The sequence below is a fragment of the Varanus komodoensis genome, unplaced genomic scaffold (assembly GCF_004798865.1).
Source record: "Varanus komodoensis strain SLA01 unplaced genomic scaffold, ASM479886v1 scaffold29_1, whole genome shotgun sequence".
Taxonomy (NCBI): Eukaryota; Metazoa; Chordata; class Lepidosauria; order Squamata; family Varanidae; genus Varanus; species Varanus komodoensis.
The window spans coordinates 11,159,250-11,223,438 of NW_025335759.1; the positions used below are offsets into that span (position 1 = coordinate 11,159,250).

The 64,189-nt window shown below is 54.3% G+C and overlaps 2 protein-coding genes and 1 long non-coding RNA gene across 5 annotated transcripts; all 3 read right to left on the minus strand.

The window, feature by feature from the left end:
- Nucleotides 1–9,426: 9,426 nt before the first annotated feature.
- On the minus strand, nucleotides 9,427–10,692 carry LOC123025914. The gene is made up of 2 exons (XR_006415212.1): nucleotides 10,554–10,692; nucleotides 9,427–9,662 (listed from the first exon to the last, which is right to left on the minus strand). It is a non-coding gene; the product is annotated as an uncharacterized LOC123025914 (long non-coding RNA).
- Nucleotides 10,693–15,584: 4,892 nt separating this feature from the next.
- Nucleotides 15,585–35,488, minus strand: TGFB1 (transforming growth factor beta 1). 2 transcript variants are annotated; one of them, XM_044435057.1, is made up of 7 exons: nucleotides 34,392–35,488; nucleotides 23,999–24,153; nucleotides 22,454–22,580; nucleotides 20,796–20,873; nucleotides 19,477–19,630; nucleotides 18,145–18,301; nucleotides 15,585–16,863 (listed from the first exon to the last, which is right to left on the minus strand). In XM_044435057.1, the coding sequence occupies exons 1-7, from the start codon at nucleotides 34,804–34,806 to the stop codon at nucleotides 16,705–16,707; spliced, it is 1,245 nt and encodes a 414-aa protein (XP_044290992.1). In that variant the 5' UTR covers nucleotides 34,807–35,488; the 3' UTR covers nucleotides 15,585–16,704. The 2 variants fall into 2 exon arrangements, with proteins under 2 accessions (XP_044290992.1, XP_044290991.1); XM_044435056.1 differs by having other exon boundaries at nucleotides 22,454–22,583; nucleotides 34,392–34,852.
- Nucleotides 35,489–44,076: 8,588 nt separating this feature from the next.
- On the minus strand, nucleotides 44,077–49,357 carry B9D2 (B9 domain containing 2). 2 transcript variants are annotated; one of them, XM_044435363.1, is made up of 4 exons: nucleotides 49,173–49,357; nucleotides 48,184–48,275; nucleotides 46,717–46,842; nucleotides 44,077–45,178 (listed from the first exon to the last, which is right to left on the minus strand). In XM_044435363.1, exons 2-4 carry the CDS (start codon nucleotides 48,269–48,271, stop codon nucleotides 44,865–44,867), a joined length of 528 nt encoding a protein of 175 aa, XP_044291298.1. In that variant the 5' UTR covers nucleotides 48,272–48,275; nucleotides 49,173–49,357; the 3' UTR covers nucleotides 44,077–44,864. The 2 variants fall into 2 exon arrangements, with proteins under 2 accessions (XP_044291298.1, XP_044291299.1); XM_044435364.1 differs by having other exon boundaries at nucleotides 48,184–48,292.
- Nucleotides 49,358–64,189: the final 14,832 nt, after the last annotated feature.

Consider the following 64,189-nt stretch of genomic DNA (forward strand, 5'->3'; position numbering starts at 1 on the left):
GAGGAGAGAGTGAACGGCCAAGAACCTAAAATTCACAACTGTCGCCACCACAGAAAGAGACAACATCTGTCTGGGCCAGCGGGAGAAAGGCTGGCTGGCCGGCCGGCCGGGAGAGGAGGCAACCCGGAAACCCCCACGCCGAGAAGCTGGCCACCAGCAGCAGCGCTGGCCGGCTGGCCTTCTAGCCCAGGATCCGGCACTCTAAGATAGGCTCCCTCTGCCTACGGGGGTTCCCTTCCCGTCCCTTCTGCGGTCCTCCATTAAAGGGGTGCCGTCCTTTGCTTGGGGCATGCTGGGAACTGCAGGGCCTCTGCCCTGCCTGGAGCCCCAGAGAATGGCACCCCAGCCCCTGCTTCGTAAAGAAGGCATCTGATGGGTCAGTCATCACCATATCCCTTTCCAAGGAATACCGGACTTGTGTTCACCTGCCTCCCCACTGAATAATCACAGCACAGTCAGAGCTTTCTGTGTGACCCAGAAGTAAGGGAAAGAAAAGATTGTGAATGCCAGGGCAGCAGGGGGACTCCAAGTGACCTCCAGCCGGGGCCCCGTTCTTTCAAAATGAATCACGGCAGATGTTTCTCGCTGAAAACAGGCTCACGTGATCTACACCGCTGCCCTAAACTGGTTTGACAACCAGCTTCCCCTCTCCTGGTAGTTGCCACTCAGCAAGACTCTGTCTAACAGAGGTGGGTCGTTCCACTTCCTCGGATTTTGGGGCGGGGGCAGCCCTAACCATTCATCCTGCTGCAACACCAAGGGAGGTTTCTAGTTTAGATTCAGGGTAGCACAAACCCACCTTGAAATACTGGAGACAACATGATAGCCATTCAGATGATTCTACAAGAAAAATCCGCAGGATTTTGGGGCCCAGTGGCTTTTGACATTTATTTGTTGGAGGCTCATTGCTATCAGACAATGCTCCCCATGGGGGTGGGACTAGGTACTGGAAAGGTCCAGGGCTGGGCTCACAGGACCAGAAGAAAAAGAAACATATGCTCATTACATGTACTGTAAAGTTTCTCTCTCTGTGTGTGTGCATGCGTTTTTTAAAGACTCCTGTTTGTAAAAAGGGGGTCACGGACAGGAAGAGTGGGGTGTTTGAGGTCAGAACAAAGCCTCAGGCAGAAAATTGGTATGGGGGCAGGAGGAGGCAAGACACATGCAGGAGATCCAGCAGGATCAGGTGCAGCAGAGATCTCCAAAGCGGATAACCTCCCCAAGTTTTGGGGCTGCAACCACAGTAGGTCTCCTGCTAACCCCCCATCTGTCCCTGCACCACGATCGTCAAGTCCAGAGCCTAAAGGGACCCAGCTCTTGCTTTGAATGCCTTTGCCCATTTCCAAATCCTCATTTTAAAGGCCCAATCCTATGTAAGGCCACAATTCTAGAGTGACTTACCTGAAAGGTAGCCCAACTCTGTGGGATTTATTTCTCACTAGGTTTACACTTCATCACTTCTGACAGAAGCCCATTTTTTCCTTTTACATGGGTAGAAACAGTTCTCTCCTCACCCCACCCCTCTAAACAAACCATTTTCCCCTTGATGATTAATAAAAGGAACTCAAGTACCATTTCCAGCCAGGCTGTTCCCCGTGCCAAAATCTCACAAATACTCTGCTCCCCACTGGCTGTTTACCTGTGCAGCCAGAGGGCAGGCAGCTCCCCATGTGTTTAGCAGGGCCAAGGGTCATATTTCCCTTTTGGTGCTTCTCCTTGACTCAGTTTCCGCTTGTACTTCCCTGGGAATTTACCTGCCTGTTCTGTTGACATCTCTCTCGGTGGAATATTAATCTTCGCATGGTGAATCATCAGCTATTAAAAATGATTACGATCCACCAGCCTGCCATGCTCAGAAACGCTGGCCCACGAATTAAGCACATTTCCCTCTCCCCCGTTACGCAGAGAGCTTCGGCTCTTGGGCTGTACGGGAATGTAATCGATATGTATATAATTGTGGCCCTGCCAGCTTTGGCCCCGTGCCCTTTTTTGCCGGGCAGATGCGGACGGCCTCGTAAGTGATGGTGCGCACTCTCGGTGCAGTGGAACTGTGGATTATTCTTGCATACTGTGATGTTGTTAAAAGCAAAGATGTCACGGCTGTTTTCTGGCCGCTCGGTGACGTATCCGGGGCCGCGGTCCAGGACCCCACAGCGACAGGGACCCGGGGGGCTTCCGAAGCACAGCTGCTGATGGAGCAGGGCAAACAAGACTGGCGGCAGCACTTGGCCTGGCACGGCCGTGCCGGGACCGCACCGCCGAACGCGCTGTGCCCTTCCTCGCTTTTAAGGGCGCCCAGGCGAGGGGCCAGGCAGACACGGCTGCTGCTGCTGCTGCTGCTGGAGCCGTGCGTGGTTAAGGGGTCCGCATGGGCCTCGGGAGAGCCCGGGTCTAGTCCCCACTCAGCCGTGAAGCTCAGTGGCTGATGGGGGGGCCAGTCATTAACGCTCACCCCAGCCTACCTCTCAAGGTTGTTGTGAAGAGAAATGGAGAGGAGGATGCTGGACGGTGCTTTGGGTTCCTTGCTAAAGGAGAAAGCCGGGGTGTGATCGTGATTGTGAATAACAGCACTTGCATTACTGCTTTCTCCCCTGAGGTGGTGCTTCCTCCCCAGTGAATCAGGGCAGTAGAAGCGAAGTTCATTTTATTCTTTAACAGGGCTATGACTTAAGTGAGTCTCGTGTGCTGAGAGTGTTTTATAATGTTTTTCTAAAAATCCGGGTTGGCAAACGGGGTCCTGCTTGTTTTTGCTCTAGAATATTAGAAATGTAGAAGCAGTTGTGACACTCGAGCTCGTGGTGGGGGTCCCTGCCAAATACCGGCAGTGCACTTCAGAGCTGAGCTAAGTCCACCCCATCCCCAGGACCATTACATCCAGGGGCCAAAGGCACCCCTGGGGCCCTTCCATCCCACCAGCCATGGCAGGGAGCCGAGCCGCCCTCCGCCCGGCACCCTGTGGTCTCCCAAGGTCTCCCTTGTCTGGCTTCTTCCCCACATTTTTCACTTCTTGCTGTTTGTCCGGCAGCACTGAATCAATTTCCTGCAGCCAGACCCTTCCTCTCCCCATGCAGCGTGTCCTTAGAGACAAGCTCCTTGAAAGTCACATGCAGAGAGAGATTTTACAGTATATGCAAATGGACACATGGATACCTGTCCTGTATACCTGAAACCTGGATTTGGTACCTAGCACCACTCCTGCTTCAGGTTAAAGGCCGTGCTGATGGGAAGACTCTCCTCTTTCTGACCACCAGGAGTTCCCCATAGCTTCTGCCATCTCGCCTACTTTCCTTTGAACATTGAGGACTTGAAACCTGTATGATTTTTTTTTTTTCGTTTCTATTTTTAAAGACGAGGCCTCTTTCCACTTAAAGAGGAATCTGCACTTCTGCCAGGCCAAGCTACACCCCCACGACACTGGATATATCCTTAAAATGACTTTTGGGTTTTGCCATGAGTCACTGCCCTGCATGAGCCAGTTCTGATATGAGGGTCCGTATAAATGTGTATCAAAAGCGGCAGACGGAGACGGCCTTTGAAGTTTATAATTCGACACACACGCTGCTCCGAAAGCCCAGCGAAATGGAAACTCATCTTTTCCCGCGCCTCTGCTCCACATCTGGATCCAATAGCGGCGGAGGCTTTGGTGGTTAAACGGACAGTGGGAAGAAGCGTCAACCCAGACACTGACCCTTGTCTGCAATTGGGTCCCAAAACTCTCTGGCTAAGATCTAATTTCTTGACGTTCGGCTGGGCCAAGAGGCAGGGACGTGGGGGCTTAGTTTGGAATTAGCTCGCTGTGGAGGGGGAGTACATGAGCTTAGTCACTTTCCAGTCCATCAGAAAGGGCTGCAAGGGCTTCGGAGTGCGGTCACGGGATGGCAGGCCGCTCCGTGCATTTGGGGGGGTCGCGGTGGGTCCCCCCGAGCGCGTGATTCAGGTTTTATTCCACAAGCGGAGTGGCTGGGTGGGAGGGTGGCCAAAGCTGCTCAGGAGGATAAACTTGGCTGTGAACAGGCAAATGTTAACTGTGAGTCGCACCGGCATCACTCTTTCTTAGGCATACGCATTTCTTAGGAAACTGAGTGGACGCCGCCTCGGAGGCCTTGCAGGGCTCAGTCCTATGCATGACTCGATAGAAAAAGCCCTACAGCCTGGGGACCGTGGGACTGTGGGGGGGGGGGGGTGATGTGCAGCGTAACATAGACCTCCTCAACACGGGCCCTTTAGAGGTCAAGGACTCCGATGCCCAACATGACCAGCCAGCTTGGAAGCTGCGGAAGGCTGCTTTAGCTGCTGCCACTTGTGTGACAGGCAGAAATCCACCAGGCAAAGCTGCCCCACTACAGCATCTAGATGTGAGGAGCTGCACCTGTGGAATTTTTAGTCTTTCTCAGAAAGTGGGTGGAGGTGGGAGAGAAGCAGCAACTGGACTGAACGCTCCCCTCTGTTGATTTGGATGATCCTGCGGAGCTCATCCATGCGACCCACTCGAAACGAGCACGTGCCTTTATTGGCGGTTCAAGGCAAGAAGGGTTTCGGGAGGAGGCCTGAGAAAAGCTTTTCCCCACACAAGGTCCATGTGTCTGGTGCAGAGGCCAGTTTTGCATTGGTGCATTTTAGAAGTGGCAACGAAGGGGTGAAGCATTAAAAAGCGAAAACAAATTGAAAAACAAGAACAATGCTTTAATAACAGGTACCACTGAACCTGTCAGCAAGAAAGGCTTCCTGCGACGTGGATGGTTTCGGCAGGCCCCCCACACAGCTGGTTAGTGGTCCTACCTGACCTCTCGAGGCAGGGAATTCCGTCGAAATGGGGCCACCACACTTCAAGCTCTTCTTCCAGTGGTTTCATGTCAGGCCAAAGGTCCATGTGGGACCACCAGGAGAAGATCCTCCAGTGCCTTCCGTGACCCTTTCTCACATGCCCAAGGTGTCCAGATTTGATCAGCCAAAGGTGTGAGGCCTGCCCCACACTCTGAATCTTTGATGCCCTGGGGAGGGAATGTGGCATTGATTGTAAAAATGAAACAAGCCACTTTTTCACTCGCGTATTTGTGTTTTTCCTCTATGCTGCAGTGCCACCTAGAGGCCATGTTGCAGAAAAGCAGGAAAGGAAACGCTCCTCGCATGGTGCTTGGATCTTCAAATCCGTGACGCAGTAAAAAGCTAATAGAGCGGATGCACAGCCAAGCACAAGGTCAGAGGCTCTGATGGGGTCAGCAAAGCCAGTCCTGGCAGGCGAGGGCGATACGCATCTCAGAGGAGCCCAGCAGGTCTCCATGTGGCTGCAATTGTCCTAGCAGGTTGGGTGGGAGAAGGGAAGGAGGCTGGCTCAGGAACAGACTGATTACAGCAGTGGGGAAGGGGTAGGACCCTTTTCTCAGACCACTTCTGAGAGCAAGATCGCAGGGAGAAATGTGCAAGCAGAGAAAACAGCTGAGCGCAGCTCCGCTCTTGGGAGCGGCTTGTCTGAAAGCGTGCGGGGAGGGAGGGGGGGGAGGGAGGGAGGACACCAGGCTGATAAAATGCAAGAGAGGCCGAGGCAGGCTATTAAGAAGAGGCATCACAGATGTCGAGTGAGCATGGCCAGTAAAATATGACAGATTAAAAGCCGGGGTGGAAGGAGAGAGCGCTGATAAAAGAGCCGATGGATTTAGAGAGAGAAGAGCGACAAGCCGGAGAATGGGTGTCTTGTTGTGGTTAAGGGAAAACTGTGCGCCAGGGCAGGGCGAGGGCTGACAACATCTGGATCGTCCCTTGAACGCTGGGCACTGGCCCTCTCTTGGCCTCAGGGCTGATGCCGCCTCAGAGATGCTCTTTGGGCCGGGGACCACATTCCACCAGAGCTGTGCGGGCAGAAGCAAAGGCGCCCGGAGACCAAAGCTGCTTGCGTGTTTTAGGTTAGCATTCTGAGTGCAGCAGCAATAAACGCATTTCTACTTTTTACAACGGGGGAAGACTGCACAGACGACCAGGATGTGTCCAGCGGATGGTGGTCAGGGAAATGGCGAGGGGCTGGTGAAAGGGAGAGAGATCTCGGCCTCTGGGGAACTCCAGGAGGCTGGATTGTGACCCCATGTGACCCAGAGGTAACCACCAGGCCTCATATTTTGTATTTCTGCTTTAACAGAGCTGGATCACCAGGAATTGGTGGTGGTTCTTTAGAATCGGTGCAGATTCCATCTTCATGTGACGCAGATGACGTCACCTTAACTGGGAAGTTGCTCATCCCTGTGCTCATGAGGCGACCCTGACAGGTCCGCCAGTCTGCTATGACTTCGGCTGGAGTAGTTAGTGAGTTAGGTTTCCTGGAAATTGTAGCTTTTAAAACTGCCCATGTTTCTAGTCCCTATGGTTGTGAAAATATGCTTGAATGGTGTGGCAATATTTGGTAAAGTCTCAGAAGGCAGAGCTATGGTGGATTTTGGCTAGCAAAACTTGACTAGGGATGCAAATGCCAGGAATTATGCAGAGCGGCTCAGGGTGCATAATTTAGTAGCAGACACTGTTACATGTCTTTGTGTAAAGTTGAGATAACATCCCTGGACGCCCCAGTGCGCCCAGGTCTTGCTCTGCACCAGAGGACTTCTCAGGACCGCGTGCTGGTCGTTCCCTGTTCCCAGCTGCTTATGGACCCTTTGGACAACATTGCAACCCTCCAGTTGGGCTTCCGTGTCTAGAATGGCCAGAGCACATCATGTGCCGAGAAACTGCCAGTGGGAATGAATACGGCAGCAGCTGGTCCTGAAACAGCCCTAGTTACTTTAAAGGAACGGGTTACTTTTACAAACTTTAAGGAAAGGTGGAGCAGGAGAGCGCATCGTGGGGAAGTATCCAGGCCCACCTGGGTGCCCCGAGCACCCCATACACCCCCCCCAGACCCACGGGCAGGATCCAGAGGAGGGGGCTTGGGCTCGGACCCTGCTGAGGCGGCTGGGTGGCCCCGGGCCAGTGGAGCTGCGCGCTGAAGCTGCAGTTCTGCCTCTTCCTTAATAGCAGCTGCGCTGAGCAAGCCCTGACGGGGCATGTAGCAGCTGCATGCGCCCGCTCAGTGATAAGAAGTTCCCCTGCCCATGTTCAGAGCCACTCCTCCCCGCATCCTCTCGGCTTCAGGGTGGGAATGAAGCCCCTCGGAGCTCCTCCGTGGCTCACTGCTTGGCAGTCTGCCCCCGCAGCAGCAGCAGCCGCCCCTCCACATCGGCATCCGTGGGTGGGTGGGTGGGTGGGGGAAACGGCCCAGCGCGGCCCGTGGGGTGCCTGGGAGGAGGCGAGCCACAAGCGGCCGCTCCTCGGCTGGGCCCGGGTGACGAGGGAGCCCGCACTGCAGGGCTCGGCGCGGATATACTGCAGGTCGCTCTTGCACTACGTATTCTCCGTGGTCTGTGCCCCATGGCTGTGCTAACCCGTGAACAACCCACGGGGAGAACTCATGCTTTGCTCGGGGTTGTGAGCCGTGGGTTGTTCACCCTGGTTTATCCTCTCTCCTGGGAACAAGCAGCGCAACAGCCCACAGCCGTTCAGCGACGAGCCCCCCGCCCAGCGAAACGGGCTTCTCCATGCCCATATTCTAGCCCCTCGCCTCCATCTCCCCATGCGTTGACTGGGGCTGGGTGGGGGGGCATGTTTTGGTCTGCAACTCCCATCTGCCTTTGCCAGGGATGATGGGAGTTGTAGGCCACAAGACCCAGATGGCCTCGAGTTCTCCACCCCTGCTTTAACCACTGACTGTTTTGCTCCAAAGAGGTTTTGGGACAGCAGGAAGTTCTGTTTGCGTGTGTTCGTGTGTGAGAGAGAGAGAGGGAGAAATACAGAGAGGGAAGTCCAGGCTAAGCCTTCGGGTGAGTAAGTCCCAGAGTCTTCTCCACCCTGGTCCTGGGAGGATGACATCAGTGTTTGTTTGCAGCTTTGCTCTGGGCCCAGGGAAGGATTTATGGTGGTGAGAGAACTCCGGCTGCAGCCGGGGGAGCCGCTCTGGACGTCGGTGCTCTGCAGCCGGCTCCGCACAGAACGAGGCAAGGAGGGATCCGGGCGGCCCGAGCTCCCGGAATGCCGCCTGTAGCCAGCAAAGGGAGGACGAGCCGCACTGAGGCAGGGAGTGGCCGGGCGGCAAGGCCAAGACGCCCCCTTGGCCGGGTTCCTTCCCCACATGACTCATGCCTGGAAGGTACCTGCTGACCCCATCATGTCTCCTTACCCGTGGGCAGCGGGGGTGCAGTGGGGCCACCAGGACAGGCCCGCAGGGCACGCCTCCTCGGAGCAGAGCCTGGCCAGAGGGCATCTAGCCCCAGGCTCCCCACGGCGTCATGCGTTCCTGTCAGGCTGCTTTCAAAGCCACAGGAGCCTGGCCACATGCTCCCATTTTATGGAGAGGAAAACTGAGGTAGTGCATGTCCTCTGTAGCCTTCTCCAACCCGGCGCCCTCTGGAGATCTTGGGCTACAGTTCCCATTGGCCCCGGGCAGCACAGCCAATGGACAGTGAGGATGGGCCTTGTGGAACAAAGATCTCTGTGTGGCGAGCATTAAGGAACTGCAGGTTGCCTCTAAGTGGCTCTGGGAGCCCATGTGGGTGGCGGTCCGAGAGCTGGACTGGGGACCCAGGTGATCGGGGTTCTCGCCCCACCTGGCCCTGAAATTCCCTGGGTGGCTTTCGGCCGGTCGCTCGTCCCCGTGTGCTTGCTGGGAAGATGGAGCCAGCCGCCTGGGTGCCTCTCCAGAAGGAGAAGGCAGAGTACCAACACGGCGGAATGACGATGGTGAAGCCAGAGACTCTCGGGGGCTCGTGTGCGCCCGGCTTTGCCCAGGAAAGAGTCCACCGTGAATGGGGGCCGAGGGGGCGGGAGGCGTGCAAGACGTCTGGCGAGAGGTCACAAGCCGGCAGGGCCAGGGGGACGTTTGGACATCAGCAGAGCGGCACCGAATCGGACCATGGTCGGTCCGGCCCCCCCGACGCTCCCAGGATCCCACCGAGGGCAACAGCACCTCCCACCCATGTTCCCCAGCCACTGGTAATGCGTTTGTGGCCCGGCTGCTACTGCCAGATGCCGTGTCCTCCAGCAGTTTGGCTAATCCTCTTTCGAAGCTGTCCAAGTTGTGGCCGGTGTGACATCGTGCGCCAGCAACTGCACCGGGTTGCCATGTCTCACGTGCAGAAGGACGTCCGTCCGCCTGCCTTGCATCTCCGCCTTCGGGGGATCAAAAGCCCCGGCAAGAAGGCCCTGCAGGGTCCCAGAAGGACCTTTTGTTGGAAGAGAGCTTGCCCCATCCTTGGAAGAGAATCAGTTTCACATTTCTGCTTTTTTCAGGCCTTTCGCCGTGTCCCAGATTCAGGAGAAGGAGCTCTCCTGTGAGCGCAACGCTTTCACTGGGGATGTGAAGGAAATCAGGGCCGGCTCTGCCATCAGGTACAAAGAGGCAGCTGCTTCAAGTCAGTTGCTGATAAGCAGCAGTGTGTTTCCCAATTTATTTTGTTTTGTTTTGTTTTCCCAATTTATTCCCAGAGTGCCTTTTTAAGAGGGACCGCATAGGGGTTAAACTTCCTCAGGTTTGGCCTTTCAGGTGCTCAAACAGCCTTGCTAGAGTTCACCCAAGTATGCTGCTTTTCAAAGGCACTCCATGCATGGTCAGAGACACCATGCCCTCCTACTTTTCAAGAAAGCGGTGCCTGAAGAGAAACAAAAAGCAAAAGCGCCATTTTAGTCCGCGGCACATAAAAGCAGCAGTAGAGGCAGCCTCGCTTCACAAAGGCGGTCCATTTGGGGGCACTTTGCTCCCCCCCCGCCAGAGGGGGCATTCTGCACATGCTTGGATGAACTCAGCCCATTTACGCCTGGAAATGATTCAAAACCAGCCCAAACAATCCCCGGGGGGGGGGGGGGGGGCGGCGCCTGTTTGCGTCAGTGTGTCGCTTTGTGTTGCTCCGCAGCCAGAGGCCCGTTCGCAGCTGCCTTCGGCCCTCGAGTCAGGCTCACAGGAACTCCCCCCGCCATGTTGCGCTGGTGTCACTTCCTGCCCCAGGATGGCGCAGGGGCTAGGGAACAGGCCACAAAGCTGTGTCATTTCCTCTCGCCACGATGCGACCATTTCTCCTTTTTTAATCTCTTTCCGGAAATATATATTTATCTGCCACCTGGGGGCCCTCCCTCACCCCCACTTCCAACCGGCCCCTGTGCTGTTTTGGTGCATTGTGCCTGTGCAAGCCGAGCTTCTCTGCGGCCTCTTTCCCAACCGTCCTTTCCCCTCCCCGCACCCATAAATGAAAATAGCAGGTGCTCGGGTCAGATTTGGGGGACAGTGTCGAACCCCATTTCCGCCACAGTCCCCCCCAGAGTCCAGTCGCTGGGGAACCCTCCCTGTGGCAGCACCCCTGCTTTGCACCCAGAGAGTCCCGGGGACAGGCATCCGCAGGAGCAGCTAGGAAAGGCGCCCGAGCCCAGCCCCGCAGGGCCGCCCTGCCAGCCGGCGCCACCAGCGCTGTGTCAGAGGGACCCCCGGGGCGGATTCGGGGCAAGCTGCACTCGGTGCTCCGCTCTGGGACGGGCAGAGCCGCTCTTACCGCCGCATTCAGCCCTTCTCCAAACGGCTGGGACGTTCTGCAGCTCTTATCCCTTCTCGCCGCCCGCTATGGCACCGAAGGCAGTGAGACTTCCGCAGAGTGGCGATGGAGCAGCCGCGGGCCGTGCTGGGTGGTGCCAGAGAGCTGCCCGGGCACATGTGTGCGCACACACGCATACAGGCGCGGAGCTTCCCTCGCCGGCGCAAGCGCCGATGGGAGAGGAGCGTGCTGCAGAAGAGTCTTGGCGCAGTGCAGGCGACCCAAGTCCCGTCCCTTGGGGAGGCCTCTTCAGTGCAGGCAGAGCGTGTGGCCACAGATCCAGGTCCCTTCGGAGGAGCGCATGAATTGTCGGCTGAGCCTGTGTGATATCTGGAAGACCCCCGCTTGCCCGCCCTGCCCCGCATTCCCTGCTCAAAGCGAAGTCAGCATCACTTCAGACGGCTTTCTTTGCTCATCCTCCCTCTTTCGGGATGCGCCTCGTGGTCTGGGGCAGCCGTGAGGAGCTGGGGATGCTGAAATGATCTAGCTGTGCGAAGGGAAGGGGCCGTGCCGAGCCCTTCCCCGGGGGGCGGCTGGTTCGGTGACAGACTGCGGGTCAAGCGCATTTTATCTTTTACGCTGTGGAAGTGTTTGCGATGTAGCAAGCCTCCACAAATGCAGGCATGCCTTGATTTGGACATTGCTTGCTTTCTTAAGAAAAGGTTGAATAGGGTAGGAGGTGCAGGACAGATAAAGGAAATGTTTCTTCAGGCAGCTTAGAGTCAACTTGTGGAGCTTGCGGCAGGCATGGTGTTGGCTGCCAATCTGGATGGCTTTCAGAGGAGTCTGGGCAGATTCTTGAGGGGGGAGGCGATGGGCCACCTCCTTCACCAGCTGCTGAGGAGCTTGGGCCTTGCGCCTGTCCTGCTTGAGGGATGCTTTGGGCAGCTGGTTTGCCGCCGTGTGAATGGACAGCTGGACTGGATGTACCTTGGTTCTGGTCCGGCAGGGCTTTTCTGATACCCTTAGTCTTGGCTCTTTCTGCCGCAGTGTCACTGGATGTGCTCACGTTGGGCTTGTGAGTTATTCTGATACTTGAGAACGGCTCATTTCCAAGAGTGTTGGAAATGGGAGCGCGGACAAAATAGCGTGCGATTTTCTCCATCCGCCTCTTATCCAATCATGTCTCGACAGGGCCAGGGATACGAATGACCCCATTTTAGCATCTTGGCTGCGGAGACAGAAGGAGCAACAGAAATAACTGGAGAGGCTGTTTATTTTTGCAGGGATATATATGTTTCGCAACAGCTTACGATGCAGTGCGATGCTGAGTATCCCCTTTACGATAGACGAACGGCCGCATGCCTGCCTCTTTCTTCTAAGCTCCAGATGTGACTAGAAACGTCTCCCGCTTCCGAGAGCACTGCCTACCGGTCCCACAATCGTGCCAGGAAATGCTCTTGCAGGGAGCGGAAAAGCTGGATTGCTTTTCTTTTCTTTGAAAACAAAACACGCCAAAACCCCACGTGTTGCTTTAAAGAGCTATTTATTCCGAGTGCTTCTCACACCCCCCCCCCGCCGCCCCCGTCCCGGGCGCAAAGCAAGAATTGTGCCTCTCCATTCAGGGTCACTGCTGAGGCCAGAGTGGCGAAGGGGAGTTGTTCCTTCAGATGAGCTTGGGGATCATCCGTTGCCCTTTTCACTCGTTTCAATCGGGCTGTGTTTTGGCTGTGGGAGGGGGCACAAGCTGGCCACACACAAATCCTCCAAAAGAGGAAATGCATCCCATCCCAAAAGGGGACTCTGATTTGTGTCCAGCTTGTCTGACAGATGCAAACAGAGAAGGAAGCCTTTATAACGAGAAGAAGAAATCTTGCCAGCCATTTTGCCATCATGTGGAAGACCCTGACCAGGCGTGTGTTCGGCTGTTCTGCCGGCTGTCCAGGTGATCACCTTGGCTGGGCAACCGTTTTTATGGTTCTTTCTTTTTAGATCGGACGTGGCCTGGACAACCCTTCCAACAGAGGATGGTTCTCCATAAAAAGGACACTTGGCCACTCTGGCAGGCAGTAGGGAGGGGAGACTCCCAGTAGGAGCTAGGGAGTGTGTGCCTCTCCTTGCAGAATTAAATGTCATTTACTAATATAAGTCGTTCGCCCCGTTCAAGAGGGATGGCAGGTGGAGGTGAGCCAGACCCTGTCCGAACCTGCCTCCTTTGGGAGCGCTGCCCTGCAGCTTCCTTCTCGATGCCCCACGACTCACGGGGTGACTGGATCGCAGTCTCGCAAAGAGCTGTTTTTAGCTCTGCTCCCTGTCTCCCTGTTTACCACAAACCTCCCCAGAAAAAGCTTCTACATTCCCCAAGCGCTTCCCAGCCAAGCTTCTGTTTACAGTTCGGATGCCGGAGCTCAGATCCAGCCCCTGGCAACGGAAGGAAACTCCCCGAGTGTGTTTACAAGTTGGGATATTGGCAGGATCCGCAGGAGCCGAGGCCTCCCCGGCCAAGCGAGTGCAGTGTGCCGAAGGAGGGTGAAAGGCTTCTGAGGGCAGCTGCACCCCCTCCCTCTCCCCCATGGTTGGAGAAACCCCAGGGAGCCCGGGCTCACCAAGACCCGTTTGAAAACTGGAACAGGAAGAGAAAAGAAGGCCGCCCCTGAGCATGTCCAGAGTGCATTGCAGCGCAATAGGACTTAGGCTGTAGTGATTAGATTGTGATCTCTGCTCCTGCGTAGCATTAGCCTGGGGTGAGTGTCTTTCCTGCTCTGCTTCGCTGAAGGGCTGCCCTTTAATGGGCTGTTGGACAACGTGTGGTCCTTTAGGTGTGTAAGCATGAATCCCCCGTGTGCCCCCAGCATGGGCTCCAAAGGCCAAAGTCTTGAGGGCAACACTTTCCGTGCTGCTACCTTAAAGTGTCCTTTTGATACCTTTGGAAACTTGCCTTCAGCACAGATCACGTTTCCCCAAAGTGGTGTGCCCCAGAAATGTTGGCCTGCAACTCGTCCCATCATCCTGCAGTTGGCCGAGCGGTGCTGAGCGTACCTGACCGGGCACTCACTCACAGAAGCCACCGGCGGTGCCGGGTCGACCGTCCAGCGCCTCCCGGGCTGCCCGAAGAATTTGGGAAGGGAACAGACTCTCCCGTTCTAGCCAGCCCTTTGGCACGAGTGCGAAGCCGGTGACCTCCGCGTGCTCCGTCTGCAGAGCGTCCTGTGCGGGGGCCGGGAAGGACCGCCAAGGGCTCCATCCGTCGCCTGCGAGAAGCCACACCGTGCCGAGCGGCCACGCTGGGGAGGGTGAGGCTTCCAGGGCCAGGCCGGGAACCTCGGCGCTCCTGGGGCCTTTCCAAGCGCCCGGTCCCCCCGTTTCTCCGCTTTCCCCAGGCTCTCCCCACCCGCCCACCCACCCACGCCTGCTTGCCTAATCCATTAATCCTCCCTCCTCCTTCCTGCATGTCCATGGACGTTGCTGCCGTGTCTCTGGCCAGCCCCTCTCACGCCGCGGCTCGCAGGCCGCCGAGGATGGTGGGGAAACACGGCTGCAAGTCAGCTTGTCTGCTGGGGTCCTTCACAGCTGCAGGTGATCGTGGATGCTGGCTATGTTGTAGGCCGTGTTCCCAATTCACGTGTCCCTCCGCGTGCGCTCCCTCGCATGTGCCCCAGAACCCTTTGCTACTGGCAGGGATTCCTCTGCGGAGAGGTGGAAATGGCAAGAGTCTCCCCGCATCTTTTCTCCAGTTCCAGTTCCTCGTTTCCACCCGTCAGAATGTTCAAAGCACTGCAGAGACATCATTTCAATTGCGCTTATGACGACCCTGTAAGGTAGGCCAGGACTGGTTTCCTTAGATTGCTGCGCCCGGGGAACCTTGCCATGGGCTGTTCTGACAGCCGCCCTCCATCGTTCTCCCTGCCCCACGGTTCCCACTTGCCCCTCGCTAAACTCGGCCCTCTGTCGGCGGTTCTCAGGGCACCGCTCAGTGCTGGCCGAGGTGTCCCACAACGGCTCCTGCTGGTCCCCAGAGTCGCTTGCGTCTTCACAGGGTCCCAGCGCTCCCTTTTCACGCTGCCATGGTAACAAACAGGAAGCTTTTGCGAAAGTCGCCAGGGAGCCGCTCCAGCCAAAAACGTGACAGCCCGAAATATTTACTCTGTGGCATAACGGGAATGCTACAGATTGGGGCCAGAGCTGGCCTGGAATAGCGTAAACTGGGAGCTGGCCAGTAGACCAGGTGGCCTCGGCGGCTGGCGTGAGGGAAGGAAAAGGCCAGCGCCCCTGTCCAGATCCCCCAGACGGGCCAAGCTCCGGAGACGCTTGGAGCCCTGGCAAGGAAAGGAAGGGCGCTGCTGGATCGGGAGACGAGCGCGTTGCCTGCAGCGGCCGCTCAGATGCTTCCTGGGGCTGCGGGAGGGCACGTCCAGCCCCTTGTCTGTCCCCAGGGGGCAGGCTGCTTCGTCAGCGTCACAGTGAGCGACCGGTGCTTCTGCCAAGCCTCTTTCGCAAAAGCATCAGACCCCGTGGCTTCCGCCTCCCACGGGGGCCGTGTCCATGAGCAAAGCCCACACGTGTGTGTAACCGGCAACCAGGCTGCGTCGACGGCTGGTTCTTCTCTGGGTTAGCTGTTTCTCGCGCTAGAAGAGGGGCAAGTGCCCCTCTGTCCCCTCTCCCCACCAAGACACTGGAAGTCAAGCGGGTGGGGAGAAACAAGCCCAGGAAAAGTCTTGAGAAACTCCGGGGCACTGCCACAAAATGACTGCGAGGAGCAGTATGTCAAAAAAGAAGGAACTTGCCCAAAAGACAGAGGGCAAGACGGAGGTGGGATCTGAGCCCAACGTGCTCCAGACAACCCCTTAGAAGCCACAGTTTTGAGCAGCCAACGAGGTGACCGCAAACGCACTTGCTGAAAACAGATATATATATTTTTTAAAAGCTGGCAAGGTTGGATGCTTTGAAGGGCGCCAGTGAAGTTGTCCCACGGGCAAACATGGCCTGGAGGAAGCCAAGAGGCTCTGCAAGGGATTAACCCACAAGGCGGAACAAAAGTCAGCAATGCACAGATCCAGGCGGGAAAACTCTTCTTTAATATTACACTCGACAATGACAGCGGCATCGCGATCCCCTTCCCTTGCCCTCAGGACAGCCCCCCCCACCATCCTCATTGCTTAGGCCTGACCTGGCACCGAATGAGTGCAAAGCGGCCCCCGCCCCAGGAGAAATCCAGTCCGCGTTGCCCCTCTCGGGTCCCGCAGCCCCATCGACCCGTAGGAAAGCCCCCCAGCAGAGCTGTCTGGCCGAGGAGGGGGGCTGTGGGGGCCAGAGGGCGGAGGTAAGCACTTGGGGGTCGGAGCCATCTGCCCCCCAAGACCCTGACCCGCCACTTCACCTGCTCTTTGCAGGCCTTGCCCACGGCAGGGGTGCCTCGCTTTGGGTGTCTCCCAGGAAGGGGACAAGACAGAGTCTGAGCAAAGCACGCAAAGGCCAGATGGGCGCCGGGGCTGGGGGGGGGGGGCTGAGGAGGAGCATCTTGCCCCCGCCATCTTCTTTGGGGTGGGGGCCCTGAGAACATCTGCGGGTGACCTCGGCATCGTCCAGCGACCCTGGCCCCTGCAGGAAGCTTGGGCACTCTCGTACCGTCCGGACACAGCCGTTTGACCGCTGAGATCCCCCTGAGGCTGCGCTGGGCAGTCTTCCAAAGCCATGGCCTTCCGGGCCCGTCCGTGCCTGACCCAGCCAGACTTTCTGCCCAGTGCTGAGAGTGTTTCTCTTTGCTCTGCTCGTCTCAAAAATCCAAGTGCCCAGCTTCTTCCAACACATACTCTATGGCAGGAGGGTAGTGTGTGTCTCTTTCATGTTGTTTCTTTCAGAGAAATAGTTATTCTTATAATAATTATAATTCTGTCAACCTCTGAAGCACAATAGTTACAAAGAATTCAAGACTTTTCACACAACCCCAAGACATAAATTTACAAAATAAAATAATATTAATAATATAATAATAATAAATCTCACTGAATTAGGTTTTTCTTTTTTGAAAAAGGCTTTGTGGTTTTGTGAGGGTGGAAAGGGGAGTCTGTTTGCCTCTTTCTCTCAAGCTCCAGTCCCAGCCTCTTCCCCACTTGGCTTTTGAAAAATTCCAACCCGCCCAGAACGGATATTCCGAGTCCGTGAGTCCTTTTCCTCAGCTGCATCGGCATGATTTCACAACCATGTTGGAGAGATTTTCCACCTTGTATTGACGGCCGACGTAGTACATGATCCCCAGGGGTGCAAGCTCATTTGGGACACAGCAGGGCGTGGCTGAGGCAGATGGGTTGTGCAGATTGTAAAGAGACAGGACCTGTGGAGATAAAACGAGAACAACCTGTTGAGAAATGGTGAGTTCTGGATGGATCGTCTTACTGGAATGGCTGATCCAACACTGGACCAGCCAGGGCACGTGGCTTTGAAGGTGGCTGCCATTCACCTGCCTTAATCTGAGCACATTTCCCCTACAACAGCCACAAGAAACCGAAACGATGTTAAGAAGAGCCAGGGTAAGCCAGAGGTGGGCTTTTCCTACACCGGGGACTAGAGGGAACTGAAATGGGGACAGCCACCTGTCCCAGCTGTCTGCCACCATCTCCAGCCAGCCTGGCCCTCGTTTGAAGCCACCGGCAGTCCCAATGCAACGGAACGCCTTTCCTGCAGCCTTCCCCAACCTGGTGGCCTTTGGAGGCATTTGGACCGCAACTCCCAGAATTCCCATCCAGCAGGCCCGTTGACTGGGAATTCTGGGTGTTGCCATCCAGATGTTTCTGGAAGGCACCAGGTTGGAGAAGGCTGTTCTAGAGCAAGCCAGAGGACAAAAGACTCAGCTGTTCCAGCACTCCTCTGAGATGCCACGGAAGACGATCTTTTGGACTGGGGACTGCTAATTTGCTGCATCTACTTTCTGTTTCATCACAGAACTGAGACCTGAAGGGTGTTTCCCTTTGTGCTTTTTAACTTCCCAACCCTTGAGCAGTACAGTGGAAGCGGTACTTGGAAGGGTGCAGATACACACAATGAAATCATACCTCCTTTTGCTTTCATACTTCCAGGCCACGCTGTGCCCACTCTCTGGAAATAATAGCGAGACGCAGAAACGAAACTGAGGGTGGGCGGGGAGGGGGGCAGCAGCCCTCAGCATTGTGCAAAGAACCCATAAACAGGTGAGTACATGAGAAATACCAGGAAACAGCATCTGCAAATCCCATCTTTGTCAAAATGGAAGCTCAGATCTTCCAGACTTGCATCGAAGGGGAAAAGCTTTCACCTGCTGCCCTTTTGCAGGACCGGGATCTCCCACCCACTGCGGGGGAGGAAGGAAGATACTTCTGTTGCCGCCATCCTTGGCTTCCTCTCCAGCCCATCACACACCAACAGGTAGAGTCTGGTGCTCACGAAGGAGGGCTGGGAAACTCAAGGCAAGCCGGGGGTGGGGGGCACCTGTTTATCCCACGTGCTGCTCCAGGACAGCTGTGGGACTCCGACTTTCTGTGCAGTGCCAGGAAATGGGAGATCATGCTTATTTTGGGGATCGAGGGGGGGCAAGAGGTGGGGAACAGTTTGGCTGAGGCAGAGAGGCTGCTGTCCCCACCTTGCTGTACTGGGTGTCTAAACTCCAGAGGTAGGGGCAAGCCCCCATGCAGAAGTTGGCGTAGTAGCCCTGGGGCTCATGGATCCACTTCCATTTCAGGTCCTTCCGGAAGTCGATGTAAAGGCGCTGGACACAGCAGTTCTTCTCCTCCGGGGACCTGCCGCGAAAAAAGCCCCAAAGTGTTAGGCCGCAGGCTCAGGGGTCTTGCCCCCCTTCCGTTTTCCTGACCTAAACCATGGAGGTCCTGTTTCCCCTCTCTTCCAGCATGGCAGAAACTGCTGGCAGCCCAGTTTATGGCATGAGCCTTCAGCTCATAGACCAGCTGGGTGGCGCTCGCCGAGGCCGTTTCCTGTAGTCCAACGCTGCACAGATACCCCTCCTACTCTCCTAAGAAAGAGGTCGAACCCACGTCTTGGCTTCTGGAGCCTATTTCTGCTCAAATGAGCCATGGGGCCTATGCACCACCAAACTCTTCCCCACTGTGGCACCATCCTTAGAAGATCCTTGCTCGTTCAGACCGAGGCTCCAGCAAGACCAGCAGTTCCTGCTCATGGATCCCAGGGGATGGATTCGTGGCAAGATTCAGATACGCTTTCCATGTATGTATGCTTTCTCCATCCATCCATCCATCCATCCATCCATCCATCCCCCTTCTGTCCACTCAGTAGCTGAAGCCCTGTGGCTCTCCCAGCGTAGGGTGTACTAAAGCATCTTGCCGGTTTTGTTTAAATACTTAGCTTTGCACATTTTTTTAATGGCTGCCTTTCGGGGGCTTTGCTACACGTGCAAGTACAAGATCGCCACTTCAGCAATGCTTTCCGCTTAAAACCACGAATTAAGGATATCGGCAGTGTCGTGACGATGAACATTGTAAAGGCCCCAATTGTAAAGGCCCCAACAATGTGGCTGCTAAGAACCATGGGAAATGTGGTCCATGCCTTGTTGGAGAGAAGGGTCTTCCAAACATGCATACAAATGAAACTCCCTTGGAGCCTGCAGCTCCCGCTACAAGAATCCATGAAAAGGAATTGTGCCTGCTGCACTGAAGTGTTTATTTTGGGCCGTTCGTCTATATTGGCTTCAGTTCCCTTTTCCTCTCCTGCTTCACCCTAAAAGCAGGAGTTTGGGGAGGCGCTGAGGATTCTTCCAGCGATAGATACGGCCTTTGGCCTTCCCTGCTGCCGGCGGAGTGTGGCATGAACCGACGGGGCAGGACGCAGCTTACAGGCCGATGCATTTTCTCACGGCTCTTTGAGGACACGGGTGCAAAACCCACACCGCAAAGGCCCGCGTCCTGCATGCCTGGCTTCCTCCTGGTCCCGAACGACTTACTGGCCACAGTAGCCCACGTCCTGGGTGGATCGCTTGTGCCGGTGGCTGTGCAGGAGCTGTGCGCGCTCCGGCGGCATCGCCATCACCAGCAAGTACGGGAGCTGCGTGGTCGCCTGGCTGATTTGCTGCTGGTCGCCTCTTTTGGATCTGGTCCCTGGAAGAAAACGCGCACTGGCCATGAGTGTGTGGATCTCTCTGTTCAAGCATGACTCTCACAGCGCTATGCGTAAAACGCAGCACGGAAGCGTACGCTTTGTAAAAGCGACCCTAAAACCGCTCGGCGTGAACTGCGGGCTTGTCGGCTGAACTCGGATGGAGAAATACCCTGCAGAATTGCCGGGGATACGCTCTGGGGGTGCAAAAAATTGTAGGGCAGTCGGGCCCAGCTACTGAAGCAGCATCCCTTAAGCACCACCGAAATTGGACCGAGGCGACCGAGGCATTTAAGGCTGTCTTTGGTGCCTGGTTTGTCCCCTAACCCTCTGAATGGCAGTCGGCGAGGTGCAGAGGGTTCTGTGCACCCTCAGCTGCATGAAGCCGAGAATCACGGCACGCATGAAACCGCCCGGTGAGCTAGTTTCTCGGTAAGGGTCTGCCGAAGAAAACGGCGTGTGTCTCCGCAGAATCTGTGAATCTGGGGCAGAAGGAAGTGCAAGGCAACCGCAGGGGGAGCCTTCTCGGATCCCCCGAAGGGCTCAGCAAGCCATATGTGACGTGCGGTTGCCAGCTCTGGGGTGACAGGTGTGTGGCGTTGACGGGGAGCAGGTGAGTGGGCGTATTCCCGGGTCCTGTCTGCTGCCAGGTAGGAGGTGCCTCTGGCTTACTTCAAGGCTGGCTTTGTTTCTCCACAGGGGCAGGGCAGTCCTACAAGAACGGTGTGTGGGGGGAACCCTGCGAGCCAAAGCAGCCATGGGGCGAGACGGGGGCCTTCGGTGCCCCTGCATGTCCCCTCCGCTCCGAGCGTGCCTCCCCGCATCGGAAGAATCCGCAGTCGGAAGCATGGCTGTGCGGGCCTCCCTGGGAGGAGGCTCCCGGGGGCTGCAGTCAGGGGTCCCTGCTATGGGGTGCCCCTGGCAGGGGCCCAGCTCTGCTGACCCCAGGGAGCGGGAGACCGGTGATCCATGGGGCAAAATCCACAGGGCCGCTGGACCAAGGCCCCACAGAATAATGGCAGCTACAGTTCCAGGAGTGACCCAAGCAGCGGAGCCAAATGCCCCGTGTTCTCCCAGCCAACACACAGCCCCTGCTCGGCCTCTGGAGCCAACCAAGCCCGCCTCCCCAGGGGCAGCTGATCCCTCGTCCCGCAAGCAGCTCTGTACCTTCGATCTCCACCTTCAGCTGCTCGGTGTGGCCCTCGCAGGAGCAGTGGGCGCTCAGGCGGAATCTTCCCAGAGGCTCTGAAATGCACAAAGGTCCACGTCATGCGTGAACTCTCAGCAAAGGGAGAGGGGAGATCCGAACCCACAACCCTGGTGGAACGTGCCTCATGGAAGCACCCCTTCTCTCGGCCAAGAGTGCAAACGGAAGGGAGTGCGTCAAACACACACCACTGAGGGGTCTGATCTGCAAGCTACCCAAACAGCCAAGTTGCTGCAGAATAGTTTACAGTAATAAAACCGCAACCAAAACATAGCCCAAAATAAAAAGAAGGACACAAAGATCCAAGTATCAATAGTTCAGCAGTGGCCCCCTTTCCCTTAACCTTTTGCTCGGACCTCATGCAACGGAGGCCGGACTCGCTGTTCCGTGCGCAAGGGTGAAAGGCTCCCAGGTCAGGGAGGCGAGGGCGGCAGCGTGGCAGATCGGAGACCATGCGGGCGCCCGCAACACGGTCCTCTCCGCTCTTCCTTCGCTTCCCTCCCCTTCCACTGGCACCCTCTCTCAAGAAGGCAGCCAAGGAGTGGCGCATGTTGAGCATGCTTTTGATCCGGCTCCTTCCGAAACCCCGTGGCAGCGCGCCCAGGGCGTGGCGTGCCTTCTCAGCGGATTGCGGCATTGTTTTTCCACAGCCCTCCCGGCCTCCCCCCCACGCCCTCTCCTCAGGCACCCAAGCAGAGCGAGGAACGATTGGCCTAGATTTCTGGCCCCGGAAGGAAAAGTGCCCGAGCACTTCTTTGGCGAATCTATGGCGCGCCCAACGTCGCGCAACGCTGGTAAAATGGAGAACAGCACTCTAGATTGGCCGGAAGGTCGAGGAGGTGTGATTTCTGAACGCTTTCCTATGTTGACACTGCCCTGCAAGGTGTAGGTCACGGAGGAGCCGCCGTTACTTTTTCCGGGGGCTTATTTTCCAGAGAATTTCTGTGCCTCCGTGTCGTGGAGACGTTTAGCACTCATCCTTCTTGCTGTCACGCTAGTTGCAGACAGAGCAGGAGTCTGTGGGTGGGTGGGTGGGGGATGTTATGTTATGTTTAGGTATGTTTCCCCAGATAAAATGTTCCTACGCCAAGCAAACAGACACACCCGCCAGAGAGAGGCATCGACTGAGTCTTTCTCCCAGATTTGCGAGTCTTTCGCTTGCAAGATGCCGCCGTGTGGGAGGCACCTACGTCAGTGCTGGGGCTTTTGCCCGTGGCTTTTGGATCAGTTTGTATGAGCAGGAAAATCCAGTGGTAAAGACGGCTTCCTGCAGGTGACAGGTTGGGAAATCCCACCGGCACACGCTTGGCTTCCTCGGGACGGTATTTGGAAGGCCTGGAGGGGAAGCAGGCCACACGCTCGGTCTCGCTGCCGTCTCAGCACGGCACACGTTGGAAAGTGGCCAGAGCTGAGGTCAACCTTTCCACCTTTCCAGCCCATGTCACTCACTGGGTGATCTTTGGAGGCTTTGGAGGTGAGGTTCCCTACGAAGAAAGCCCAGGCTGCTGCACAGAGGTGAGCTGACGCACTTTGTCCGGAATTGGGTTCTCCGCGATGCGGGATCGAGAGCTCCCCTTCCAGGGCACGTGGGGCAGGGGGCTCCTCCCCGGGCACTTACCTTTGCCTGCGAGCCACACCCGGAGGACGGCGGTGACGTCGAAGGACAGCCACTCCTTCTCGGCCTTGAATTTGACCATGCGCCCGTCCAGGTAGTACCAGGTGGTGGTGTTGACAGAATGGTGCTGCTGCTGAGGGACGGAGCACAAGGGAAGAGGTGAGCGGGGGGGGGGGGCAGCGGGCGAAGCGCCGGGGCGACTGGGCAACGCATGTGCGCACCCTGGCGTGCCCAGAGCCGCGCACGGGCGGCTTTCTTTCCCCAGTGGCCCACGGGGCTGCGTGGCATGTAAGCCACGGATCCATCAAAGCCACCTGCTGCCCAAAGCCAAGACGGGCTTATCAGGCTGGGCTTAGAAGTCGCCCTGAGAAGGCATGGCTGGGTGGAGGGCTTCTCTGCCCCACAGGGGGCAAGCCAGGCCACTGCAGGGGCAACTGGCCGCTCTCGGCGGCGACAGCTGCCGTGAGGCACCCAGGTGGCCCTTTGGCAGGCTGGCGGAGGCTCCCCACGCTGCCGTGGCTGGCAGTGGGGTGAGCCTTCTGTGCCCTGCTTGGCCTCCCCTGGAGAAGGAGGCCCTCTCCCGTGGGGCTGTTCTGCCCAGCCTCTTCCGGAGGAGGCCAAGCCAGTCATGGGGGTCTGCAGCAGGCTCTGGGCTTCCCCAGGGTCCCTGGGACCCTGTAGGAGGACCAAGGAGCAGAGTGGGCCCCACTGTCTGGCAGACACACTGTGAGCGCTGCTTCTCCCACAGGGTACTTTCCTGGATCGTGCGAACCTGCCTGATGCCTGCAGAAGGCTTCCAAGGTCGGGGGGCAGAAATCCGACAATGCCCTGAAGTTCTGCCCCTTCACCTGGCCTCAGCTTGCTGCAGGCAGGCAGCCAGACGCCCCCACAGCGCTTTGGACGTTGTGTCCAGAAATGCAGCAGTGCAGCTTCTGCCTTGGGACCAGGCTTGCATCTTGATATGATCTTTGCAAATTCACACTTCCTCAATCGTTATGCAAACCAGGACACAGTTCTCTATGTGTTCATGCTTCTCAGAACTGCAGTTTTTTCCAGGGGATAAAAACATTTCAGACTAAAGAGGTGTCAACAGATGCATTTACCAGGGGAAAATATACGCACAAGATATACAACACATTAAGGAAAATGGCATCGTTGAAAAAAGGCGCTGAGCTGATGCAGGAGGGCAAAAACCCCACCCTGCTGCTCCTTGGTCCTGATTGTGAACCAAGCCTCATTAGGAAGAATGTACAGCTCTTGTCTTCCATCTTGGAGCAAAACCTTGGACTGAAGGATAAGGGTGCCTCTGAGAATACACAGAATGCTTCCCCCCTGTTGCCAAGTGATGATCATACCTCGAACTCATGTGGGATAGGACTGCGGGGTGCCAGGAACTCCTAGGCCCGTGTGAGTGCCCAGAAGCATGTCTTGGAGCCTCAAGCATCCTGCCAGCCCCACGCCAACCCCTCCTTCCCATGTCACACTGCGCTGCATCCCAGGTGCCTGTACCTGCACCCGTCCTGTGGGCTGAGGGCCCTCCCACCGTACCTGGTAGAGCTCCAGCCGCTGCTCCGGACCAGAGGCGCGTAGTCTCAGCTCTGCCCGGTACAGCAGGTTCGGATCGTGAAGCGCTGCCCGGATCTGCGATAAATCGAAGCCGAAGAAGACGCTGTAGGAGGTTTTCTTGAATTCCTGGTAGCTGTCTGGACAGAGAGATAGGAAGCACGGGGCAAGCTTAGTAGCTCATTTTTCTTTGTGTTGGGTCCATCCCACACATGCCCAGTTTGTTTATTTGCTTTGTGAGGATGTCTAGCAAAGAGAAGTATTACATTTTGCAGTGCTTGTTGAACAGAGCTTGCAACTGTATTTCTGAAGGCAACTCACAGAACAGGCTGCACTTCACAAGAGCGCCGGACAAAACGCCCTCTCCTTTACCCCGTTCTCTCTCTTTTTGTGTCCCCCCCTGCAAGAGCTCAGCAGCAACACTGCCAAGGTCAGGCAGCTACGGCAGGACCAGCAAGCGACATTTCAGGCTGCTTCGGGGATGTCATCATCCTAGACAGGACAGCACAATCCGCTTGTCATGAACACATTCAGGAGTGCCATGAAGTTCCGTGAATTCAGTGGCACTTACTTCCGAGTAAGAGAGTCATGCCGCATGCACATTTCTGTGCAAATAGGTTTCTTTATTCTCCAGTTGCCTTATTTTCCTCTGTGTTTTTTTTAGGGCCATGGTGAATGGGTGTCAGGCTAGCACACACTTCGTTTTCTCTCTAGCATCCCAAAACCCACTAGCTGCAGCCTGGTGCAAAGCACACACACTAGAATTTAGCACTTCTGTGCCCCGTAATGTGTTTTGAGTGCCAGAACTGCACAAGTCTAGCCTTCTTCACCCAAAGCTATGTTTGCTCTCCTGGTGTCGGTGGGATAATTTAAGGCTGCGGTGCGGGGGGTGGGGGGGAGTCATTGTGTTGCTGCTATTCTTAAATCACCAGGAGCCAGAAATCTTTTCCAATCTGCTGCAAATCATGCAAAGACGAGCTGGTAGATCAAGATCTATCTTCCGTACAACCCTGTTTAATGTTGCTTGGGGTTTTAAACAACCCTGATTTTGACATCTGCATCCGAGGGAAGCCAGTTTTGAGTGCTCCCACACTAAACAAAGTTCCTTTCTCAAGGAAAAGAGAGAGAGCGAGCACACCAGGGAAACATCACCCTGTCCAGACCCTTGTGCTATTTATCAATTTGAAGGATTTTTTTTTCCAGAGAAGGGGAGCAATGAAAAATGAACACGCCATACACCCCCCTGATAAATTGAACTGGTAAATCTCTCTCTCTGTATCATCGCAGGTGCAGAAAGGGCAATCCAGTCACTGGGGGACTGAAGGAGCTCCCTGACATAAAAAGACCAGAACATGTGGCTACCTGGTTTAGGAGAAAAGGGTGGCAGCGGGAAACATGGTGAGAGTTTATAAGATTATGCACGGTGTGGAGGAAGGCGATAGAGCTGCGTCTTTGTCAGAATACTGGGACAGCAGTCATCCAATGAAGCTGAAGTTTGGGAGGGCGTCAAGGATGCCCTTCTTCACAATTGCCTAGTTTAAGCCATGGAAATTGCTTTCACCAGACATGCAAGTGGCCCTCTTGGATGAAACACAGGAACAGAGCGAGTCAGAAGGGGGTCTCCCGGGCCATCTAGTCTGACCCCCGGCTTCAGCCGGCTCCTCTCACGACATGCCCACCATGTGTGTGTCCAGCCTGTCTTTGAACACCCTCCCCGATGGGGCCTTTTGACCTTTTGAAGCATTGTGGATGGGTTGTAGGATGCTTGGAGCTCACAGGGGAACAGACTTAATGCTGAAGCCAAAATCTATCCAGCACCAAAAGGCACCAATCCATGTGAGTTTTTGCCATCTGGACTTGCACAGGGATTCAGTCCTAACAGGAGCAAAAGCTGCGGTACCCAGAAACCCGATTTCAGATGCATGTCACACTTTTAGTCCTCCGTGTCCAAGGGCACCTTTCCCTCCTCCAGGCCCAGGAAGGGTTGCTGCATCTCGGGGGCCGAATGCACCCTCATATCTGTTCTGAGATGGCCCTGTCGCTCTTGCCCACCATTTATAGATTCTGGTGCAGAGGCCAGTGAGATTCTGGTGCACGGCCTGCGCCAGCTGCATCACCGAGTTCTTTCTGCTTGGGCTGTGGGACCCGATCCTCCCAGGCTGACTCAGGAGCACGCCCGGCTGAGTCCAGCAGGAATCAACCCAAGATATAAGCCTGCTGCTTCAAAACTCAAAGACAGTGGGAGAAGTGTGCCCCCCCCCCTTTAGTGACCATGCCTGGAGGATGTACAGGTGGAGGCCGGTGAATTTTACGGACAGCCTTCCCGGTTTTTTCCCCCATAATTGGGGTTGGGAGCTCCTGTCCAGAAAGGTCTTCTAGAAATACTTAAAATCAGTAACTATGCCTAAGAAGGGACCAGTTCTGTCCCTTTCTCTACCTGCCGCTAGCAAGCAAAACCACATAGCAAAAGTGAGCCATCTACAACTGGGTGACCTCCAGGTGTGTTGGACTACAGCCACCATCATCCCCAGCCAGTAAGCTGAGAAAGACTGCGAGAGGCAATCCCACTCTTTCCTCCTTACAGCAACCCTGCAAGATGGGCTAGACAGAAACCAGACAGTGACTTTCATTGCTGGATGATCTGCACCCAAAACTCTCTTTTGAGGCGCACCCAGGACAAGCACTTGCACCGGGCTTCGATCCCAGCAGCCTCAGCCCGTCGCCGCTTTGCCACGCTAGCTGGTGCAGGCCGTGGGCCAGCGACACGCCCCAGAATGAAAGCAGCAACTTTTCAACCCTACGAAACCGTCACTGGGTCTATTTTTGCTACAGGAAGTGTCTATTTTTAAGCCTCCCTTCCTTGTGGGATCAAAGGGGGCTTTGACTTCGGTTCCTCATCCCATCTCATCCCAGACACATGGGGAAATCAGCTGCCCTGCAAATTCCCTTCTTGGCTGCAAAGGCCGCACCGTGAAGGGTAATCTCGTTCCTCTTCTCTGATGTGCCTTCCAGTGTTTGATGTGGGAAAACAAGACATTCCCACATCACGTTAAGCAAACTAGGTTATCGGAGCATATGACAGAGTGAGCTGGGGAGGGAGAGGGAAATTGACTGCGCAGGACAAACAGAAACTCTCGTCTTTCCAGAGCTTTTCGGGGAAAATTCCCCAGGAGTCCTGGGTCAAAGTCCCCCCTGAGTCTATGGCCAATACTCTTTTCCCTTGGCTCTATTAATGCGTCTTTAACAGCAGCCTGGTAAGGAGAATTTTAGCACGCCCAGATTTCTTCTGACCTGTAGATGCGAGCAGGGGGGGGACTGTGCCATTCTCTGGATTCTTACAAAAAGCCCAAAACCAGTATATATGTCAGTCTCTCAAGCATGAATAAAATTTTTAAAAGGCGAAAAAAGTGGTACTCTTTTTGACTCTGCCACTTTTTACCCATTCCATTTCTCTTCTGCCTTCTGACCCAGAGCTCTTAGGCTAAAAATTCGAAAAGCCATTAAGAAATCAGTAGGTGAAATATTTCTACCTGGTATAGGTACAAGAGGAAGAGTGGAAAAAGAATATTCTAGCTCCCCACACTGCTGCAAGGACACATGCTGCAGTTCAGTGTGGAAGCTTGCCCCATGGCTGACGCGCACACTGTAAAACACGGGCACAAGCGCACTTATCTGCTGAGTTGTGCCTCTTGCATCTGGCAAGGGATGCTGACCCTAGGGAAAAATCAGGTGGCTGCCCTTTTCACCTCTGGCCTTCCACCCCTGCTTCTATGCAACGAGGCCCTGTTTCCTCATTGCTCCGAAGAAGAGAAGGAGGACTCTCGCCTCGCAACCTCTGCTTCCCTTCTTAAGTGTGTTGAGGCCATGTGACTCTCGTATGGGAAGCCCACAACATCTTGCAAAATGAGGATGTATGCTTTACAGCTGAAAAGCCAGAGATAAAGGTGTTTGCATTAAACAGGCCCTACTTATCAGCTCCAGGAAATTCTCCAGTTATTTTGGGACTTTCCAGCATTACACATCCTCAGAGATAAGGGGATGATTGGGCGCTCTCTCCTATCCTCGGGAGCAGAGCTATCTGTCTGTCAGACTCAGTTTCCCTCAGCTGTAAAATGGGGATAAATGGGAAAGCACTGCATGGCGTTTCCGCAGGTTGGCCTCATCGATATAAACCAACAAGTGCAGGGGCAGAGTGTTGCTGGGTGGGGGCGACTGATTCCCACCAGGGGGTCTATTGGAGGTCAGCAAGGCATCCTGACAACCCGCAGCTTGTTCTAGGAGCAGGTGTACTCACGCTGGGCTGTTGTGTGGCTCAAAGCTGGGCGACTAACCCCATGGGGGGTACAGGGAATTGGCTAATATTCGGCAAGAGCAGCAAAGCCAGTGGCTGCTGCTCCCGGTGCCCACTGGGGCAGGGCGGGGGGGGGGGGGGGAAAAAGGGCTTGGCCGTCAGGCAGCCCCTCCAAGATGCTGCTGGGGACTCAGAAGTGGCTGTCCAGCTGTCACCATGGCCTTCACTTGTTGCAGCTGTCGCTCGGGGGATTTCACGGTCTGCAAAAAAAGGATGAAACGAAAAAAAACGCAAAAGCCTGAGCTGACTTGTGATGCCAGGAGGGAGCGGGGAGGCACATGGGCCCCCCCAGTGGCCCCTGGGAGAAACACAGGAGGATCAAGGCGGGCGGGAACGGACATCGGTCCCCACAAGCCTGACCATCCCTCTGGTGCACTGCAGGCCGTTGGCGAAGCAACCAGCCCATCTCAAGGCGATGAATCTGTTGTACCGTATCTATTTTAGGATCTGCAGTTTCCTTTCTTGCTTGGGAAACCGCTAGGTGGTGCTGTGGTACAGTGCAAATACACAAGAGGAAAAACTCCTTTCTTCCACTAGTAGAAAAAGGCTCCATTGGACCTGCTCTAAAAAAACAAACCCAACGAGCAAACAAAAAACCCATCACCAAAAGCGCTGTTTACAAACAGAAGCCCAGCTGGAGGGTTTTGATATCAGCTAAGGAAACCAAAGACATGCATGAGTAGGAAATGATAACGCACAACAAATGCCTTACGGGGAAAAGCTCCGAAGCGTTCCTCGAGAGGGGGCTCAAGAGCCTGAGAGCAGGCACCCAAAGGGCCCCACCCTGGGCCAAAACTGCCCCCAGATTCAAAGAGGGGCACCTCCAGGCCAGTGGTGGCGAACCTCTGGCACGCATGCCGCAGCGGGCACCCAGAGCCCTCTCTGTCGGCACGCAAGCCCCGCCACCCAGCATCGCCCCGGCAGCTGAGCATCCGACAACAGCACACGCAGGGGCCACGCGCATGCTTGGAAAGAGGTGCCAGGCAACGATGCCACAAGACGCAACACGTCAGCCATGACTCGTCCGAGCTTTGGCATAGCCGGTCAGTGCGCTGCCAAGGATGGATGGATGGATGGATAGATAGATTTGCTTGGACTGGCTGTGAGTTACTTTCTGTAAACTAAAACCTCTGTTTTCAGGTTTTATTGCAGTGTTGGCACTTTGAGATAAATAAGTAGGTTTTGGGTTGCAGTTTGGGCACTTGGTCGCTAAAAGGTTTGCCACCACTGCTCTAGACAATCCTATGAACCAAGCTAGTTGCTCAACAAACCCCTTCAGTTCTGTGCTTTTCCCCTTCCAGTCCTTCTCCCCAAATCTTTAGTGGTACTCAAGAGTTTGAATGAAAGGAGTGTGGCTGGAGAGAGACCTCTGAGTGCATCATGGAAGCACCAGCTCCTCATGCACCCAAATATTAGCCAAAGAACACGCTGCCCCCTCTCCTCTGCAGTGGGTGGTTTAGTCTTGCTTTAACACTGGTTATCTGATTTTAAGGGATTCAAGAGGAGGACAAGCGAGCATACGACTTATTTAATTAGTGATTATTTCCAGGATGCCTATACTACCATATATTTAACAAGGTTCCTGAGTGGTGAACACCCAAAGAAAGATGGGGAAAAATACCGAAACTCAATATTTGAAATGTGCTTTTCTTTATATTTATATATCTACTGCTTCTTTTTTCCCTTTGAAAGGAACCAAGGGGGCATACCTAATCCCTACCTAATCCCTCTTCCATTTTCTACTCACAATGACCCTGTCAGGTAGGCGAGGCTGAGAGAGGAGCTTTATAGTTGAGTGTGGACTAGAATCAGGGTGTTACATTGCAGGCAAACATCCTACCCGTTAAACCCCACTGGTTTGTGTCACTCAAACTGCAGCTGGTCAATTATGGGGAGAGTCGTTTAAATAGAAATATGCTGTATTTGCTGAAAGCAAAATGAAATTGGTGCTAACAGGCAGGGAGTTCCACAGAAAACGGCCTCCGTATTTAATGCCCAGAAAAAGTAGGCGAGAGCGTCTTTCGCTCCATCTCCAGAAAGAGCAGCTTGCTGAAATTCTGGCTGTGCATCACTGCTTAAGCTCAGGAAGAGAGACGGAAACAGCCAAGAAGTGGGATCCTTCTTGCTGTGCGGGAAGCCCAGAGAGATGTTTGGCCAAGGAGTGTCTGCTTATCGCTTTCAGACACGCCCGCGCTCCTGTCACGCCGGAGGAGCTTGGCCTGAAGCTGACATAACAGGAAATTTCCCCGCTTGGTGGTTGTTTGTGGTTTGGTACCCCCAGCCTGGTGCCATGCCTTCTACCATGAACTGCTCCCATCTCCCTGGAAGGAAATTACTCTTCCTTGCTCTCCCGGAAGGGCTGTTTGGACCCACCCTGTGTTGAAAGAAAAAAAAAATTCTGCACATGCTCCAAGGCATTCCTCGCTATCAACTTTTTCAGGGCTTCAGAGTCTTTCTCTTACTAGAACCCAAAGGGGTCATTCCCATGAAACTGATGGGTAGAAGATTCATCTTTGTTTTCTCCCTCTTTCATTTCTATCTATCTATCTATCTATCTATCTATCTATCTATCTATCTATATCGATCTACCCCGCAGAATAACAGTTGCTGGGGAAGGCAACTACCCAGAATTTGGGCCCCCTGAGAGCTTTCGGACTGTCCACCTGGGCATGTCAGCCTGTGTGGATCGTTTGTCTGACCCGGTGCGGTTCTCTGTTTCGTACTGACCAGGGCTCCCAGGGTCCGGGGATGGGAAGAGCATCTGCTCTGGCGGTGACCTGCTCTCAGCCAAGCCTGGCTCTGCCTGGGCTGGGCCGTAACTCCTGCTCCCAGCAAGAGGTGAGAGCGCAACGGAGCTGTTAGAAGCACCACGTTCAACACTGCTATGGGGCCGGCCCTGCCATTAGATACAGTGAGCTGGTACCTCAGGCGGCAGGCATTTGGAGGCGGCAGCGAAGTCTCCGAACAGAGGGCTTGGCGCCACTCAGCTCTCCTTGCCCCTCCTCAGCTGCCTTCCAGTACTGCAGCCCCAGGGCTGAGGTTTCAGCAGTCATCCGGGCAAGAGCTAAGCAGAACTTCCAGCTTCGGAAGCAGTCTACCTCAGTTGCTGGAGAAGGCTGTAGCCACCCAGTTTTGCAATGACTGTGGTCTCTTTCTTCAGCCCAGGCTGCAAAACTTTGTGGGGCCAGCTAGATAAAGGGAACCTGCATGCACAGGAGCCGTCTACCTCTGGTTACAAGTTACAAGGAATTAATAGCAGAGGTGGCTGGCCACCCAATCCGCGCCTCGCTTGTCAGCCACCCGAGCTGCCCAAGCGACAGAAGGTCAGACTATCGGATAGACCTTCGCCTGGTCCAGCGACGGAACTTGGAAGTTTGCCATCAAGAGGATGTGGCTCCGACTCCTCGATATTTCTTTGGGTGCTGAGGTCAGGAATGGGATTGCTAGCTTTCCTTTTCTGCTTTCCCTCTCTGTTGGCCCTGTGCTGTGCTTCTCGCAGCGCTTGGCACACAGACATTCTGTGGAGCCGGCTTATTTTCCAGGCCTGGCTCATTCCAAGCGGAAGGGACTTGACGAAGCCAGAGGCCACATCCGTCGCCCCGGCCCGACCGTCCCGGCACGTGCCAGGGCTCTCCGGCCTGCCTCCTTATCTGCAAGAGACTACATAAAAGGCACCATCTTCCATTCCTGCCCGGGGGGGTACAGTTCCGTTTCGGCTGCATGCCAGCCACTCCCAGCCAGGTAATTACACCCCAAACCTGCGCTGGAGGCAGCAGCCGTCTGGGTGGGATCCTCTGAGCCGTGAGCTCGAGTGTCGACTCTTTCTACATTCTGGCTTCTTTGGCTCACAGATGCTGCTAACTATATTAATCAGCAGCGATCTCTTGTAACCTGCTCACCCACCCACTGCCTGCCTGTTGCTGGCAACCCTTGGGCATCCGGGTTGTACTTTTGCTGGGAATAAGAACACCCTGCCAGAGAACGTGGGAAGAACGCCAAAGCCAAGCCGCTAGTCCCCAAGAAGTGCTGCAGAGGCAGGAGGGAGTGGACAGGACCCAATGCGAGGGTTGGCAACTCTTTTTTTAAACTGGCCATGCTACTGTGTGGCGTAGTGGTTAAGAGCACGGGACTGGGACTTGGGCGATCCGGGTTCTCATCCTCACTCAGCCATGGAGCCAGCTGGGCCACTTTGGGCCAGCCACTGACTCTCAGCCCAGCCTACCTCACAGGGTCGTTGTTGTGGGGATAAGACTGAGAGCAGGAGAATACTGTAAATTCAATGCAAGGAAAAAGCGGGCTAGAAATCCCACAAACACACACATGGACAAAGCGATGCTGCACATTCAGCTTAATGTGCGATCACTGACTGCTTTTGCAGCACAGAGATGCAGGACAGAGGGCAACGTCTGAGTGAGTCGAGCCGCTGCGCAAGTCATTCAGAAAAAGTTTTCTAGCTGCATAATGGCAGCATCAGAAACGGAAGACGCCGGCGCCCTGTGCCGACCGAGCGTTTCACAGCTCGCTGGCAGCCGGCGGCCTTCGGGGAGAGAAACGGTGAAGCTGCCCTGGAACGGGACCTGCTGAGCCCTGCAGTTTCTCAGGAAATGGCGAGATGCGCCTGCGGTCCCCGTGGCCATCCGATCTCTGCTCTTACCTCCCACCGCAGCACCCCGCCTCCGGGGAAAGCTGATGGTGCAGAAATGGCTCCAAGCCTCAGAAGGAGAGGGCCTTCTCCCGCTGAGAGTCCCCGCAGCCGGATCCTTGTGCAACCACGGAAGGAGCGCAAGGCACAGGATGTGTGTCTCCTCTCCCCGTCACACATGGACAGAGCTAATGCGCCCGTGTGGAGCTGGGGGATGGGACTGCCCACATCGTAAGGCAGAAGCGGCGGCCAAAGTGCCGTTCTGAAGACGGACCCATCAACCCGCTCCTAGAAGCGGCTCGGAGGGATCCTAAGTGGATCCCTGTTGCCTAGAACACCAAGCTGCACAACTGGGTGTGTGACCTGATGATAGCCTCTGAGCATGTGCAAAGTCTAACTGGCCGACAAGCAAAAGCCGGCGGCTTGCCTCTCCATTTCCTCTGCGCTGCCCTCCTTCCTTTCTGTGGAGAAGGATTTGGACAGCACTGCAGCCACCGTCACATCGGCGCTGCCAGCTCTGCAGCTGGCCCTGTGCCCACGCCTTGAACGGTGCCCTGACACACAAAAATTCAGCAGGTGAGATGCTTCCCAGCACTTGATCTGCTCACCTGTTGAATCTCGGCTTCCTGGGATGCTGTTAAAGCAGAGGAAGGCTTAAAAAGCTCCCGGGAGGGAGCGACTGCACTCGTTCACTAAGGGTTAAATAAACCTCAGTGTGTGGGGTCACAGCCAGCATTACCCTATGGGGAGAAGAACGGGCCTGCTGTCCCATCCCCAGCTCCAGCTCCAGCTCCAGCCTGCATGGCCGTCCCAGGCATAGATTAACCCACCAGCAGCAATATCACGCCCCTTTTCCGCCTCGCCCTTTCCGGTTAGATGTATTTACTTTCTCCCTTTTAATGCAGAGAACATCCCAAAACATTTTTGCTCGAGCACTGGATGTACCCGGCATTTCAGTGCAGGTAACAGACATGCCTTTCTCTCGCTCAGCCTCTACTTAACACCACTAAGATAAACCAGCCAGACACAAAATAGGACATTGCGCTTGCCCTGTGTCACACCATGCCTTTCCCGGGGGTGGCCCTCCAGCTTCTAAAACCGGTCCTGACCCTCTCTGCTTTAACAGAGGAGTGGGGTGGGTGAGGCCCCTTTATAGCTGCTCTTTCCACCTCATTTCTGGGTCGAGAAACACAGAAATGGAGCAGAGTCAGAGAATCCTTCCCATCCCAAAGCGCGTCGGCTTGTGGGAAGCACAGACACGAGGGAAGGATTCTGAGAGCCACCAGCCCCTGGTTCTTAGGTCCAGCCCAAGGACTAGGCACCCCGGGCCTGTGCAGACGCAAACACACGCAGGCTCCGCCTGCCACCCTCCGCTCTCGTCTCACCGTGACCGGCAGGCAGCATGTTGAAGCGGTGCACCTCCTTGGCGTAGTACTCTTCCTGGGACGTCTCCTTCTGGTCTTCGGCCATCATCTCGCGGATCACCTCCAGCGTGCTGTTGTAGAGGGCCAGGACGTCTTCGGACAGCTCCCGCGACTCGGTGTCCTCCACCTCCGGCGGGCTGGACAGCTTGAGCTTGCTGAGGATCTGCCCCCGGATGGCCTCGATCCGCTTGCGCTTCATCATCTCCATGTCCAGCGTCTTGCACGTGGAGAAGGCCAGGGTGGAGGAGAAGTGCTCCAGGGCCAGCAGCAGCAGCAGCAGCAGCCAGCCCGTGGCCCTCTGCACGCCCCGGCTGCCCGGTGCCCGCGGAGAGCCGCTCCGCCTGCCGCCGCCGCCTCTTGGCACGAGGCTCCTCATACTTCCTCCCCCCCGATTGGCTTCTGCGCTCGCTCGGCCGCCGAGCAGAAGAAGAGATCCCACCCACCCTCCCTGCCGGGTTTCTCGCTGCCTCCTCAGTCCTTCCTTAAGACGCCTGCGCCAGCATCCGACGGAGCGGGCTGCTTCCTGCCAGATCTGGAACCGCAGAGCACCATCCAGTCTCTCCCCGTGCCAAGCAACGTGTGTCCCGGCCCCGGAGCTTGCTGTCCGTCCCGGCCTGGCCCGGCCCGTCGGGCTCCGACTCGCGGGGGTGGCGGAGACTCACCTCGCGCTTCGCAGGGGCTGCTGGGCTCCGGTGCGGCCCATAGGCTTGGAGGCCAAGCGCGCCCGGGTTCACCCCTGGCACAGGGCCACGGCGGCCCGGACACCCATGGCTCAGGGCAGAGAGCCCCGTCCCTCCGGCTCGCTTCGAAGGACCCCTCCAGGCAGAGCCAGGCGCTCGAGAGCCGCCAGAGGCCGAGCGGCACCCGGGCCTCTCGGAGCGTGGCCCGCAGCGGCGGTCGGGGCCAAGTCCGGCGGCAGGGCTGGCAAGCCCACGACGGCCGTGCGCAGGCTGCGGCCAGTGCCGCCGCTTGGCTGCTTCTGCTCTGGAGCCAGCTGGCCCTGCTTTCTTCCTCTGTAGGAAAGGCTGTAATTTTACCACTCCTGCTGGGACTTGCTGACTGCGGGCTTGGAGGTTTTTAAAGCGTTTTTGCCTCTCCCCAGCGCCAGCTCCACCCAGGAAGTGAAGGAGGGAGTGAACGCTGCTCTGTATGACTTTCTCCCTGTGAAAAAAGAGACAACTGCTATTCTAGCCAAGCAGTGACCCTCTCTTTCTTTCTTTCTTTCTTCCCTTCTTTCTTTCTTTCTTTCTTTCTTTCTTTCTTTCTTTCTTTCTTTCTTTCTTGCTTTTCAGATCTTTCTTTTTGGTATGCCCTCCCCATCTCTCCCTTCCTCTGCTTTCCCCTCAGTGCTGAACCAGCCGCCTCGCTAAAAGAGCACAAACACACACAAATATTCACCGCAAGGCAAAAGTGATGCCATGTAGAGACTAAACACACCCACCGTCTCGCATTTCGAGGGTCCGTTCCTTAGTTTTGAAAGAGTGCTGTTGCTTACAGAAGATTGGATGACACACGCACCTTCTTCTTCCCTGGGGCTTCTGTTCTGAGGCATTTCTCTCAAGGCTGCTGAGATGTTGTGTTTTCTAATTCAAGAAGAGTTGGAAGACTCGGGTTCAAGTTCTGCCACTGCCAAAAAGTTGGTTCGAGCAACACAATAACCCAGATTCATGACCTGAAGGTGTGTTGTTGTTGAAAAGTGGGTCCTTGTTGGAATATGGGTTATTCTGTTGTCTGAACCCAGCTGCGCGAACAAACCATGGCTTGTTTACCATGAGCAGACCATGAAGAGAATCCATGGTTTGTCCTCGGCTCATGAGCTGAGCGTTGTTCACCGCAATTTGTTGTCTGGGGTGGGATAGCAGAACAAGCCATGTTTGCACAACAACCTACGGCTCGGCGACAGCCAGACTTCACTCCTGAGTGCTGTCTGAACACAGTCAGCGTGGACCTCTGCCTGAGAGGCTTCCTGCGAGCACCTTGCTGTCAGGTCATTTCCTCAGCTACCTTTCGATGTTCAGGGGGCCAGTGACATCAGTCCTTGCAGTGTGGCAGTGAACAAAATAATCCCCATGGATGAGCTTCGATTATCAGCTGCCGTAATCCAGGTCAGGCGTTCCTTTGCCTAGCTAATGCAGCCGCGCTTGGTAGAGAGCAGGGAGCCCAGGTGGAGAGGACTGGGGTTCAAATCTTGCGTCCTGCCGCCGCCATCACTGGCTGATCTCGGCCCGATCCCCGTCTCTCAGCCTCGCCTACTTGGCATGCTGCTGTCCCCAGCGCCCCGGCCCGCCCTGAGCAGAAGAGCGCTGCAAAATCACGTGAACAGGAGGGCATTCGGCTCAGCCCAGTGTGGCCGGGCAGCGGGGCCAGGAAAGCCCTCGCCGCCTGCCGAATCTGCGATCCTTTCTTGCCTCTGCAGGCAGGCGTCGGATTCCACGGGGCTGACTCCTCGGTCTAGTCCTCCGGGGTGTGCAGATATGAACGCCTGACATTCAGGGCCCCTCCTGCTTTCCTGACACAAGACGCCCCACCGCATGCCAAGCTAGCGGGCAATTCCAGCCCCGGCCATGCCTGAGCTATTTCGGAGCAGCTGCGTCGGGGAAAGGGGGCTTGGCGTTGTGTTACGCCCAAAATGAATCCAAGCCGCATTGCTTGGATCTGCATGTGGCGAGATCCAATTTTGGGCTACAGATCCGTGACGTTTCTGCGCAGCACCCAGCTATAAAAGGACAGCTCATCTCTCTCATTCCAGCCTCCCTGTTCTCGCGGCCCCCTGTGCCTGGCTTCGCAGGCCCCATCTGGGCAGCCTGGTGGAGGAGAACGCGCTCCACGGCTACCAGTCGTGATGGCTGGATGCCCCCTTTGGTGGTGCATTTAAGACACGCATGGTCACCATGTTGCTTGTGAGGTTCCCATGAAGAACCAGCAAGCTACGGTGTGAACGGAGTGAGGGCAAAACGGACTCTTGGCCCGATCCAGCAGAGATTCCCAGCTCTTCAGTGTTTCAGGCCAACACTGGGGCCTTGGAGAAACTGGGGATTGAAGTGGGGCCAGCTGGACTGAAGCGTGGAGAGCAGGGGCTTCCCCACTGAGCCACACGCCCATTCAATTTCCACTGCTCTCCACTGCCGGTAGTGTTGATGCAGGAATGGGGGGGGGGGCTTTGCAGAAGAATGCCTCGTATTTGGGGCATTGGAAGGAAAAATGCCCCACCGATGCCCCATGTAAGCTGCAGACTGGCCGCTTCCTAAGCTGGGAAAGGATTTTGTGCTTCCCCACTTTGGCATCTCTTCAGAGGCTATTCCAACGTAGCACGGTGAGGACCTGCTTCAGGCTTGCACATTCGACTCTGCTGTGGCAGTCCATCAGCTCAGGCCTTTCCCTGGAAGGAAACCAGTACAGTCCCACTGGTAACAAGCTGCTGACTTGCTTCACCTGGTGCAGAAACACACTTTATTTTCAGAGAGAGAAGGCTAAAAACACACCTGAAGGAGAGAGAAGATTGTAGAGTTGGCTTGCAGGAAGAAAACCCAGGCAGGTCGCTCGGATCAGGGCCAGGAACCAGTCAGGGAGAGCAGCAAACTGGTGGACGAGCTCCACTGGCATCTTTTATCTCAGCTTTGGCAAGAGAGTGTTGGACAGTGGTGAAAACAGGCGAGGGGGTTCAAGCTGAGGGCACAATCCGAGGCACGTTTAGATAGGAAAAGCCCTACAAGCCCCGCATCCCCAGCCGGATCAATAGTGCTGGCCGAGGCTGGCTGGGATGGCCCGCTTTATTTCTGCCTCAGCACATCTCGAGGGGGCCTGTGGCGGTTGTGTTGTCCTGTGAGCGGTGGGACGGAGGGAAGGACTTCAAGCTTCTGCAGAGGGAGCACAGAATTCCTGGGTCCCTTAACCAGTTTAAGGGCACAGTGCTGGGATCTCAAAAAGCGGCGGGGAGGCTGGAAACGTCATGGGGATACTTTCAGGCACTGCTGAAAGCACAAAACCCAGACCAGTTCCAAACAAACCAGCGAGCAAGCTAGCAAGCAAGCAAAGCAGTGGCCATTAGCTGGGGAGGTGGGATGAAATTGGGGTCCCCAGAGGTCTTGGGGGACCCCACTGCAGGGGCGGGTGGGATTACAGGCAAGAATGCCCACCCACCTGAGCTTAAAATGCTTGCTGCCAATCGTTAAACCTTAGGCGTATTCTCAGCCTTTTGGAATGGGCTGCAGGGGCGTCCGCGGGAGTCATAAACCGCCAAGTGGTCTGTGGTCGAGAAGACAGAATGGGGCCAGCAGAGCGAGAATGCCCTGAATTTAATGCTCAGGTACCAGAAGGGAATGTGGTCTAGTGGTTAGCTGGGGTGGCAGCTGGGAAAATGACGGCCCCGCGGCCGTGGGCTTTTGCAAACCTGCAGCTTCGGTGACCCCTGCTGGACGCAGCCGGAGCTGCACTATTTTGGCTCTCGGCGATTTGGCAGAACCCAGACGGCCAAATAGAATTTCTGCAATCGTGCAAGAGCGAGTCCCTCTATTTGGCATTTCTCTAGTCTGTCAGAGGGCAAATAAGGGCCTGTTCTTAAAATTAAAAATGAACTGAAAATGAAATTAGAATAAATAACAATGCAGTGCAAAACGTGTGATACGTTGCATCTCAGACAACCGAGTTATGACCACCCATGAAGGAGACCAAGTTAAAGGTGATTAAAGACGTAGTGCCACGCAAGCTGAGACAGAAACAGGCCTCCAAGTCTGTGCATAGCTGGCTGGCACGCTGAGAGCTGAGGCCGTTTTTCTGTCCAAACTTGCATGGATCGCACCTTAGCTCCCCGTCTCCCGCTCCAAATGAAATTAAAAAGGAGGAAAATATATGACTTTGGGCTTTAAGCATTATGAATGACTCTGTAAACCGTGTTGGTTTTATGATCGTGGTCTAGCAAGTCATCGCAGGTGCGAAAAACCTGGAGCTGCCAACTCATCCATCATCCACCTCACCCACACAACCTACCTGGGAGATGGCTGTCCTTTTGCTTTATGTCTCCGGCTGCCTGAGCTGTGCAAGAGGCTCAGTTCTCGAATTATGAATATTTATGACTTCGCTAACCAAACATCATGAATATTTGCTTTCCATCGCATGGAAAACACTTGGCCTAGGACATCAGTGAGCCGAGCAGAACTCAGGCTGGTGAGATGGGCTTTGTTTGAGGGGGTTGGTTCTCCTTTGCTTTGCCTGAAAGTAAAATCCACAGACAGACAGCAGCTGATTTCTCATGGCAGCCTTCCACAACCTGGTACTCCCCAGATGTGATGGACAACAACTCCCATCATTCCCAGCCAGCAAGTTGGGGTCTGGGTCTGTTCCGCTAGGACTGCCTCGAAAGTGTGCCACGTCTCTTTCCGGAAGAATCCCTGCCTTCCAAGGCAGCACCTACTGCAATAAGCAACTCACTGCACATGGAAAGCCAGCATGCCAGGGAGAAGAGGTGCACTGCACATTTCTTCCTGACTGGCTGTCTTTCTCTTTGCGAGGACTTTTTTGACATGGAAGAAGGTTCAAAACATGCAGCCTGCCCTTTGCATTCAAAGCCAACTAGAACCTGGAATTGTCACTGACAAGCCAGGTATTGTATACAAATAAATCTTTGCTTTCCCCGGATATTGATTCCATAGCATGGAAATCCAGCATTGTTCCTTCGTTCTCCACAAAACAGTGCCTGTGTTTTCTAGGGCTCTACAGTTGGTTGCCCTTTTTACTGTTTCTTTGCTTTAAAATGTTCTAACCAGTCCTTCATCCTTCGGATCAAGTCTTGGGCATTTGAGCAGAGTGTGGAGAACAACCATCAGGAACTCTTCTTCCCATGGTCCATAATACCTTGTCAAACTCATCTCGGCCTTGTCAAGCTGCTTCAAAATTCTTTGCCATTCAGTGGTCCTCACTGGCAATCTGTTTTTTGGATTGAAACATATGTTCACGGACTTGAAAAGCTGCATTTACTTCGCACGTTTTTATTGTTGGAGGGGATGGTGCCTCAAAGTGGCATTGAAACTGTTTTGGAGACATTTTGCAGCATGAGAGGGGACCAAAGGAAGCCACCTGATACGTGGGTGGTTCCTTTTTCATTTAAGAGCATCAGTTCATTCACGGTTCCGCAAACTGTTTCTCGGTTTGTCCAAATGGGGAACGTGTGCAGTTTGAATGAGAAAAGTGAGGTTTTCCACAAGGGAACGCTGTCTCCCAACTACTAAAGCATGGAAAAGGTTTTTTTAAGGGAAGAACTGCCCATCTGCAAGTATTTTTCAAATGGGATGGTGAGTTTGGGATTGTGCAAATGGTTATTGGGGAAACATGCTTGCATCCGGGGGTGCAAATGGGTCGTGTTTGGAGTGTTTGTGAGCAGAATTCTTGCACATCCTGGTTCCAGAACCTGCCTCTCTTCCAGGGATGCTGTTTTCTCTAGCATCCCCGTGTTCCCCTTAACTTGCCATGTCAGCTAAGATGGGCCACTCGTGAGCCCGTTCAACTGTACAAGCCGGCTCTGTCCGCTGACTTGCCAAGCAGCCTGCCAGGAACACACTCGGGTGGCTTTCTTGGATCAAGGAGTTCTGAGAAGCAGCAGAGACTTCCAGGATAGGCCGGGGCATCCGGGAACGGCAGCATGTCCTGTACTTTCACCCTCGATTAGGCTGAGCGGAGGCAGGCGCCCTGAGAGGTCTGGCAGAACAGCGAAGCCAAGCAAAGGGAAGGGAAGGGAGCTCAGCGACCTGAAGGAGGCCTTCCGGGCAGGAGCCGGCGTCGGGCCAAGCTGGGCTCGGAAGGCAGCTACACAGCCGACAAACCCAGGAGGAAGCTTCAAAGCGTGCGGTGCGGCAGAAGGATTACGAACGAGAACTGTGCATAGCCAAGGGAACGGCTACCTTCTAAGAGGCTTCGGGGGCTCTTCGGTGGTGCGGGGAAGGGATGACCGCGTGTGAGATGAGAGAGAGGGACCTTCCCCAACCAGGTGCCCTGTACGTGTTGGACAATGCTGGGCAGCAGGAGGAGGAATCCAACACATCTTGAAGACGCCCTTTTCAGGAAGGTTGGGAGAGGCTGGTAGGAGTGCGGCGTGGAGAGAGGGAAGTGTTCCCCCCTCGTTCTTGGAATACCGGAACCTGGGCCCAGCCCGGGAAAGCGTGGCTGTAGGCACAGGGGTGCACGGAAAGGAGTCCTCTGAGGAATCCATGTGTTCTGCCGAGGGCCACAGCGAATGAAAACTAGGAATCGGCGCTGCGTCACTGGGCAAAGGGTGGCCAGTTCTTACATCCGAGGCCCGAGAACAGAAGTAGACATGGCTGAATACCAGATGTCTGCAGCAAACCTCCAAGGAAGGGACTGCTCAGCCTGCTTCTGGGCCACCACGGTTGGAAAAGGTGGGACTCCGTGGTCCTTCCGTCACATCTGGCAAGGCCGTTCTTAAGGCAAGACTAGAGTCCAGACCTTGTGTCCCACTGCTGCCACTCCTCTTAATAGGCAGCTTCTGTTCATTCGAGGGCCACCTTTGCTCACGGTTCAGCTACCAGAAGCCGCATCCTAGCAGGGACCTTGGCTGAAGCACGCGGCAGGCAAGGCAAAAGCCCCAAGCCGTTGGGCTGCCCCTTCCCCTTTCTTTGCCCCACAGGCTGCTAGCAGACGGACAGGTCGCCGCTGTGTGGCTGAACAAGTTACACATAGAGGGCTTCAGCGTTTGGATGAAGACTCCCCCCCCCCCGCAATGCTTTCGGCTTCTCCTTGTGCTGACCACCCGGCCACTCCACCCTGCTCCAGGCCAAACTGACTGCAAACCATCGTTAAGAAGTGCCTGCTTTAGTAGAGATGCCAATGCGCCCATTCGGCTCATGATGGAGGCAGAGCAGGAGGGAGCACTGTCAAAATACATTAAGGCAGGGAAGGAAGCCCCATTCATGGGGGGCAGGCAGGGGGGGGAATGCTCCCTCACAGGTGGGGTTAATCCTAGCAGCTTCCTTCTGGCCAGGCTTTCTTGGGGCTGCCTGTAGCCAGAAACCCAGCTGAGCCAGGAATGTCAGAAACATCCGATTTCATGAAAGACTAGCTGTGGTTTTTCAACCTAGCTTTGGAATGGCCCCACAACCCGCCGTAGCCTGACTTTACAAGCCGTAGAGGAGGCCAGGCCAAACAGGATGGAGCATCGTGTGTGCTGGTCTCAAGTCGGGGTACTTTCGTTCCAGGAAATCAAACCTAGGCAGGACAGGTGAGATGCACAGCCCCATTACCTTCGCAGACTCGGTTTCTTGAAAGAGGTTTCTCACAGTCTGGCCTGCTTCCAGAACTGAAGTGGTCCTGAGAGAAACTTGCTTAAAATGACGGCGCTCCACAAGGCAAATAATAGGAAGAGGTCCTTGCCGTTGTGCCTGTTTTTATGGCACCCCCTCCCCACTTTCTATGGGAACTGGCCAGCCATGGGGACAGCTGCCCGTCACATCATCTGTGGCATCCATGTGCGCCTTAGAAGGGGAAGCACCGCTTTCTTTTCCTTGTAACTTCCAGGTCTTGTCGCCTAATGGTGGTTTTTACTCACCATAGGCAACCATGGCATGCACCACCCCCCGTGCTTCATCTTTCTCACCACGATGCAGCACGATGAGGTGATCTGAGCGGCAAGATCAGGAACAGACTGCGCACGTTTGGACTGCGAGTGACGCTGGGGTATCACTTAATCCCCCACAATAGTAAAAATAATTACTGTGAATGGAAAATGGGAGGACGGGAAGGTGCTATACACACAGCCACTTGAAGTTGCTGTTTTTCATTTTGCAGAAGGCTAGTAGTGGGACGTTGCTCTCGGGCATCGTGGGAAATCAGAATGGCGGCTCCAGGGCCGAGGCACTGGTGGTGGAGCAGCACTCACAGGGTCAAAGCACCGGGGCTCTTTGCTTGGCAGGGTACACGCAACAGAGGACCCTTCCTTTAGATTTCTGTCAGCTCTGCAGACCTCACAGTAAATGGTGGAGAAATGGATTGCCCAGTAACAACACGCATTGCAAGCAACTGGTGCGTTTCGGGGTTTAGTCTCAAATGGGCAGTTCAGACCCCTTCGGGTTCCTGAAGGCCTGCTCCTGGAGGACTGTGGAGCCTGGATCACCACAGTGGTCTGCATTGGGCGCTCTCTGGGTGTGTGACTCTGGGAATGCTCGTGATCGCCTCCTGCATTATCTAGCTATTTGCAGCGCTGAAGCTGTAATATCGTTAAGGCTTCTTTTGCCCTTGTGTTTTGATGATCTCCAATGCCCTTTCTGAGTAGAAATTATAATACAGCTAAATGTGCATCAGAATGCCCTTTGGTATTTCTGATGTACACATTATTTTAAATTATCCGTTTCTTGGAAGTTAAAGCATGGTCAATGCGAACGCGCTTTTTGCACGGCAGCTGGGAGACTCATTCCACAATGCCGGGAAGAGAAAAGCTTGCCTCCCGCAGTGCCGTCAAGACTCGATGATTCTTTCGGGAACTGAGCAGATGACATAAAGTTATATAGCTGTGAACGGGCACACACAGGTAAGTAATTCATTGGGCTACAGGTGGCATAGAGATGAATTCATAGTAACAGTAATGCATAGCCCTGGGTTTATGCTGGCATACAGATGTTAATTTCAAGCTTTGTCTTGTTGATTCATTTCAGTTTATTTTAATGAAGTTCACAATAAACATGGAGAGGAGAGGGGCTCCCGCACTTCGAAATTTCCTCCCATTCCACTGGCGGCCTGGTAGTAATTTCGGCGCTCCAGGACCGGGGGACCTTGCTGAGTGTCTCCTCAAAGCAGGAGGCGGCCCAAATGATGCCATTGCCGCATCCCGCTCCATGCAATGGCAAACCGAAAACCGGGCGGCTTTCATTCACCCACCGACTCACCAAAACAGCTTTTGCTTGCCCACAAGCACCACGCAACCCCCCTCAGAGACAGCTCATTTAATGCAAAGCAAAACCCGCAAATCCTTTACAGAAATAAAACGACGGGACACGGACTTCCGGACACCGAGGTGGGGAAGAGCAGTGCCAATCTGCCAGGGCCATTCAAGCAGCAGGTTGAACGAGGAAGCGTTCTGGTGGCCAGCACAGGCACCGGGCCTGCGTTGTTCCCAGGGTCAGAAGCATGATCAGACATCCACCTGTGCTCCTTTTTCGGTCCCAGCACGTGTGTCCTGCCCCCGAGCCACTGATGGGATGGGGGGGGGGTTCCCTTCAGCCGGGGGAGAGTGGCACAGCCTCACTTGCCAGGCTATCGCTCACGCAAGCCATGCTGGGGCAGTGGCTTGTCCCTCCCTCCTGGGACACAGTTCGCCGCCGCAGAAGAGGCGGTTTCTTCTCGCGAGAGGCAGTTTGCTGCTCCGGGCCAGGGCAGACGGGGAGCAGCAAGGGTGCCGGCCGTGCCCCAGGATGGCAGGGAGGCAGGTGAGGCTCAGCACTCGACTCCGTAGCGGTCAAAGTTGCGGAGGAGGACGGCCAGCTGGAGGTGGACGGTGCCCATGGCGCGGGTCTGCAGGCGGTAGCGGTCGGCGCTCGTGTAGATCAGGTCGCTGTGGAGCAGCTGGGGGCCCCCGCCCACGAAGAGCTGGGACAGCTGCTCCTGCCACGAGCCCAGGGGGCGCCAGGTGACGCAGTCCATCTGGTGGAAGCCGGGGCTGGAGGGCACGTGGCAGAAGCCGTAGCCGTACAGCTCGCTCCGGCCGAAGGCGTCTTGGTGCCAGACCTGGACGTGAAGCTTGGGCCAGCCTGGGGCAGGGAGAAGAGGGGACGCGTCATCACAACACGCCGCACAGTGTGAATCTGGACTGGCCCAGAGTCACCCGGTGAGCTCCATGGCTGAGCTGGGATTCGATCTCCCAAGTCCCAGTCTTAACCACTGAGCCACACTGGCTCTCTGCAGTGCTAAGAACCAGGAAATGTTCCACTTCAAATGGCACCTTTGCCATAATCCCACAAAGCCACCAAAGCAAACCGGCCTTCCAAACCTAATATTGGTTTCGTCCCACCTTCATTAACTGTCTTGGTCACCCACCCTAAGAATGCACAGTGCAGATAACAATACTGGCCTACCTTACAGGGTTGTCTGCAGCAGATAAGCTGCATCTGAACATTCAAAAAGCACACCATAAATGCGAAATGAAATACTGATAATGACAATAGTGAAGACCGTTCCCTTCCTCAGCGTTTGGCTCCCCCAAGCTCCCCCTGCTGCCCCCCCCCAACACTCATGTTACCTCCTGAGCCAAAGGCCGGCTATTTTTGGTTCACTTGGGCTTTAAAAAAACTCTTCCTGGCTGAGCAGCGTGTTCCTGGTAATAAAGGGACTCCAGGAGGCATCCTTTCTTAATGACGCGGAGTCTCGTCGGCCACGGGGAAAAGGGCAGCGGGAGTTTTTCCGCATCCTTCTGCTCCTGCTCCCCACCCGCCACGCATAAGCCTCCCTGGCCTTTTCTTGCCCCCACTTTTCTGGGCTGGCTCAGCTCTGTCTGAAACGAAGTGCCGAGAAGCCCACACAAAACAAACCGGTGCGTATAAAAGGCAGCGAGCCCAGGCGGTTAATCCGCTGCCATTCTGGCCGGCTTCTCCAAGCCAGTTGGTTCCTGAGCTCTTTTGTCTGACGGAGCATATAATGGACAGGGATTAATTTCCTTTTATGTAGCAAATTATGGAGAGGGTAGCTGGAGTTGTGTGGCCTGGACTATGATGCAAGAAAGGAGACACAAGACTGGGAAGGCCAGCGGTGAAGAAGCAGTGAGAAGAGGGAGAAATGCCGCCTGTCAAGTCACCAATGCCTGGCTTTGCCAGGCTGCAGGGGGATGCTGCCCCCGCCTTTTGCAGCCTAGTCGCTTCCAGGGGGTGTCAGTCCACAGCATCTCCAGCCCGCCACGCTGGGAGTCTAGTCCAACACATCTGGTAGACGCAAGTTAGGAAAGGCTGTGCTTCTTGAAGTCATAAAAGGTGAAAAAGACTAAATTAATTCATAGAGGGCAGAGCTTTCAACAGCCATGTGTAAGGGGTGCTGAGAACAGATACAGCCCTACCCCAACTCCAGGCCAAAAGCCCCACAACCCTCTGCAAAGAGGGAATAAGGAAGCATTAAACCAGCTTCAGCCTGGAAGCACTGCTGCATTCTCAAGAAGGAATGGGCTGCTCTTCCAAAAGTCCCTCGATTGCTGACCCCACTCGGAGATGCACAACACGGCCAGAAATCTCAAGTTTATGACACCACCACCACAAGGAGCTGCAAGGAAAAAGAGGCCAGCAAGATACACCCCGTCCCTTACCCTGCAAGCCTTTGGTGGCAAAGTGGACATCAATGGGGTGGCACCAGTAAGCCACGTCATCCAGTTGCGGGTGGTCGACTTGGGTCTGTCCCTCCCGGAGGCCTGACAGCAGCTTCCAGGCACCACCTGGGAGAAGGAGGAAGAGCTGATGAGAAGGCAAAAACCGAGCTGTGCTGGCTGGAAATACAGGAGGCTGCCATAGAGAAAGTCTAGTGATATCAACATCTAGAAGTATACTGGAAAAAATGGGAGTTTTCTCCCATGCCTTCAGCCTTCAGATCTCTACTCAAGTTGCACCTCCGGTCTGTCACACAGCCATCGGTATCTTGTGCTTTGACTGGTTCTCCCCGGCTGGGAAATACTAACGACTTTTATGCAAAGGCCTCATGCAAATCTATGGTGCAGCCACGCTTGAAGTACTAGCTTCAGTTCTGGTCACTTCAACTAAAAAGAGGGCACTGCAGGGTTGGAAAGGTTACAATGTCTGAAACGGCCGAGCTCAGAGAAAAGGTGCGCGAGGAGACAGGACAGAGGTGTGCAAAAAGATGCATGGGGTGGAGAAAGCGGGGAGTCTCACAGTGTTGGAATTCAACAGGGTCATCCTGGGAGGATGGTCAGAGAATGTCTCAGGCCAGATCAAAGGTACTTTTTCAAGCAATGCATAGCTGAGTTTTGGAATTTGCTGCACAAGATGGCCACAAGTGATGGCACCAAGGTTTGGATGACTTTAGAAGGGGGGCAGACAAATTCATGGGCAGGTGTCGGTGGCTACCCGTCTCCTTCTGTTTAAAGCTTGCTGTGTGAATGGGACTGGGAGAACTATGCCCTATTCTCGCACTCGTGCTCCGGCTGGGGACCGCCACTGTGTGAGGCTTGCTGGATGCAGTCTGGACCGACTCTGCAGGGCTGTTCTTATGCTCCCCAGCCAACCCAACAGCACACGCGGCAGGTGCTGGGAACCCTCTTTTGAAGGAGAAAGTGAGAGAAAATGTGCAGAACCACAGAAAGCGTCAGGAACTGTCATGGCATGTAAGGGGAGTGACTCAGCTTGTAAAAGCAAGAGAGGCCAGTGAGTTAAAACTAAGCTGGAATTCTCCAACCACACTTCTCTCTGCCTGTGCCAGAGGTCAAGAGGAAACACTCGTGTGACCTTTTGCAGGAACGGAGCCTGCAGAACAAGGCAGGCAAATACGGCCCTCCAGATGTTTGGGCAAGCAGCTCCCATCATCCCTATTCAGCAGAGGCAGTAGTGACGAGAAAGAACCCGCAGTCCGAGCCATCTGTGGCACATGGGGTTGGGAAAGGCTGTTTTAGCAGAGATGGGGGAAACTGGACTGGAGTCCTGCCACATATGCTTCCCTCCCTTAGCTGCAGCTGATTCCCACCTGTTTGCCCCCAGACCCACAAGATACAGCCCCCCCTCCCTGTTTCAAAGTGGAGATGCCCAACCCACAATGCTTCACTAACCTGCATGGATCCCCCATTTGCAAAAGAGGCTGCTGCGGGGGAATCCGCTGGCTCCCACGAGCTGACCGATCACGTGGACTTCAGCCATGGCTCTGCAGAGGGAAAAGAACTTAAAGAGGAGAGGATGCTGAGCCAAGGGCGGCAGAGGGCCAGATCACTGGACAGAGGCTTGGCTTTGCTAATATTCCGAGCCTGGGTGGGTAGCAGCTATGCCCGCAAAGCCAAACTTCTGCACCAAGGGAACCCAAATGCGGCAAATAAAATATTCAGTGACCAGCCCGCACGAAGCACCAGAGGCTGGACTGCAGCGCTTCTTGTGCATCACTGCTCCGGTCAATGCTGATGATGTTGCACTGCAACACCTTCCTGGGGCCACAAGATGTTCATTCATAACCTGTTCAGCAGATACTGCTGGAGCACCTCTGAACCAGACTGGAGAAAGCTGACCTGCAGGCTTTGTGTGGCTAAGATTGTGCTTATTTATTTACATAACTTTATTTAGCATAGACTATTTGCAACAGAGGGATGGTCCTCTCCTCCTCAAAGTTGTCTAAAGGGTTGGCCTCCCTTGCATGAGCAAATTCTGCCTCTGAACATGGAAGTCCCAGTCACATGCGACCCAGCCACTCCCAGCTTTTCTCTCTTTATTTATTTGATTTACATCCCGCCTGTTTTCTTACAAAGAACTCAGAACGGCTTGCATCGTTCTCTTCCTCCTCCTGCGCTCAATCTTATCCACACAACAACCCTGTCAGGTAGGCCGGCCTGAGAGTCTGCCTGGCCCAGAATCACCCAGCTGGCTCCACGGCTGAGCGGAAACTAGAACCCAGATGCACATCAGAGGCATTCAGTTTTCGCACGCTCTGCTCTGCACCGATAAAAAAGGGAGGATGGGAAGGGAGAATGAGACGGCGGCGCCCCCGTTCACACGTGCAAGCAACGCGGGCACCGGTCCCGCACTCTGCGCACGCGCGCAGCGCTTCCATTACCTGCACCTCCAGAAATTCGGCGCCACGAAGTCTTCTGAACCTCCCCACGCAACGGGGGCTTCTGGGCCCCAGTTGCCGTGGCAACCCTGAAAGCCCCGCCCAGCACAGGAATCTGATTGGCTAGCCGATCGAAAGGGACGAGGTCCCGCCCGGAAAAAACGGGTAGGGGAAGAGGGACGCGAGCGTCGTCATCTTGAGTGAGGCGAGCAAAGCGCCCTCTTGCGTGTAGAGATAGAAAAAGTGTAGAGATAGAAAAAGTGTAGAGGTGCCCTTGATTTAATGGTTATCTTCCTTCTGCTTTTCCACTGCAAAACGTTTTTTCCCAGTTAGAAAAACTTTTAGGTGGCACAAGATTGCATCTACAGAGGTTTAATGGCAAGATTCAAGTCTGGCGGTACTTTTAAACTGTACAGGCCCACTATTTTCTATCTCTATGGTCATGGAGAACTATAAAGTGACGGCGGACCGGGAGGGCCATGGCAGGCTTTGAGAGGCGGGAAACCCAACGTAAAAGGTCACATGAGCTTATTTTAACGTGGCGTCAGTCGCCATATTAGGCAGGTCTAGAGAGCGGTTCTGGCGCTGCCATGTTGGGAAGGACGTTCTTTCCCTGTTGCCTTGGCAACTGGAGGCGACCTCGATTCAAATACTAAGCAAATCCCAGGAAGGCTTCAGACAATGCAGCCCATTTCTCTCTGCTAGGTGGGAGACCAACTGGCGTTTTTCCTTTCCCCTCAAGCCATTTGCTCCATTCTTTTAGCATGTGCTTCATTCGCACAAGTGAGCAGATGCAATGACCATGCAGATATTTATAATAATATATTTTTGTACTTTCCCATAGCCCATTTCGGTGGTCTGGGTAGAGTACAGATTCAGTTACAAAACTGCTCTCCTCTTCTTCAGGTACATGTAAACTAGATGCCTCATTCCCCCTCTGAAGGTTGAAAAAAATATATATTTTTGGTGCATTGTGTACTTTCCTCACAGCAGGATAAACTGCAGGTTGCATGATCAAGAAACTTCTGAAGGATTAGCTGGCTGGTAAAATCATCCCAGAACCTCCGGTTCAAATGAAATACCTTTCTTTAGCACCTAGGAGAAAAACATGTTCTTGCATTTTGACACTTGGAATCAGACTTGTTTGTTAACTGCCTAGAAAGCCTTTGCTATTGGGCAATAATAATAATAATAATAATAATAGGAAGGAAGGAAGGAAGGAAGGAAGGAAGGAAGGAAGGAAAGATCAGTGTACCATCCAAACATCAATGCAGGGGAGGGGGGGAAATGAGATGGAATCCTGAACCAAAACAGACTACAGTGCAACACTCAGTTGGAGTTCTCACCTGCAAATTTCATAATCTGATACCTAAATACCTATTGGTCCATCTGCAAAAATATGGATTCAGCCATTTGGATTGGATTAAATCTGACCATGTTGGAATATGTTCCAGTAACTGGAATACTGGGAGCTAATGATATTGTTAAAACAGATAACCCAGGAGTAAAAAGTTGAAATCAATTACTTGGAATGTTCTACCAGAAAACGAGTATTAATGATGTTTGCCGAAAGGTTTAGGAAAGGTCAACCAGTCTGCAATGTAAGTCTGAACCTGCACTTAGCCGAAATTGCTGATTGCGAGGCTGCTGCCATCCTGATCGGCGCTGTGCCAGCGCACAGCTCCACATGGTCCAGGAAGGGATAGAATTTGGAAGGCAGGTTTGGCCGGCTTCCAGCCCAGCTGCAGCTTGTCTGCAGAGGCAACGATGGCTCACCTCTTGGGCAATTTCATTAGAGAACCGGCCAGCAAAAGGGAAAAGGGGAAACAACCTTTTGCCAGGAGACAGTCATCTTTCAGAGACTTGGCTTCGTGCAGCATCTCCTTGTGTTCTGCACCGGCACATCCAGCAATGCTTTTGTTCTTGTGAACTATCCCTGAAAACTCATCCCTCTACTTCCAGATGCACTATTTTTGCGCTTCAGAGGGCTCTACTTTTCCTGCATTAAGCAGGCAAACACATTACGAACGCACGATCTGTGTGCATTCGTATAAAATCTGTGCACGATCTGATCCCACTTCTGCGCAGGCATTTACATGCATGTGCGCTAGAAAGACGGAGGCACGCCACATGCCAAGTCCTCTGTGTGTGTGCGCTCGCACACAGGTGTGTGCTGACATGCATAGAACAGCAACTTTTACAAACCCCAGCAATAATTTTAGCTTTAAAGCATCCTCACAAACGGAGTCAAGTGTGTACATGTGAAAGTGTGTTTGCATGCACAAGGAAACCAGGACCCCGGTCAAGAAGCATTTGTGAGTGGCACAGAAAGTGGGGGAATAAGTAACACTGAAAAGCATGGGCTTGCACCCAAAATCACCGTCGGAATGGCTCGTGAGATGCATAAGGCAGGTCAGATTCGTTTTCTCCTCGCAGCAAGCCGTGTGACACCCCATCAAACATTTAGCGAGATGAAAAGCACCGCGGCAGCCGCAGGAAGGCTTGTGAGTCCTCTGCCAGGAGCAGGTGGTGCATTGCTCACAAAGCCAAGGGCCTGAGGTCCGGAGTTCCTACTGTGCCGGGTGCTGCACAGTGGCAGCTCCACGCCTCCCCACTTTGCTGAGCCAAAATAGCACCCGCTCCTGTTTTGCAGCTCGACCGACCGCAGTGCTGTGCACTCGGAAAGTGGTGCCCAGTTACAGGAACTGCCCCACCCCCCCGCCCCCAGCAGGGGATCATAAATGGCCTGTAGGTTGGGTTCCTCCAGCACCAGTCGGTCCAGGAGTCAGGGGTCACCTTAGATGCATCCTGGCCGCAGCTGAGATGAGGCACTGTCTACTAGGAGTAGGACGGCATCAGCCTGAATACTTAAAAAAAAAACCCTAAGAGGAGGCAAGGGAGGACGCAGCCCGTCATCTGTATTAAAAGGCCCCTGGTGTTGATTAAACTTTGCCTCCTGCAGTAGATTTCCAGCTCTCCCCACCTGCTCGGCGTGGACTGGCTGCTGGGCGCTTTGATAAATGGCTTCTTAAGTGCCTCTCTCATCTCCTGCTAAAATGATGCCAGGGGCGCTTTCCTGCAGAGCCGTTCTTCAACTGAGAAGGCAGGCTAAAGGGAGGGGGAGCAGGGGAGTGGACGCCAAGCCGAGGCACAGCCTGCCCTCGCCCCTGTGCCCACGGAAGGCGGCCACAGGTGGGGCGGGTGGGCCACCCACGGAGGCCTCCAGGACCGAATTTACAACCTGAGTGGTGGTCGGGTTGCAATACAGGTGGGGCTTGCTGGCGTCCTCTGCGATGTTGCAAAGGGTTCTGGGAAGCAACGGATTTGGCAGGAGAGCCTGGCTGGATCCGACTGAGGGCCCATCCTGCCCAGCCTTGAGTTCTCCCAGCGAGGAACCAGCTGCCCACCAGCAGGATCCAAGTGCAGCAGCACCCTCCCGCCCATGTCCCCCAGCAACTGGTGGGCACAGGCACACTGTCTCTGTTACTTTGCGTACAGCCACTGGGATTCGTTGCCATAGCCGCCTCCTCCCTGAATGTGGCCAATCCCCTTTCAAAGCCGTCCTAGTGGGCGGGCCATCGTCAGGACCTCTTGCAGACGTGGGTTCCACAGTTGAACTCTGCACTGTCCTTATATCAGTCCTGCGTCTCCCGCCAAACACCGGATGCTCGTGCGGGTTCTTGAATCAGGAGAGGGGGAGAAAAATCTCTCCCTATGTGGGCAGGGAGAACATGCGGTTCAACCCACTCCCCTTGTGTCGCTTGCTGGGGGAGACACCCCCCAGCCTAGGCACGGAGGCAGACATTCACTCAGTATGGAACCCGCGTGTGTGCGTGGGCATCCTCGCACCCACACCCTGGGGAGAGAGGGGATTGTGACAGGAAGACGACAAAAAACGCAGCAGGCAACAGCTCCTTTGAGCAGAGCCTAGCAGAGATGTCAAAAGGCTATATACTGAAAACCTTGATTGCAGTCTCCCAATACTGCCCTTGAACTGCTGAATATGATCACGAGAACATACATGAGATTTTGAAGAGCCATACCAGGGAAATAAATACTGCTTCTACTCCAGGAAGCTTGCAGTCACGCATGGGCATCTTCCCGTCGAAACCCAGGCACTCCTGGCGGCTGATGAGGGAGAGATAGCTATGCCAGTTTGGTCCATGGCAGGGACTGCCCTTTCCCTGGCCTGCTGCTAAAGGAGGGGAAAGCCCACCCAGTGGAGCCAGGCCCCCAGGTGAGGATAAAGGTGGCCGGGCCCCCACAAACCCTCTGGACTTCCGCATCCTTTGACCCCTACCTCCAACTGAATATGAAATCCTCCAGCAGGGGAGGGGAGCCTCCGGTCCCTCTGGCAGCCCCCACCCCAGCTGCCCCACTGAGACCCTGACAGAGGCCCCTCCGCATTCCTGAAGCCCCGCTCCAGAGGTCGGGAAATTTAGAGATCCAATCCAAGCTTCTTCTCATTCCGCCGCCCAGATATCCCTTCCACCTTCATGTGAGGAGAAAAGGGCACAGAAATGAGCTCTTGAAGGACATCTTCCCAGAGGGTACCCAGGTGGTACTGAAAAGGTGTGCCTAATTTCTAATTGGATTCTTTCCAGACATTGGTTCTCATTTCACCTTCTTGGGTTCAATTAAGAATGCCCTGAAACTGCCAGTGCCTCGTTTCTCCTTCACGGAGGCTTCATGTTCGCGCTTCCAGCCACCTTTTCCCTTTCTTTTCCGTGACCCAGCCGCACTTCCAACGGTCTTAGCTGGAAGGACTGATACGTTGCTGCTGAATTTGCCCAGCAGCTTGCATCTTTCCTGGGTTTTTCTTTAAAAAAAGAAACACCATAGATCACATGTGGGGAACCTCTTTTATCCGGAAGGCAGATTCTCTTTCTGAGGTTATTGTGGGGTCCACATTCCAGTGGTAGGATGAGCCAAAGGCCCAAAGGGTGAGGCCAAAATACTATACAGAACCGGGAAATGTTTGCCACCAGTAATTCACCCTCAAGGGAGGCTCTTCAGTCTTTTGGAGCAGGGAAAGATCTTCACAAAAAGAGAAACGTCATGCTATGACCAATGTTTGCAGGTCCCACTGCCTCTCTGGACCGGCCTGCAAATTCTGAGGTCCCCACACCTTCCTTAACTGGAAGCTTTGGGTGCAAATGCACATTTATGGGAGCCGGGGGTCAGACTAGATGGCCCAAGAGGCCCCTTCTACTCGCTCTGTTTCTATGTTTCTGTAATTGCACTCCTATGGCAGAGGCGCATTGGGGTTCTGGGGCCAGTTCCCCCTTCCTGGCATGTGTACTGCATTTCAGTGCTGCACATGTGCGGTCGTTCCATGCAGTGCCCTGTCTCAGGCGGCACGGTCCTCCGGCACAGACACGCTGCGCAAAGCAATTGCTTGCTCGGAGTTCCCCCCGAGTCGCTGTCCCCATTGTTGGGCCGGGGCTTGCAAAAGATGTGCGACTTTACCACGAGGATGATCGGGAATGACGCGGGCAATGCAAACGGGGGCAGGCTGGTTATCAAAACCGGATCAGCAGTTTTCTGCCAAATGCACCATCAGCTTCCTAGTGTATGCAGAGCAAGGAGGGATTTATCCCGCTTGATCGTCAGAAGTGGCTGCCACCCGCGGTTTCCCTTCTGCCGTTCTGGGAAATCGTTGCTGGAGAACACTGCGTTACCTTCTCCAGCCCACCTTTGCAGTGCCGAAGCCTACAAACTTTTATCTTGAAAAAGTTCAGAGTTCCTATTCTTGGCTAAGCTCTCTCTCTCTCTCTCTCTCTCTCTCTCTCTCTCTCATTCACACACACACACACACACAGAGAGAATGAGAGAGAAAGAGAGAGAGGGACTCCCATTTCTTTCTTTGTGCAGTCACAGGTGTTTGTCTGTTGATTGTCAGGTTAGTGTAAAACACACACTCTGCACATGTTCCAGTGCCCTGTTTTTATCGCTTCAGAAATGTTCAGGGCTGAGCCTTGAGGTTTAGAACCAGTGCAAGGTCAGAAATGACCTCCCTCGGCCCAAGAAAGAATCCTGCGTAACTAGAAGAGTCTTTCCGTCTTTGCCTACTTCCTATCTCTTATTCTTTAGGCACCAGCAATGCAGTGACTCCCATTTCTCTTTATAGTGACTCCAACTCATTAACAGCCCCAGAATTGTGATGACGCCGTGTTTTTCTGGATCACAACCTCCCCAACGGCTGCCCAGCTGCAGCACTGGCAAAACACAGACAAAGCCACGTCAGCGAATTTATACCATCTACTTCTTTCAAAAATTACTCTTTTAAATTCCTTCTCACAGCAGCTGTGAGGAATAGACCATGCAAATCCTTTGATATCAGTGTGCAGGAAAGGTTACATTTTGCTTTGGATTTTTTAAAATTCTTTTTGCACGGGAAGGGGTAAAGACTTAAGGTCATATCTGATCCTCCCTTTTGGAGGTTTTTCTCTTCCTCAATGCATGGTAAGCAGCTTTACTGCATTTTCCCGCAGGCTCTGTGGAAAAGTAGCACTACTTGGAAAGTTTAGATCCTGAAGGAGCTAACATCAGTGAATCCAATTTGCCTTTAGACTGGTAAGATCTTGAAGTGACCACCTTCGATTTGAGAACAGCAAAGACAAACCAGGGAGCCCCAAAAGAACTGCAGATGTGCCAGGAGAAATAAATCGATTTAACCAGAGCTGCGGACAGCCAGCTGTCCAAAAGGGAGGCTTCCAACTGGGACTCTGCATCAACGATTGTTTTGGGTCCTGTGCCTCATTTCCTTTCAGGGCTGGAGAGATGAAGGATCTCAGAAAGAGGGTGAGGCAGAGACAGTTCAATATATCTGAAAGGCCCCAGGTTGCAAAAGGCTAAGATGGATGGACCAGCATTTACCAAGCACGTTGGCCTGACCAGCTGAGCTGCTTTGGGCAGCCCCTGCCCAGCCCCTGCCCCTGTCTCTGGGTCGTCCCACTTCCTTCTTCTAACCACCAGGTGGGGATAGAACACAGGACTCTTGACTTCCAAGCTCCAGAGGGGCAACCAGATCTGTCAGCCCGGGAGGTCAGCCACGAATAAGGAGATGCTTAACACCAGCCAGACCCAAAACAGGTATTAGCGAAAACACAAGCATCCAAGCCTTGGACCACACTCTATCTTCCCCCTTCAGCCCAATAGATACCAGTCCATGAGGCTTGTCTTCAAGCCTCCATTAAGAGCAAGTTTCTAGTCCTCTTTCTGCATTTCCCTTCCTGCCCCCAGTTGCTTCCCCTCCCGTGCTTGGAACTGTTCCAGCATTTTGTTTGAAATACAGGCCTTTTCCAGGTTCTTTGGGGAGGTGGCAAAATCTATAATGCAGACTAAATCCAGATGTGCGGAAGAAGAACAGGAAGGGCCCTCGCCTTGCATGGCTAGGACACCGTTCGACCCCGCTGAAGGCTCACAGCTGGGAAGGGGAGGGCGAGGGGACTGGAGGGATGAAGCGGGTCGCATTTAGGGCAGGCATTTAGGGCCACCCCTCCCCCTTTTCCAGCCAGTGGAACTATGTTCAGGCACGTGGGCGATTGCCCAACTCTCTGGTTTGGTGCGCACAACACCCATGGCGAGAAACGCTTAGGACTGTCTAGGGACACCACCACAGGACCAGGTGCTGAAGTCACACATCCAAAGCGATTCCCTCCTTTCTCAGCTCGCCCACTGCCGATTTCCTCGGTGACTTTCCCAGGGTCATGTGGGCCTGAAGCCCCTCCTGTCTGATTTGTCCTGCTTCTTCTACTAATCTTCCGTCTCTTATGTGTTTGTGCCGGAGCATCTCTCTGCCTCTGCACGGAGGCAGAGCTAATTCACGAAATAATGGGAACACCTCGCTTTCTCAGAGGCTCAGTGCCGCGGCTCTGGTCTCATCCCGCCACAATTCAGCTCATTCAACGTGCTGCAATTTCCCGGAGAGACGGGCAGAAAAGCAGGCGTTGCAATTAGCACTAATTGGGCTGTGTTCCTGACAGTGTCGGCAGAAAAAGCTCACCTCTGGGTCAGGAGTGATTGGCAGAACTCAGCAGGTGGGGAAGGGGGGAATCGCAGGCTGGCTGCTCCCCGCCACCCTGGAGGGCCGTGGGAGAGGCTGCCCGGGGGATGGAAGGTCGTTAGAGGCACTGTCAGGGGGATGGTCTAGAGAGCCCTCTGGATGGAGGGGAATTGTAGTCCCTCCTCCATCACCGCTACTTGGCCAGCAGCGTTTCTCTTGTGGCCTCTGCTACGGCAGGGCTGACGGCCACCTTCCTGCATCTTCACTGATCTGCTGTGCGGGCTGACAGATTCATGATCGGAAACACGTCTGTGCATTAGAAGCGCTCTGTAAGCTAGCCCAGGAAAGCATTCCTCCATATTCTCTGTCAGCCTAGCCTTTTGACATGTCTGCAGCCCGTCTGGGCTGGACACAAAGAATGGCCCCAGGGAAACCATTATCTTCACATCTGCAGATGTGAGGAGAGACCGAGGCAGACCTTTCCAGCACGGGTTTTTCAAAATAAACAGGAGCCCGATGAAAAACTCCGTCTCCTGGCGGATGACACGCCACAGCTCCCTCTCTTCCCTTGCTCCAGTCCACGCTCTGCGTGTGCATGAAGGCAGCAGCCCTCCAAGGCCGCACAGTTTCAGCTTGCTGCGTGCAGCAAAGCTTTGGGGAAAGGTCATTTTGCTTATTAAAAGAGCGTGCTTGATTGAAGCTCGGTTGCCCATGGCGGTGCCAGGTCTCTTTTCCACCCACGCCCCGTAGAAGAAACCTCAAAAGCGTCACCGCCGTTGCGAGCCAGTCTCATGGCTTATGCATTAAGAACAGGGGGGTTTTAGGAAGCGAGTGTGTGTGTGTGGAGGGGGGACTGAATGCATCTCCCCTCCTTTTCCCCAGAGTCCAGGCCTGGATTAGCTGTGCCAGCCTCCAAGAACAGCTGACAGCGAAAGAATCTTCTCTCTCACAGGCACTGAAGATATTGCGGCTTCCAGTGAATTCAGTTTGTTGAAAATACCTGGGCTTCCTTTGCAGGGCCACCAAAACTGCTGCAAAAATGTCAGATTGTGCCAGAGGGCCGGCATGCAGCATTTTGGGAATGTTTACAACAGCCCCATAAGGTAGGCCAACATTTTTGTTGCCTGATGGCAGATGTATGTAGATGTTCTTGTACCCTGCATTACAATTTATTTCACAGGGTACAATCCTGCCCATGGCTGGCTAGGAACTAGAGGCAACCATGGGTCGGAACAATGCATAGGATTACGCCAGAAATCTTTCAAATTAATTCGGAAGGAAAGTTCAGAGCGTTACAGCCAAATGTAGCCATACTTACAGCCATTGTTTTCAATGGGTCTATTCTATATGAATAATTTGGAGCCAATCCTGAATGATTATGGTATACATAGTAGAAAAGATTGCACTGCAAAAGCAGGAGGTGCTTCCAGAAAGAAAAATATTGCAAAAAGGACGCAACCTTTATGGAGTCAGCCCGGCCTCTCAAATGTCAGCCGTTGAGCCATTTCAAGTTTATGTATGTTGCTGCAGTAATGGCTGGGAAAAGGGTTACGGGAAACATTTCCCCACCGTTTAACTCCTAAGTGTCTTCCAGTTATAGGATGCAAAAACCGGTCTGGTTCCAGCTTGAGGTAAGACGGCCAGGTGTCCTCTCTCATGGCAGACAGTCCTCTCGTTAAAGGGCTGTCCGTGCCGAATCCAGTCTAAAGATAAACAACCCTCAGAAGAGAGAGTTGCGGCAATCTTGCATCTGTTCCCTGACCCTAAAGGGAAGCAGCTTTGGCTACCCCTTGGAGCCAAAGTCCCGGGCCTCGTAGCCCAGGGGACTCTCAGAGTCATCCCAGAGGGCTGAAGGCGACAGAGGCCACCCCTGAGTTTCCTCTTATTCCTGTGTACCACCGCGATTTAAATAGGTTTTACGTGAGAAAATGTCCACACACAAAGCACATGAACAAAAAAACCAGGGCTGGCTGAACAGCTTTTGCCATGGTTTGTTCTTCATACGTGTATCTGTAGCGTTTTTCTGCTTCTCCTCAACTATAAAGGGTCGTAGGGTGGCTTGCACTTAGCAATTTTTCCACAGTCTAAAAAGACAAGGAGCAAGGCGAAGGGAGGCGGGGGAGAATCGCCCTTCTGCTTGTGTCGCTCCGTTCGGTCCCTTTAACTTATCTGTGATGTAGAGACAGTTGTAAAGCACGGGCTGATGTTTGGAATGGCGAGAAATGTTGGCTGAATGCCGAGATAGGATTAAGTCCTACAACTCCCAACGTCCCCGATTTAGGCTTGTGGAATCCAGTGGACTGGTGGCCTTTGGAAGGCGGCTCGCTGCTGGCAGGTGGAGGAGGTTCGTCTGCCCAAGTATACCTAGAATTGTGCCCCGTGTCTCATTGACAGAAAGGCAGCCAGCAGGAGCAGAGAGATGCATGGCGTTTCTCACATCAGAGCAGCCCAGATGGAGCAGGTCCCGCTCCCTCAAGCCCAGCGGGTGTTTCCACTGGTCCACCGGCCACCCGGGAGTGCCGCAGAACCCGCCCACCCATGCTCCCCAGCAAGTGGCATGCACAACTCCACCTGTCTCTGTGTTTACATGGAGACATGAAAATGGGCTGCAACTCTCCATCCTATCTATCTATATCTATCTATCTATCTATCTATCTATCTATCTATCTATCTATTTTTGGATTTATATCCTGCCTTTTTCCTACAAAGGGCTCAAGGCAGCTTACATCATTCCCCTCCTCCATCTTATCCCCACAACAACCCTGTGAGGTAGGCTGGGCTGAGAGTCTGTGACTGGCCCAAAAGCACCCCGTTGGCTCCATGGCTGAGCGGGGACTAGAACCCAGGTCGTCTGAGTCCCAGTCCCGGGCTCTTCACAACTACGCCACACTGGCTTTTTTAAAAAGTAAATTATTATATTATTTTCTACAAACTAAAAAAAGACCTGCTGGGTCAGCCCCCCACTTTTTTTTATAGCAATCCGTAAACATATTTCAAGTCTATGCATAGTCCCGTTTCTCTTGCCATTAATAAAAAGAATTCCAAGTTTGATAGAAGTCTGTATCCTCTTTCTCCTTCAGAGACAAAGTCCGTCTGTCCATTTCAGCGCAATCCAGAATCTTTTTTAAAATCAGTTCATCAGCGGGTGGTTCTTCACTCCCCCAGAGTTGGGCAATCCATCCTCTTCTCTCATGTCACGTACCCAGGACACCGACTGGAGAACGGAGTAGCTAGCAAGATGACGGAAGGAGGCCACAGCCGGTTTAAGGGAATCTCCCGCTTCTCCCGCTCTGCCCCCCATGATTTAAGGAGACATTATGTGACCAACCTGTTCATAAACAGGCGGCGGGAAGTGTGCTTTGCAATAGAGGTGCAGGGGGGTGAGAGAAGCCACCGAGTTAATTAGATTACAAATCATTTGGCCTTGCTCAGAGAAGTCGGTTCTCCAGCCCTCCAGAGACGAAAAGCAGTGAATGAAAATTATGCAGCAAATGAGGTTGTTCTACAGAAATAATAAAGGCTAACTTGTAAAACATTGCTCCAGTACTGTTTGGGCTCCAAAGGTATTTGAAAGGAAGAGGATGGATCAGGCAAGGCAAAGCAGGAGCAAAACGATTCTATCTGCCGGTAGAAAAAATTGTTAGAAGAGCAAATTAATTCTACAGAGGAAAGATCATTTTAGAGCGAAATTTAGTAACATTCCAAACTTGGTCATGCAGCTTTATATGTGAAATCTCAGGCTTCATCAGTTGGTATTTCTGGATTATTTTGAGCTTGGCAGGTAAAACGTAGGAAATCTTAAAACAATACCAGCTGTCAAGTATTAAATGCTATTGCATGTTATGTCGAATACCAACACCATTGCATATCTGCCATCAAATGCTCTTGATATTGGCACTCTTGGTGGAAGGCAGTCTGGTCGCACCACAAGTCCCAAATGGGTACCGGGAATTATACCAGGTGTGGGAAATTTTCTTCCCATTGCTGTCACCTCCACATGGGGGGGGGGGGTAAAACTACACCCTCCACTTTCTACCCTAAATCTAGCAAGGGGTGTCATTTTCTCTCCCCATAACGCTTCTCATCAAGCCAATCATCCAAACAGTATCTTAACTACAAGATATATAACTTACCAAAAAAATAAAACATTGAATGCCACCCTCCTCCTAGCAATAAAAACGATCATAAACATTGGATTGCTATAAGCGTTTTCTTATAATAGAAATTCTTACTTGAAATACCCGGAGCTTTGCTGGAACATTTGGATGGAATTGGCCAGTCAAGCGGAGGGCAGGCAGATGCTAGTCCAAGCAGAAACTCCCCCCTGACCTTCCCAAAAGTGCCTGTTCCCCCCAGTCTAATTCTTGTTCCAGTTAGGAAATTGAAGAACCAAATTCCTGTTGGTTCTTGGGCATTGAGATGCCTGAGCCTTGCAGAAGTTGTCTTGCGATAATTAGCACAAAGATGTCTCTTTCATGGCCGTCACGGAGTGATTTGGAGAAGGTCAGTTCGTCACTTTTAGACTGCCCGCATGTTCCAGCAGGCACTTGTGGGTCATTCACATGTGGGTCTTGAGTTGCTTGTCCCTGCTCCAGTTCCCCTTGCTGCCCCTTTTCTGTGTGGTGTGAGGGGGACAAAGGAAACACACCCGTTGGACCTTCACTTGCGCCACTGTCAGAGACGCAGAGTGCTGGGGGGTGGCAGTGGATGCTTCCAAGACAAACTGGAATTCACACCATGGGGCTACAGAGAAAACATTATTTCCAAAACCAAACCACCTCTTCAGTTGTGCTTTGCTATGATAGCGTTGCCTTATGCCCCAGTGAAAAGGGACCCGAAGTTCCAGTAACTACAGTGCTTCGTTCCCGGTTCTCGTTGCCCTCTCCTCCTTGCATGGCTGCTGGAATTCATGTGGGTTCAGACAACACAAGGAGCCATGCTTTAACCACAGCCCCGGGCGCAGGGACAACCTGCACAGAGCCCTTTGGCCAAGGATCTCTGTTCTCCCGAGACTCAGGATAGCTGCTTGCAGCTGGATCCAGGGAAGGTGCTGTGCACACAAGAGGAGCGCGAGCTGTTTGGGGCTCATGGGCACCCCTTGGCAAAGCACCCCATGTTCCTGGCTTCAGGCTTGAAGGAAAGGCCGCAAGAGCCAATCCTAAATAAGGCAGCGATGCCAGCGTGACTTTGCTGTAATGTGGAGGGGGGGGCAGGGGGAGGACAGTCTGTGCAGCTGGACAGGAGGCCTTCAGTCCAGTCAGATGTCTATGCTGCTCAGGCCAACTGGGGGCGATGGGGTCTGTGGTCAGAGACACCAGGGTGGCGCTAGCTTGAAGAAGGTGGCTGTTTGTCACCGCTTCCTGAGCAGAGACCACCGATCTGGGCACTGCGGCTTGAAGGGTCTTTAGCCTGGCTTTTTAACTGCCTGGTTGCAGGGAGTAAGGAAGCGGGTGGGGGTGTCTTTTGCGGGCCCCCCGGGGGGGCAGCTTCTGGCTGTTCTCCAAACCGCATGAAAGATTCAGAAAGATGCAAGATGCAAACATGGCCAAGTGGGAGCCCGGAAGCAACACTGAACCGCTTGCAAACGGGGAGGCGATTCGTGGGCCCAGAGAGGCTGCCGGTGGGTGTGGGGGGGTGGGGGATAAATCATCCATGACAGGCTGGACGGACGAGCCGAGGGGGGTGACCTGGAGGCCCTCCCAGGAGAGGAGGGGGAATTGAGGGGGCATCTGAAGATCTGAAGTGGGCAGGGGGGGAAGGAGCCATGCGATGAGGTGGCACGGGTGGGCGATGCTGACTCTGCAGGGGGTGGTTGAGATGCTGCCCCCGGCTTGCCTCTTTCCCTGTCAAGCAGGCAAGTACGCAGTAGCCATGAGGGGAGGAAATTTTCAGACAGGCAGCCACCTGGGCTTGTCTGCAGATAAACAGATATATACAAAACACGGAGAATTCACCTCCCCATCAAAATCCATAACAGCTCCAGACCGTCTGTTGGAATTGCAGCGACACATCGCAAGGCACGGAGAAGAGCGCTCTGAAAAGCCAGGCTGGGCTTGGCGATGCGAATTAGGTTGCGGCTGGAGTGGCCTGAATCACTCACTGTGGGCAGCGCAGGCAGAAAGTAGGTCAGGATGGAGGATCAGGAAGCCAAGGAGGACGGAAGCTCAGAGGGCCAAAAGGACAGAGCTTCGGAAGAGAGAGACGGACGTGACGCTCTGCTCTCCCGGGGTTGGCCACCCCCATCGCTGGAGGTCCCATCCTGAAGATCCCAGTGGTGTCATCCCTTGGCCAATATGGGGGGGGAGGGGTGCTGCTTCTCGCCTTGATGCATCGCCAGGATTCCTCATGAGGACGAGGCCCACCACTGGCTGCGCATGCTTGGAAAGCGAGTTCCCACTGAAGTGTGGCACGGTGCCATTTGCAGCAACTCACCACCATTGCCTGGGGTGATGGGAGTTGTAGTCCAACCAGTCTGGGGGGGGCACCGGGTGGGTGGAGGGCTGGCAGAGCGGATACAAGTGAGCTGTAAAATGCCCACGGCTTTATAGAACCGACTGGCCGCTTCAAGATGGCCTTAGACACTGGCCTCCGTCTCAGCCAGGGCAAGCTGGCAGCAGTGCAACTGGCCTGCCTTGCAGGGTTCTTGTGAAGACTGCAGCTTGATGAAGTAGGCAAGACCAGCTAGACAGCACGGGAGCTGGGGGGTGGGTCACAGGCGCACGTGTCTAGAGAAAGGGCATGATGAGCTGCTGCTGGGGTGAAGGAAAGCAGCGGCAGGCTGGCGATGAACTGACTTTGATAGGCAGAATAGAGTGAACAGCCCCCCGAACTTAGACTCCCCCCATAAGTCAGCACGCTGTTCTCCCCACCTTTCCAAGGACAGGCGGGTCTTTTCCAAAAGATGGTGGGGGGGGATTCTTCGCTGCTGCTGCCCTTTCCAGTCCGGCCGGCCAGTGTTATCTGGGGGGGGGGGGGGGGGGGCCTCGGGGGGAAAAAACCCTCAACGAAAAGA

Bases quoted from the DNA above. Each gene is read 5' to 3' on its own strand.
- B9D2 (XM_044435363.1), bottom strand. From the start codon at position 48,271: ATGGCTGAAGTCCACGTGATCGGTCAGCTCGTGGGAGCCAGCGGATTC. The intron at 46,843-48,183 runs GTTAGTGAAGCA...TCCTTCTCCCAG, and splicing joins CAAATGGGGGATCCATGCAG to GTGGTGCCTGGAAGCTGCTG. The intron at 45,179-46,716 runs GTAAGGGACGGG...TCCCTGCCCCAG, and splicing joins TGCCACCAAAGGCTTGCAGG to GCTGGCCCAAGCTTCACGTC.
- TGFB1 (XM_044435056.1), bottom strand. From the start codon at position 34,806: ATGAGGAGCCTCGTGCCAAGAGGCGGCGGCGGCAGGCGGAGCGGCTCT. The intron at 24,154-34,391 runs GTGAGACGAGAG...CTCTCTGTCCAG, and splicing joins CATGCTGCCTGCCGGTCACG to ACAGCTACCAGGAATTCAAG. The intron at 22,584-23,998 runs GTACGGTGGGAG...TCCGTCCCTCAG, and splicing joins AGCGGCTGGAGCTCTACCAG to CAGCAGCACCATTCTGTCAA.